Raw genomic sequence first — 72,089 nt, 5'->3', positions numbered from 1 at the left:
AGTTGGGGCCCCGAAGGGGACCCATCCCGGTTGGGGTGGGTGGATTCCTTTTGTAGGGGGTCCGGTTCCAATGATTTGGGACCCAAACATGTCCAGGGTGGATCTTGAGTTTTGTACCAAGCGCACCATAAACTCGACCAGAAACCGATCCCGTTTATTTTCTTAAATATTGTTTTTATTATTTATATATTTATATGTAATACATTGTTAATAGAAAACTATTTTATTAAATGTAAATTTTTAAAGAATTATATATATATATATATATCCAACTCTATATTAAAAATACAAAAATTAAAAATTAAAAGAATATATTACGGGGTTGGGCATGTTTGCGCGATGGGACAAGGCTAGGATCAGAGTCGGGGCTAGGTGTTAATAATTAGAAACATACCCACTCTATTGTCATCACTACCAAAAATATATTTGATACATAGGGATCAGTTGATTTATTTGGAAGAGGATCGTTTTATTAATTTTATTTAAAATGAATATATATTATAAATAAGTGAGGGAGAGGACCATGACTCCCACCCTGCTTCCTCTCCTGAATCTGCATATATATACATATATATACCTCATTATTATTTTTTTTGAAATCATTATACTTCATTTTTTATGTTTCTTTCAGATCACATGCATGAAGTTCAACAATTACTATTGTCTTGTTAAACTTCATATTATAAAGAAGTATGGCTAATATTTGACTATAGTAGGAATTATTTGCATATGGAGAATAATAAAGTAGAGAGTAGCAAGAGACATATATATATATATATGTATATGGAAAATTGTATTTTTGATTTCGTATAATGAGCTTATTTTAATTTGATTCCATATATTATATACTTTTCTCACATTGCATCTATATATTAAGAAAAATTTTCAACGCTAGTCCTATGTGATTTTTTCGTTAAAAATTGAATGAAAAAAATCACATGACCGTTGTAAGTGTACATAAAGCTGGGTTTTGGAGGGAAAAATTGGCTTTATTAGGGGTATGTGGAAGCTCCGGCTCGAACTAGTATGTTTGCACCCAAAAAATTAATTATAATTAAAAATTACAAATGAGCCCATGTCAACCTAAAGTACAAGAAATTTGGTGAATGAGGAACCACATGTTATTGTGGGAGAAGGGCGTGGTTGAGGACTGTGTCGACAACAATAATCCAGATAGAAAATTTTACAATTGTGGGGACGTTGTAAGTGGATGTGATATTTTTATTTGGCAAGATCCACCAATATATTGAAAATCTAGTGCTGTTATACTTGGCAATTTATTTGGCAAGATCCACCAATGAATTGTCAAGACAAGTGAAGAGCATGGAAGTAGAAATGAAAAGCTTCAAGGAGTTATTACATATTGCAATGGAGAGTAAAAATGTTTAATCTAAGATTACACGCAGGGGAGGGGGAGGATAAATTGCAATTAACCCTTTTATATATTTTTGATGTGTTGGATAATTCTCTTTTTTTGTCGTTTGGGTTAAGTGTAATGGAATGGGGGTAGCATATTAGAGTACGGTACACCACGATCATCTCATCAATCTCTTCGATTTGAGGTTTCATTTTGGGTGGGGGGGATTTTTGCAGAGTAGGGCAAGGAAAATGCAATCTCGTTTCTTGAAGTCAACCATGGAACACATGTGATACACACGTTCAATTTTTTTCTCAAAAATCAGCTTTCCAGAGGGTCAAGCTTTATTCACGTGATTTTCCGTTAAAATTTAGATGGAAAAGTCACTTCGGACTAATATTAAGAATTTTTTATAATATATAGGATGCAATGTAAAAAATGTTTAATGTACGGAATTAAATTAAAAATGGACCTATTATATGGGACCAAAAATGGATGTTTCCTATACTTTGTAGTGCCTTGATCTCGTACTTAGTTATTATTGCAAAACTGAATAAGTAAATGTAGAAGTATATATTTGACATAAAATTAAAAATTCCAGCAAATGTTTGAGTGGGTTAATATAAAATAATCAACTTATCTTTAAAATTTAATGAATAATATGAACATATAACCACGTTCTTTCAACATAAAAAAAGACTTTAAAAAACAATATGAACACAACGACCTTGTTTCAAGATCCATAAAACCAACATAGGGTGAATAGCAATTTACTCCCCTGTGATATTGAAAATGAGCATATTATTCCTCTATGAAAAGAATATAACAATTTACCCCCTATACTTTTTAAAATGAAGCAATTTACCTCCTTATACAGGGAGGTAAATTGCTTCATTTTAAAAATCATAAAGGGATAAATTATTGCATTATAAAAAATATAAAGAGGTAAATCACTATTTGTTTTTCTATAAGGGGATAATTTGCTCATTTGCGATATCACAATGGAGTTGCTTGCGTTTTTCCCAAACAACATATAATTAGTTATTTACTTTTTCAAATTAAACAATTTAATATTTAGAGGTCATCTGGAGTGATTATTATAGCAAATTTTTATGAAAAATTGCAAGATTGGTCCTAAGATTGTATCATTTCAACTTTAACATGATATTTTAAGAAAATTTCATTTGAAGCCTTAGGTTCTACTAAATTATGCATTATTAGTCCAAAAATACAGTAAAAAAGCCAACCCAACTGTTGCAGTAGTAAAATGAAATATCTGCTTATCCTCAAGGACTTCTCTCCAAATCTTCGTCTTTCAAGTGTTTTAGGCATAAAAAATTAGGTGGGTTTGGAGAGATTTTCAAAATGATTCAAGGGTTAGGAATTCCATTTTACTCATGCGACTATTCATTTCACTTTCAAATTTTTTTATCTAAATTAGATTTAGTCGAACTAAATCAATTCCAAAACAAATATGATATACTTGTTATGTGATTGATCACTCTTTCTGAACTATACACCAATCATATGGTAAAAGTATTGTAACTTGCAATATAATGACGCAGATCTGGCCAAATCTGATCTGGATTAAGATTTCCTTCAACTTTTTTACTACATACACACGAGGGTCATGTGGTGATTTTAATTTTTCTCCTAAAAAAATCACCAACTAATATTCATATGAAGATCACATGGATTATGCCATTTAAATAAAAAAGGACTAAGTTTATTATATTTCTGAACTAATTAGCGCAAATTTTAACAGGACCTGGAGTTAAAAAGTAAAATTCCGTAAGGCGTAAGATCAAAATTGAAATAGCCCATTCTTATGGGATGAAAATTGCAATTTTGCCAATTTTTTATGTATTAAATGTACTATTGATTATTAATGGTTGCCCTTTTAATTTCAATGAATGAAACCTAATTAAGGGGATGTATATGAATGGTAGGTAGGACATAAAGTGTGAGTAGATAGACAAATAAATGTTTATGATATTTTGGAGCATCCAAGAAATATTTATTAATGGTTGAAATATCAAGTAAATAATTAATGTTTTATTAAATACCAACCAAATTATTCAAAAAGCTAATATTATAGGTTGAAAATAAATGTACTTAAATTCAATTTGATTAAATACATTTTTGTGTTTATATCTTTTTTTAAAAAAATAAAAAAAAAGGAGTGTATATATGAAGGTGCCTATTATGAAATTCAATCATATTAGTTTTTTCAACTTAAATAATTATAAAAAAACGAAAAAAGTAAAATTTATTAAGTGTCCCAACATTATAACGAAAAAATGGTATTAATTACTCGATCGACCTATCATTTTGTCGAGAGCTCATATATATACCTCCCTTTTACCTTAATAAAACTTAATTTATATTTTTAGTTCAAAATAATAATAATTTTTTTTTAAATTTTAAGAGCTTATTGATATATAGTATTCTTAGTTCGTTACGTACCTCTTTTTTATTAAGTTCATTTCTTAAAATTAGCCTAATAAAAAACACCTAATTATAGAACAAAGGTTCCCACCAAACAAGGCCTAAGAGGGTCATGGGTACGACCCCACTATATGTCTGAAATATTGTTCTACTGCACAGTAAATGTTGTCTACTGTAATAGTAGGTGTTGTTCAGATTTTATTTATATGATATTGTTGATTGAAGTATAATTATTGTAATTATCTTTCTTATGTATTGATCATATTTGACATGAATGATTGTAATCGAGTTATTTCAATTAATAATAGTTCAATGCTTCAAAGAGAGAGAGAGAGTAAGGAGTTCTCAATTATTTTAAAATCTTAACAAGTTAATTCTAATGTTTTTTAAATAAATTATATTATTAACATCTTATAAGCTCTATAATTTTATTTTATTCAAAATTTCAATAATTTATATATAAAACAAGCTATGCTAACATTTTATATAAGGTTAACAAATACCTTATAAGATGTATGAGAGCTTATTAAATCATTTAATAAGTTTGAAAACACATCCTCTAAGTCGTTCTAATTATATAAACAAATATTGTTTACATATTGTGAATTAATAAAGCCTAGTAAAATACATTTTAATCGGAAAAAGTATTATTTTAGTCTGCTAAGTATGTTTCATTTTAATTTTAGTCCGATAACTATGTCTATTTTTGTTTAGGTCTAGTAACTTACGAAATTGCTTACTTTTAGTCCTCTGGCAGATTTTCGGACAATTTTACCCCTATGAGTGCATATAGACTAAAACTGCCTTTCAAAAGTTGCATAGGGGTAAAATTGTCCGAAAATCTGCTAGAAGACTAAAAGTAAGCAATTTCGTAAGTTACTGGACCTAAATAAAAATGGACATAGTTATCGGACTAAAATTAAAATTAGGCATACTTAGCGGACTAAAATAATACTTTTCCCATTTTAACGTGTTAGAAATATGAACAATACGATCAAGACGAACTTCTTCTAAAAAAAAAAATACCACTTTACCTACAAAATTATTTAATAGTACACAACAGAAGATAATACAGAGTCGTATTCATTTATACAAATATAAAAGAAACATTTTTTTCATTTACAAACGACAGTTTTGTGACATCATGATACTAATTTATTGTATTGATAATATCACTAAATTAAATTTTTTATATTTTTTTTTGTTAAATATGATTTGTTGGTTTGGATATTATTATTATTAATAATATATTTTAAAACATAAAATATTATTTATGATATATACACAAATCATTGTGGTTACTTCCTACTAGTCATGCAGTGCGATTGATGATTTGTAAAGGACGCTTATAATGCAACCATTAAAAGAAGGGTTAATTACACTTTGGCCTCTCTCGAAATGTAAAATTATATTTATACCACTAAAAATTCATTATTTATACCTAACCCCTTTTATTAGGATTTGCACGAAAAATACTAATATTAGCAAGAAAAATTTGCATAAATTTTAAATTTCACCCCTCATTTAATATTTTCATATAATAATTTTGTACTTATAAAAGAAAAATATAATGATTTAAACCTCACTCTATATATATATATATATTATATTATATTTACCCCTTAAAGTGCAAAAAAATATATGGGAATATTAAAGGAGGAGTAACCTTTTACGTACACGTTTCATCGTATTTATACATTAATATTTTTTAACTATTATGATTAAAAGTAAAATAGTATGGAATTATTAATTAACAATGACTACTAACCTTTAGTCTGTAAGCGATGCCAAAATATTTGCTACAACTAAAAATTCTAACAACTATTTAGATCATAAGTAAAATAATAGTGAATAATAGTCCAAAAAAATTTCAAATGCATAATTTTCGAAATGAAGTAATAGATAAATCTAAATTTAAGAATAATATTATTTATTTATTTGAAAAAAAGGTGGTTCTTGTTATTTCTTTTTATATATAAGCTATATAATATGTATGTCATGATATAATTTTCAACTAATAATTCAAATTTGATATTATATTCTATAAAAAGAATATAATGTTAAAAGACTATGGATTCAAATGAAATTTGTAAGAACGGATAAAATAATTATTTTATAAATATTGCTTAGATTTTAATTTTTTTCCTTTCGATTTTACCAAAAACCAAAATTTCCGGAGAGGTAGGTACAAATTAATAACTCTGTATTTTTGGTAGCTGGTGCGAAAATTCAATTTCATCCTCCAATTAATTATCTTCGTATGGTTGTCGTGGCAAAAATAATAATAATAATAATAATTCCACACAAAAATCAGATTGTGTGGTTGTGAAATGTCTTTTCTACCCCTGGCTAATTTTTATTTCCCCATCAATATAAAAATTGATTGTGAAACATATACTATTATAAGTAAGTTTTGAGTTCTTGAGTTCATTGCAAAACTATATTGTGTGCCTTAGTTGTTTTTTCACAATTTGAATGTATTTGCAATCTTTAGGAAGGCTCTCACTTGGTGTTATGTTACTTATTTTAACTAGTAATTCAACACACTCAACTTTGTGTACATATAATAAGAAAATAATATTTATATATTTGATTATCATATATAAAATAAGAAAAAAATATTAATTAAAGTTTATGTATTATTAAGTGTTTTGTAGTAAATTAAATGTAAATACACTTACATCCCCTCATACTTTATTTAATAGTATAGACGTATGTAGAAATTCTTATACGATATTAATTTGGATGGAAGCAATACAATTTTAGTCCTCTAATTTATGGGTTGGTATTTTTAGTCTGACACGAACAGATTTTTGTAATTTTAATATTTTAACAATATTTGTCATTTTCTGCCAATTTGGTTGGAAAATTACATGTGACTTGAACATGATCTGATTAAGTTGTAATTTTAGTCTTGTAACTGAGGAGCGTTGGCATTTTTAATCCTGCAATTAATTTAGGGGAGTTGGTATTTTTAGTACTGCACAGATTAAATTACATGACTAAAATTGCAATTTAATGGGGTCATGTACAAGTGAAACACAATTTTTCAGCCAAAAGGACTAAAAATGACAAAATTATAAAATTACTGGACTAAATTGAAAAAATTAATTCGTAAAGGAGAAATTAAAATCCTTCAATTTAATAGTTGACAAAATATAATTCAAAATATAAGTCGAAGGATTCGAAATCCTTGCAACATAGAAACATCAGAACAAATTCTTTACTCCCTCCTACATCATTCAACGTGTCAAAAATTTTCTGTTACACGTTGATGTCATATTTACGCATGTGCTGTATATATGCAACCCAAGTTTAAATTCTAATCTGATTTAAAAAAGAACGTGCGAATCACTTAGTATAATAACAATATGTGACACAAAAGTGTGATAAAAGATCCACACCGACAACAGTCTAGTATATTATTGGATTTTGCATTTCATATCTTATTGCATCTTCTATTTCGTTTAATATATACATGTCATGTGTATAAATACGATATCGTGTGTAATATTTAAAACAATATTTTATAATGATGGTACTTATATGTTAAATAAAATAAAAAATGCAACAGTATTTAAAATAAAAAAATTCAATCCAGCCTTCTAAATTGCCCCAAAATTGAACCATATATGATATTTAAATTGTATTATAATACATATTTATTTTGCAATCGGTAAATAATACTTGTTCAGGATGCACTAGAAGATTATTTAGCATTTAGTCATGATAAATATTTTAACTACACTCGTAAAAACCATGGCCAAAAAACGTCGCGTGACCGTGATCAATGACTATTTACTATGACTATTTATTTTTAGCCATAACAATTTTAATCATGATTAAATGTTAAATTTCATTTAGCGATGACATTAGTTCCCACAATTCTATTTCAACAAATTGAAAATACATTAATAGAGGCTCTCATCTGGTTGGTATTTAATAAAACATTAATTATTTATGATGTTTCAACCGTTAGATGTTGTGGGATGGTCCATAATCAATGGCCGATATATATTTTCGTCCTCCTAAATATTTATTTGTCTATCTATTTCGTCCTGCCTGCTTTCTGCTGAAATTAAAAGGGCAATAAATAAAATAAATAATACATTAACTATATTAAAGCTCTAATTATTGCACCACATGACCGGTAAATATTAAATTGTTGGGTAAATAAAAACCACCGCCATAAAGTTACATATAATTACGAATATCTGTTCGTTGTTCAAAAAATTACAGATATCCCTTAATTTTAATACATATTCTAACAATGAATCCATTTCATCAGTATCCGTTAGATTTCTATCAAATTTTTGTAGTGAACTCCCAAAAAGTTTCTTTTGGATTATGAATTTTTTCACATACTTCTTGAAATTTTCTAAAATATTTCTGTGAACTAAAATAACAAAATAATATTTATAATTTTCGAACCGTGAAAAAATATTTATAAATTATGTTAAAATTCGGACAAGACAGCTGTAATTAATTTTTCCAAAATTATTTGAGGTAAATAATTGTTGGTTGTGTTTCGTGATTTCTTCTTGAAAAGGAGGTGGTTATAGGGTGGTATTATTCATTAAAATCCAAAAATAAATAATTATTATTTTATTTTAAACCATACAAATATTTTAACAAAACCGTTTATTAGGTGAACTTTTGAGAGATGACAGGGACAAAAAAAGATAAATAAATAATTCAAGAACATAATTGTCGACCTCTACTTTTATATTAATACTCAAAAGTTATAAATGAATACGAGGTAGGTCATCAAATCGGTCTATGTCATTAAATTAATTTTGGTATGACTTGTAGCCTCACCAATTTTCTTGTCCAATCTTTTTTAAAATGATCATTTTTTGTTCCCGTCGTTAGGGACCGTTGAAAATTAATGATTGGATCATTTTTTTAAAAAGAAATATAGATAGTAAAGCAATTATTTTGTACCAGAATTGACATCAATCTACTTAAAAGGGCGAGAAGAAGAGAGAGACCAGTTTGGAGTGGAAAATCGCAATAATAGAGAAAAATTAGGAGGAATCGTAATCCATTTTTCTCAAATTCGAGTATGAGGTCGTCCAACAAGAATGTTCTATGAAAATAACTGTATTGTGAGAGTGGAATCTTCCTCCATCGTATGTTTTCGTGAAAAAAAAAAAAAAAAAAGTGTATTGTAGGTCTAGAATTGATTTAACATCAACTAACGGTGGGGACAAAACAATGATCGTTTTTAAAAGGTTGGGGTGCCAAAATTCATGAGTTTGGAATACAGGGTACCAAAACTGATTTAGTGGAAAAAATTGGGGACTAAAAGTGAAATTATCTCGAAAAAAGAAGTGGAATAAAGTTACTTCTTAATTTTAAGCAATCGTAATCTTAAATTTTAGGTTAATCACACCAGCACTCTCTGAGTTCAGGTTTAATCACACGAATACTCCTTGTCATTTGCAAGATTATAAGTATAGTACAACACTATAAATTAATATCGAATAATTTAATAAATTTTCTAAAATAATAATTTTTGTCGGTCCCGACTTGGGCCTAAGGTCTAAATTAATAATTTCGATAAACTAATAAGATAATAATTTTTCGAAAGACTTTAGTATAAATTTATGGTCCCTTCAATATTTTAAATTAATAATTCTATAAAATTATAAATATTGTATAATTAGGACAACTTAGTAAAATATGATTCTATTGTTATTTGCTTCTTAAAATTTAAATTTAGTTGTATTTTATCTCTAACTTTTCTTACTGCATCCAAAAGTTCCAGTGTTGTATTCTCATACTGCAACAAAAAATTGGAAAGAGTTGTTGCTGCTTATGAGTGCTTTCTTCAGCATAATTGATTGCAAAGACATTATATCAACAACATAGTTACAATTTCTTCAAAACTTTGGACCTCTAATCATGTATCATTTTCACTCGGTCCGATAGGTAAGGACTTAAACTAAAGGTAGTTACTATATAAACATCATAAAAAGGCAAAACTTATATCAGGTTCGATGAATCGGAGAAAATCTTTTTAATCTATATAGGTTTTACTGTAGATCTCCTGAAAGGATGCTAACATAATTTACTCGAAAAAATTACAATTTACGTCGCTCAACTTACATCATTTGTGATTTTGGTCCTATTGTTTCACCGTCACCATATTTAGTCCCATAAGTGTAAAAACAATTGCAATTTATGTCCCACTCACATTTTCCGTTAGATTCTTGACTCCAATAGCATAGAAAGTTGCAATTTACGACCCACAACTTATACCGTTTGTGATTTTGATCCCAAAAGGTATAAGTTGTGGGACGTAAATTGTAATTGTCCACACTATTACAGTCAAGCATTGGTTAAGTTAAAAGCACGTGCTCCTTCCATCAATAATGTAATGAAAAATATGAATGGGACATACATTATAAGTATTTAGACACTTTGATTAAAGAGGTAATGGTGGAAATTGGGGTTGCTGATGTAGTGCAAATATTCATGGTGGGATTGGATTGATAATATTCTTATGAGATGGCTAGAGAAACTGACACGGACAAGCCTTGTTTGCATTTGGTGTATGATATGATATTTAAAGTGAAGAAAGAAATACATAAGCATAAGAAGAATAAACAAAATCTTTTTTACTATTAAATTTTGAATATTTTATCTTATTTTATTCTAAAACTTGTGCTTAAAGTATTATTTTAATTTTTTATAGATGTTCATCAAAAGAATGGTAAAATTAACATCTGAACCTCACTCCACCACAAAGTGATGTAGAAATTTTTAGGATGAGGAAAATATGTTTGAGACGTCTTTTTTCCTAATGATGATACGGGAAGAGAAGTAAATGTGGAGCTTGCGAGATTTTTCGGATGCCATGATGACTTTGCTGATGAAGATTCTCTTCGAGATAGATAGGAAATGGATCCTACAAAGTGGTGGTTAGTACATGGCTTTGCAGCCCCTCACCTTCAAAGTATTTCTCTAGAGTTACTTGGCCATGTTTCTTCCTTTTCTTGCTATGAGAAAAATTGGAGTACTTATACATTCATCCACTCGAATGGTGAATTTAAAATTTAATATATTAAAAAAGAAGCTTCACCAAACTTAAAATTAGAATAAGATCCAATCAAGAGTGGTGAATGGAGCATACTACATCACATAAATAGCTAGATAGGAGACAAAATATTAAGTCTAAATTATCTTTTTGGTCCCGTAAAGAAGGGACTTTATCCTTTTAGTCCCACACTTTATGTGATTTTCGCATTGGGGCCCATTTTTAAAAGAAATGTTTTCAACTTAATTCCAAACTCCATTTACCGTCAAGTTTAAATGAAAAAATGGATAATCCATTTACTCCAGTTGTTGCATGTGAAATAAACTTTTTTGGGCTTTTTGGAGGCAAAGATTGACGCTGATAAGAAATGGCAAGTCTCTGTAAGAGGATGTGTTTCCATTGTGCTACAACATTAAAAAAAATCTTTCATTGTTTTCCTTCATTCTATTATTTGCTTGCTTGCTTGGTTGAAAAAAAAAATATATCTAAAACCAGCACAATAAATTGCTTTTGTGAAGAAGTTGTGAAGCTACGTACTTTATGGACAAATACAAATTCAGAGATGTTTCCACTCGAGAACAAGTACTATAAAAATCAACCCCACATTCATACCAAATCTAACCATTAATATACAGAACAAAACCAGCCATTATTTTTACAAATAAAAAACAAAAAAGAAAAGATAAAACCTTCAAACACAGAAAATCAACACGTACCATAGTTAGAGTTTTCCAGCATGGTGAGATAGCTGGGCCACAAGAACATGGTCGCGTATCTTTGAATGTTCACTATCTTTATTTGATTTCTTGTGTTTTTCTTCAAAACAAACCGACATACTCGAGCGATTTAGGACAAATTGACTTAAGAAATTTTTAGGATTTATAGGGAGATTCGCTTGATCTGAGGTTGAATTTCACTCACAACTCATGTGAGGTGTACAGGTGTAACTTTTTCCTTTAACAGTAATAACCACTTAACGGATTGTCCTTCCTTCCATTAAACTGGATAACGAATGGGATTTGGGACAAAGTTGAAAACCTTTTTTCTTAAAAAATGGGACCAAAGTGGGAATCACGCAAAGCGTGGGCCTAAAAGAAAAAGCCCCTTCTTTATAGGACAAGTTATGGATTTTGTATCCCCCCCCCCCAAACTTATATTTTTTATTAATTATTATTCATATGTAATACAATATTTATATATCCTTAAATAATTTTGCATATATCCAACTTCATATGAAAAAAATAAAAACTTAATTAATAAAAAATTAATAATATAGATGAACGTATGTTAAGATATTTAAATCTAAACTAATATTGTTTAATAAAAATATAATATTAGTAGAATGTATTCATTTATATAATTCATCGTAGATCGCAAAATGATATTACTTGGTGAGAAAATTAATAATTTATTTGAACGTATACCTTGTCTTATAATTCATTTTAACTTGAAAATTGTATTAATGTATTTAAATCTAAACTGATATTTATTGATATTATTTAATAAAAAAATATTAGTTGAGTGTATTCTTTGTATTATATAATTCAATGTAAATAGTAAAATGATATTATTTGATGAGAAAATTAATAATTTAGATGAACATATACTTTGTCTTATACAATTAATTTTAGATTGAAAACTATGTTAAGGTATTTAAATCTAAATTGACATTATTTAATAAAAAAATAAAATATTAGTTGAATGTATTCATTGTATTATATAATTCATTGTAAATCATAAAATGATATTACTTGATGAGAAAATTAATAAATGAACGTATATTTTGTCTTATTCTTATATAATTCATTTTAGTTTAAAAACTATATTAATATATTTAGACCTAAACTGATATTTGTCTAATAAAAAAAATAAAATATTAGTTGAATTATTAATGTATTTAAATATAATTAAATTAACAATTCAAATGATTTAAGTTTAATTAATTAATATTAATTAAGATGTCAATACATTAAGTTAAAAACAAGAACAAAAAAAGAAAACTCAATTGTGAAGCGGGGCGGGGCGGAGATGGGATTTTAAACAACTCGGGCGGCAAAGCGGGGTGGGTCTCGAATCCGATCAAACTCGCCCCATTGTCATCCATTGAGGTGAAATTAAGTGGGGTGGGTCTCGAATCCGATCAAACTCGCCCCATTGTTATCCATTGAGGTGAAATTAGGTGGGGTGGGTCTCGAATCCGATCAAACTCGCCCCATTGTTATCCATTGAGGTGAAATTAGGTGGGACGGGTCTCGGGTCCGATCAGACCCGCCCCGTTGCCATGGATTGGGCATGCAGAATTAAGAATGTTGGAAATGGTTGGCTCCCTAATTAATTTACAAGCTGCTAACTAAAAAGAGATTATTGAGAGAATGATTACAATAAACAATAAGCAGTGAAGATTGTGGAAAGATTTTGGAGTCCAACCTATTAATTATTTGCCATGTGAATATCAACTCAATATCCCAACTGTTTAAGTTGGCATTCTTGCACAGCTATATATGTCTACTTCAAAGTTCTTAACTAAATATAATTTTAATTGTATCTTTAATTTTTTAATTATAGTTTTTTTATACTTTTAGTCTTATAGTTTGTTAAAATTGTAAAGTCATCTTTCACCTTTTTCTAATTTCGAGATTTCAGGATAAATTAGCCGAAATTTTCAAAATTTATCAAAAAGTAGTATATGTTTTTTAAAAATTGAGAAAACGTCTATTGGCTCTCTTTTTTTTTTTTATGTTGTGACAAGTGGTGATTGATGTAAAAAAATGGAAATGGAGTTGAAAATGGAAGTTTTCAAGGTTGGTTGGACAACGGGCACGTGTTTAGAGCGTGCTTTTTTCATCAAAATACTAACAAATCTGACGAAAAGATTAAAAACGAGAATTTTTGTAGCTTATGAATATTAATGAGAATTAGATAACTAATGAGACGAAAATTGAAATTTCTCCTGAAAAGGTGAGAGTAGTTTGATATTGTAGCATTTCTTTAAATGCTAAATATGTTGCTGCTAAAAATGCTTTAATTATAATAGCTTTTGCATTTGGTTAAATAGTAAGTAATGTGATAATATAAAATAACAACGTTGTTATGTTGTTAATGTTTTAATAATGTAAATAAAGAAAAAATATTTCATTTGAGCAATCACTATTGTTAATTCCAACTAATTTAGCACTAAGATTGTGTTACCTACATGCTAAGTATTGATGGTTTATCCACTTTTATAGATATCCATAGTGATTGAGTTTATTTTATCGTCAACTTATAAAATGATATAATTAAAAGAAAAATTGAAGTGAATTACAAGTCTCTGTTACGGTATTATAAATATGGAACCATAAATTCAAATAAAAAACAAATAGTTGATAGGAAGACTCTTAGTCAAGTAGGTAGAAAACATAGGAAATCATACACCTCAAAAGATTTCGAAGGTTTATACGGACGTCGAGAAAGTTTTCTTGACAGACGAAGCATCTCTTGTTGAATGTAAAAGAAAGCTAGATTCGTCTGTAATTTTGAGGTATGCTAATAGATCTGTTCATTAGACGAAACATAACATGTGAAGTCCATTTGTAATTCAAATGGTATAAGGTCCACCAATTTAATACTGTTGCCTGCGTTAATCTGTTTGATGTGCTATTTTTGTAGTTTCCCTATAATAACAAAGTAAAAACAACTATTACTGTTCAGTGATAATTCGTATAGAACGTAAATACAACTATTAAATGAAGCATAAAGATAAATCAGAAAAGTTTCAATTTTACGAGCATTTGAAAAAAAAAGGCTGAGGTTAGAATATTCGGAGCAAAAATTTTAGTATGTGCAATTTTACCAATAAACTGCAAAATTAATGAGGAAAAGTTTATAGCTTTTAGTTTGAATTAATTTAATTTAAATAGTTTAAAAATATCAGTTTTAGATCAAAAATATTATGTATAAAGTTTTGTGTAATTATACGTAAATCCATCTGACTATGAAAAATTACATCTACTATCCCTTTACGTATATTTTTGTCCAAACAAATATATCAAATAACTTAATATTAACAAAATATTATAAATAAAAACTCATATTTACCCGATTGACATGTTACGAACATGTTGCAGATTAAACAAAATATTTTTTTTTTCAAACTACCTTTATAAAAGTAAGGATATACCTCTTCATATACATTAACGTGAGAAAATATATAAAAATAATTTGGTCAATTTAAAAAAAATTGTTTAACGTACCATCAGTCATTAATAATCAATCAAAGATAAATGTTATCCTTTAGCTTATTTTGCTAATATTTGACAAATTTTAACCAGCAAATGAATCTATCTGTTAAATGAAAACAAACATCAGAAATGCTAGAATAATTTTTCAAACTATATTAAATTTACGTATAATTACATTAAACCTCAAGAGAGAGCGGTATAATTATCCCAAAACATTATTTTCAATTTATTCTTAATAAAAACTAATAATAATTCAAATTAAGTCATTACAGAAAACCTTAATCCCATTGCCACATGATACTACTATAATGAGCCTTGCTCCTGTAGTAGACCATTTATGCGCTGCTCAATTCATTTGTATACTCATATATATGCTACCTTCTCTGGTGACATATATTAGTTGTTACCCATTGTAAAATAAATTCAATCAATAAAAAGCGATAATGCATTAGCTAACCCATCCCAAGAAGTTGGCTATACTATTAATTAATACACCAATGGCCTGTAAAACTTTAAATGTTGTTAGTGTTGACAACATCTAATTCAACTCATCAATAACATTATAACAATAAGGTTCTGTTCATGAATGCAAGGAGGACAACAAAAGAGAAAAGAACAGTTTCATCCATGCCAAACAATTCTTGGAACAGAAAAGAAACTTTGCATTTATATCAGTTCGCAATTTCTTCCTTTAACACATTTCTTCAATCTAATAAACAAGTCTTTCCCATACCAAGCAACCAAATAATTCCCCCAAATATACGAGCAGAGACGAGTTGGGGAGCAAAGACTGGCATGGTCGCTCCTTCCATTTGTCTATAATCTCAATTTTTTCGGAGCTAGAAATCACTGGAACTTCTTTAACTTGCTTTACCGGGTGCAGCAAAAACATCTACACCATCCCTCTATTGCTTCTTTAACTTTGCTCAATATACAGGATCCTGCAGAACAGAAACTTACTAACTATCCAAAAGAAAAGAGATGAACAAAGACGTTATCACCAGTAGATCTCAATGATACAAGATATGTGTATGATAAGGAAAAAGAAAATATCAGCTAACCATCAAGACAGGAAGAGAACATCCAAGAACTGATAAAAGCCACAGTTTTTTAACAACATGCCTGGCAATTGTTCAACTCTCCTACCAAATAAACAGGATCAAATATTAGAAAGTATGAAATTGTACCTTGAAGAGCCCACCTCTGAGCTACATCCATCATCAGAGTCTTGTACATACACCATCTCCGGATACTACTTACGTTTCAAACAGGAAAATCTAATCCTTGACAAATGCACATTACAGAAGTTTTATGCTGCAATTAAGAACAGTCAGTAAGTAGCAAGTGTTGGTCGAGGTCTATATGTATCAGAATATGCCTCATTTTTAAGAGGGACTGGTTGGAGTCCAAGTAGCAGTGGGAAATATGGTACTTATTTACAAGCAAAGACCAAAATTTTAACTCTATCAAAGCCGCCTCAAAACAACTGAGGCAAGTGTTTCCTGCAGTAGACATTAAGAATAATATGCATCATGTCAACAGTATCAAACAGAAATTTCGTTAGTTTCTGATCCTTACACCCAATCATCAACCTAATAATTTGACCAGAAAGAAAGATTCAGCAAAGGGCATCAGATCTTAAATACACTAAGGTGACAAAAATGAAAATTACCTAAGATCATCACTATCAAGATTTTGCCTTGATTATGTATGGGTGCAACATTTTGCAGGCCTTCGCATTGCAAAAAGTTCAATAAATAAACAATCTATGAAGCTGTTGGGTATTGTAAATACAATAAGGTCTTGCATCGGACAACCTGGAAACTCTAGATGGAAAATTTTCAGTTAGAGATCCAATTTGAAACATTGTTGATGGAATATATTAGACATTAAATTATAAACTGAGATTCTGCATAGACGCTATATATTACTCAACAAAATATCTCCATAAAAGGAAAGTTATATGGAGAAAGTATAACCGAGAACAGAGAAAACCTAGCTCAATAGGAATGCACAATGAATATGTTTTGCAACTCCCTCATAACGTCTGCTAATTTACATTGATATATCACCCGTTTGAAATTTGTCATTATGCTTTACTTGGGCGTTGTTGGAGATGTAATTTATTGACAAATGCACTTCGATCTGCTAGTCAATCTGAAGCCATCAAATTTCCTTTAGATGACGCTTCCAAAGAGCATATTCATTTTCAACATCTGAATCTTGAAGTCAGAAAATCTAAGTTGAGTCCTTGACAGCAGATCCATCACTCAAGTCAGATTTACACCTTGACGTACTTGTCAACATAACCCTGTAAAGAGTGAGAGGAAAAGAAGAGTCATTATATAAGCCACAATAAACAATATGCCAAGGAGTGTGGATCCTTTAATGCAGGCGTGTTCAAGACAAAATAACTGTAAATGCAGATGTTATCATTACAACTCGTGCACTACATTTTAGGAAAAAAATGTATAAATATTAAATATCCTTAACAATTTAACTTCAAACAGGTAAACGACAGGCCAAACATCAAATCTTGATTAAAAGAAGCCTTACCATAACAAGCTTAGTTAATTTTCCTCGGGAAGAATCAATATAGTGATTTATTTTTGACTGGGATCTGGGTATATGGTGACTCTTCATAGCTCCAGATACTTTATCAACAGTTTTCTTGACTATGGTCTTAAATGCCTCCTTGCTCATATTGCCCTGGCGCCATGATGGCTTTAGGACCTCCTTCACAAAAGTAGCAATTGAAATCTTAAAGAGTTTCATGGATCTCGAGTCCTTGCCCTTCTTCTTCTTCCCAGAAGCCTTAACCTGATCAATCTCTATTTCTCCTGCATTTAAGTCAGTTGTATCATTAGGATTACTAGAGCTTCCATTCAAGACAGCACCTATCTCCGCATCAGCTGTTTCTCCACATTCTTCAATTTCAAGAGAATCATTGGTTGATGCTGCTGTTCCTCCTTCATGCTGCCCGGTACCTTCCATATTTAACACCCTTCCTGATCCACTGAATCTCGGCATATTATCAGAATCACCAACAGCTTCATGTTTTAGAAAATCAGCTCTACTGAATGAATTTGAAGCTGGCTCAATACTATCAAAGAGTGGATCATACTGATTGCCACCCAGCCTTGGCAAAATACTCGCAGCTGGCAATCCAGAACTCGATGAGGAAAACATATTTTTAGAGCCAACACTTCCAGTCTTGTGCCCGTCGACGGAGACTGAACCCAAACCAAATGGGGCACCATATTTAGTGCCGATGGTTGCATCATTGTCTTGGGTCAAAGCATTTGAACTGAATTTGGAGCTCAGCGGCAGATCAAATGTAGATGCGTAAGGATTGAAATGATTTACAATTCTAGATCCCACAGAGTCGCGCATGTAAGATGGCTGATTCCCCTCAGGAAAATCTGGAGTGGTTCTAGCCGTGGAAGAACTCAACTTTGCAGGCTCAACAAGTTCTGCAGAGATACTACCAGCTACAAAATACTGTCGACCGTAGGCTGCCTGTTGGAAGTAAGAACGACTGTGAGAAGAGTTACTATCTGAAGGAAGATTGCCACCGAGAGAACTATGCATTCCCTTTGATGGTGACTGCATCAGTAAGGAATTAGTTTGACCATGACCAACTGACTGTAAAGGATTCATGCCCTGTACTGGATGTCCAGTTAAGCAATCTTCTCCAATTATATGAGGACCACCCTGTCGACTCGTTAGATTGCTCAAATGCAAACTACTTGATCCAAAATTGTCATTGACATGTGGCACTTGATCAGGCTCATGAGTCCTATCATATGTCTGATACCGAGCAGTCTGAGAATGATTAAGCAATTCAGTTGGCTGTCCTCTCACAGATGTATAAGAAGATAAACCATCCCGTGGAGGCAATAAAGACTCTTGCATGTTTTCTGAAGGAATGTTGTGTTCTCTAGTTGTTACATTAAAAGACAAATAAGAACGTGGTGGGAGTGGAGGTGGAAGAACCGAGCTTGATAAATAGTTTGATGACCCAGAAGAATGAGAATGCTGGTAAGCAACTGGCGCTTGATAAGCTGAGTAAGTAGGTGGCTCTAAGTTGTAACCTTGTATTATTGGTTGAGCAGCAGGAGTATTCATCACTTGAGAGACTGAAGGCAAAGGAGGGGCTAAGTGGGAAGGATGATTAGCAATTGATTGTGGCAACTCACTCAAAGACTGAGATGGGACTCCTTCAGCACAATCAGGTTTTGTTACAGGATTTCCAACAAAGTGCAGTTGACCAGTAGGACCTTGTTTTCCATCAGGTTTATCTGCAGGAACATGGGTTAATGTGGCTGCTGTTGCGTGCACAACTGAAGGTGATCCAGAGATTAAAGAATCATCCATCCGTTTACCTTGCTTATCAACAATTTCCGGGACCTTATCACAATACTGCGCTGGAGATTGTGCAATGAAAGAATTCTCTTTGCCTGAGGGCGTGTCATGAGCAGAATGACCTGAAAGATTACTTGCTACAACATCAGCAACTAGAAGAGAAGCAGATTCCAGAGAATTTAATTTATCAGAGTGGGTGGTAGAAACAACTGGCAGTTCTTTGGCAACTTTTACTTCCTTCAGGCCAGGCAAATCTTTAGAAATCTTGCGCACGTTATCCTTGGGTTCTTTGTCAGGGAGAACCTTACTCTCTTCACGAAAATCAGGACTCCGTACAGCAGGCAGCATATCCCGATACTGCTGTTTTCCCCTATGGTATCTCAATCTCTCACTCTTGTCATCATGGTGTGAATACCGACAAGTAGCACCACGATAACACTTGCCTCGGAGAAAGTCAAAGCATTCTGGAAGTTGACCCTTATCCCATCTCAGTTTATCACCAGTGACATCACGGTCACGCCTTAAAACAGGTGACCTACTCCTACTTCTTCGTCTATTTGGAGACAAGCTGAAAGAGAATGACTGAAGATGTTAAATTCTCATCATCCAAACTTAAAACATTAAAAGGAAGAGGAAAAAATTACAGTATTTATCACCAATGTCTAACTCAGACCTGCGAGATCGGTCACGCCTCTCTTTTCTCTTCCATGGGCTTCTCCTCCTCCTCCTACCAGGAGGAGATCGACTTCTGCTTTGGCTTCTACTCCTTTTTCTGGCTCTTTTAGCATGCCTCCGTCTATAACGGGGTGAATCACTTGTGTCACTGTCACTAACACCTTCTCTAACCAATCTTCCAAACTCATCTACATTCACCTTAGCAGAATCATTCTTCATATCTGCCTTGTGAAAACTAGCACCCTCAGGACCCATATTAGCATCGTATTTGCTCAAAGAATCTTTTTGTTGAAGTGCTGTATCAATATCAAAGCTTACAGATTCTTGACCTCTATGGCTTTTATCCGAAAATTCCTCAAATTTCCGCGTCAAAGGAGATGTTTTATCACCTTGCATGACATCTTTTGGTGAATCAATCATGGACTTGGAGAGCATATGCTTGTTGGACTTCGATAATGTCTCCAGTCCGAATTCTGAACCAAAATTACACCGCTTCTCAGCATCAAAATTTCGAGATCCATCTTTGATACATGGAGGACTAACATCTCTAAGAAGATTATCACCCTCATTTTCTGAAGTACTGTCAGAAGTATAGCCCTGTAGGAGTTTGAACGCATTGGCACCGTCCACAAGCTGACTGGAAAGCTTCCCGTAACCATTTTGTGCCTGAACTACTGCTACACTCTGTCCGCTTAAGTTTTCATGCTGGGAAGAAAAATCTTTTACACTGACGTCAAAAGACTGCTTAGTTTGTCCATTTCCATCATCAGAAGGGACTTCAACGCCTGCAGACATAATATTAAGGGTGAAATGTGTCAAAACAGAATAATTCATTATATCAGCCTTAAAGGCAATATAAGATATAAAATTACCGATCAACTAACAGGTAGGCTAGGCATGAATTCAGATAAATTCACAGCAAATAGCCCACCAGCATTACAGAAATGAGATGCAGCAGTATATGCGCCAATCAGAGAAAGAGCATGAAAAACTGCCACATGATTTATTTTAATGTACACTAGAACTCTAATATATAAAATCCAATAAGTCAATTTCTGACAGATAATAAAAGTTTCAGAGGACCTACTGATCTGGTTTTCTTTTTAGAGGCAAAATGTTTAACTTAATGGACCATTAAGTGGGTGCATTCCAAACTAAATCACACAGTCAGGTGCAGATGTTCTGGAGAGAGCACAATGTAATATATTTCAGAGTGGGGGCACCTTAGAGAAGATACTTGATGTTTATATGTACTGCATAATTTGTTTACCAAATCCTGATTGATTATAGATGGTAGCTCAATGGTCGATATTGATGTTATAACCAAGAAAACCAATTACCGAGCCCCCTCCTTCACATTTTTATCCATGAGAGACTAAAAAGAAGGTTAATGTGAAAGCAAGAAACCATAAAGTAATACCCCTGCCTCTTGCCACTGCTATTCACATCACCTGGTCCAAGATTCCTTATTTCTTATAATCTTTCTTCCTGTAACCAAGAAAACCAATACCGCGCTTTCGTGTTGATTGCTTCTACTTTAGGCTAGAGGTGCACGATCGAGACAACTTCACCAAAGCTCAGTTTGAGCTTGCGGACAAGCCGGGTCAAGCTAGTCTCTTAACTTCGAAGAATCACCATTGCAATGTCGGACACGTAAAACACACGTGTCGAACATTGGCATTTGCATGTCCACAAAATTAAAAAAGAAAGAAAGGAAAAAAAATAAGTGTTGGACACCTTAAACGACGTGTACGATACATATAAGAACATGGCTGCAGCTTATTTTTACAATTTTAAGAAATATGGCGGCTAAAGAAACTCAATCTGACTTCTCACACCTAAAGATTGTAGAAACACACTTTTTCTTTCTATCAGTTTTCTTCCCCTCTATTTCTTTCAATCTTCTTTCTCCATTATCAATCTTATCGGAGAACTCACCAAAAGAGAAGCACTATATTAAGCTCTATTTACTTGTATATTTTTAACCCACGTACTTGTAACTCTGCAAATACAAAAATAAGCTGGCACTGAACTAGTCCTTTATGGAAATCAAGTTAAACATACCCATATGTTGATGTTACTAGCTTTGTTAATATTGTGTAGAGGGTACAATTGGATCGGAAGTACTTGTATCATAGCACTTATTGTTAATGTCTCTCTCTTTATTCTGCTTATATCAATTCCACATTCTGATATGATGCCTATGAGATTCACATATTCTTCTTGTATAGTAAGAACACCATGGTATATCTTTTATTCCAAAAAGAGTGTCCATCGAATTAGAGACAAGCTTAACATCCAGTGTCTTTTTTTACATTAAGCATCAGCAATCATCAAACTGCAGAAGCATCAAAAACTTCCATGTACCACATCAATAATCTGAAGACTATGATGATTGTAACGAAGTCATCATGAACCTCAATACAGTGAAAATAAAAATTAAAATTCAAACAAAGAAAAGATAAGATAATGGTTGCAGGAAAAAGAACAACGAAATAGAAGGCCGAGCATTAGAAAATTTAGCAGCTTATGCATATATAAACATACATTTTCCACGGATCAAGGCACAATTGGGGAAGCAACAAAGTAAAGAGCAGGTCTGTGTTCATGAATCATGATAGTGCCTAAAGCAAGTACTATAGGCAAAGAGGTTGGACTCTATGATGGGATAAACCAGCAGAATTAGTTTCGTACCTCTTATGTGGTCCTTCAATACTGCAGCTTCATCATCTAGAGCAACCTTAGGAAGTCCATCCCCTCCACCATGCTGCAAAGCTTGTAGCTTCTCTTTGGCATAATCTTCTTGAGAAATTGAAACGCGATCATCATTTGAATTGTTAGATGAGCAGTTCTTCTTCTCCTCATCAGGGTGAGTAATGTCATCTAGAACGACCACAGACAAGAAACTCACAATGCATACCATTGGAGTACCGTACTAGCGTTCCTTACTTGAACACAATGTAAAAACACATACAAACATATACATTTTGCTGATTATAGCAAATAACATTTAGCTTCACACATGTGCATCTAGTGGAATAACTCCATACTTTACAGAGGAAACTTATCCATGTCTTATGAATCACAAAAGCAGGATGAATAAGAAATGCAAAGAACAAGTATAACAATTTCCTCAAACACTTGACTCTGTGAATGAGAAAAGGTTGTCAAGACATTTTCAGGTTGTAATCATACTGTAGTTAGAAGAAAAACCACTCAATAACATAATAAAGATGAAAGAACAACTAATACATAGATTCAAAGGCATTACAGTTCGAAATTGATTTCAATTTACTCTTTTCATTTTCAATTTCCGTACAAAAATAAAAAGCTTATCGCACTTCTATCAGATTCTTCTCCATAAACTCTGGTTTAGCATTTTTACCTAGTGGATAGATCTTTAAAAGCAAAACCAGAAAATGAAACATAGAAATATGCCCAAAATCTGCTGCGATAGCTAATAAATTATGGAAAAAAAACTTTTTGATACAAAAACTAAAAAGAACACAACAAGAAATGAGCTCTATCCATGGCAATTCTCTTCACAAGCAACCACACTTAGCAAGCTGAATATTCACAGTAATTTTCCCTCTACATTGCAGCATATCACTTAAATGGGAAAAAACATCATTTTTTTAAGTAAAAGGAGAATAAATGTAAAGCATCCCCATAGGTAGTGACAGGAAAATTTGCAAAAAACAAAGTCTATTCTAGCATTGAACTGTGGCACACAATACCGACGACTTCCAACAAGCGAAAATAGACTTACCAACACAAAGTTTTACTATTATTTATGCAGAGATTATCTAGTAATGTATTATACTACAACAAGGAGGAAACAACTTATGCTCTTATGTATAGCACTACACAGGGCAAATAAATGTAGAAGAATAAATTATGTTTCACTAATGTATTCTGAAGAAATATTTCAATGACACTTTTAGAGGACAATATTATATTAAGCCAATCTTATATTATAAAAATTATGAACTTTCATCTACAAGAATGTAGAATTATCTCTTGATATTCATGAAGAACATATAGAGCAGTTTCTTAGCCAGCTACCAGCATAGCACATAAATGTAGAGAAATCCGAAGCTCAAGAGGGATGTCCTCAGCATCAGGAGCTTGTACGAGGGCATGCATGTATGCAAATCAATTAGATCATGTCAAGGAAGAAGGGAAAAGAAAATGAAAATTCTCAGAGCCCTACTAATAAAACAGGCTGCCCTCCAACAAGAATTTCTTATATCACAATCTCAAATTTTAAACAAGTACTGCTGCTTTTGAAACAAATGAAGTTTTAGAGGACCAAAAATCGAAATAAGCAAGTCAATTCAGATGCTTACACCTCAGAATCACATTAACAAGTGTCTGCAGGAACTATTAGGCTAACCTTCCATATCCATATCGGAATCAGCAGGTGAATGAGTGACATCAGCATCTGCTAATTCCACCTTATTTCCATTCTTCTCAGTATGCTGACAAAGCACTTCAATTTGAGGTACACTTCTATCTTCCACAGGCTTCACTGGAGCTAGACATTCCAACATCGAATTATCCCCATCTAACGGTTCCTCCTTCAAGCTGCAGCTTCCACCATTCTTTGAGAGGACATCTGATGGGGGTGAAGAAGGTGGATGAGGTGGAACTCCAGGAGGAGAAGAGGGTGGAGGTGGAAGTGGAGGTGGAGGTGGAGGTGGCAGTGGTCCTGTCGGTTGTAGATGGCAATGTTGCCGCATTGTAAGCACAGAGGATTCAAATGGATCAGACATCAAAAAACTAGAACTGGATGAGTAAGGTGGCAGCTGGGGAGGGGGAGCATGAGATGCAGGTTGATTTGGTGGACCTCTTTCCAGAGCACGTCCTTGTGAAGATGTCAGTGGATATGCACTTGGACCCCGAATAGGTGCTGTTGGAGGAAGTTGACGTACATTTTGACTCCAGGGCTGGAGAGTTTGCTCAGATGTTGGGTGGGAATGAGAGCTTTGGGTGCTTACATGCGCTTGCGGATGTTGGGAATGAGTTAAGTAAGATTGAGCAGAACTCATTCCGCTTGATACAAGTGGAGCTGATGGAACTTGGTGAGGAACACCGGGCATGGCTTGCTGATACGGAAGGATACTTGGTGTAAAATGAAACGATGGACGTCCTTGTTGAATAACTTGTGGTTGTGGAACAGGTGGGCCATGATGGGAAGTAGGGGGAGGAGGAGGAGGAGCGGCAGGGTGTTGCTGAAAGGCAGGTGGGGGTGCATAAGGACCCCGCCCAACCTGAGTGGTGTAATTCCCTTGACCATGCATCTCCAAACCAGATCAATAACCCAAAAATATCTATGCTCACAGCATCCTCAACATCAGGAAAATTTGCACCTTGAAACTCTCTGAAATGAGAACAGGTGACAAAGGTAAACCGATCTGACTTCAAACAAAATATACTATTACTTCACTGAAAAGAAAGCACCCAAAGTTTGCTGATAAATTATAACTAAGAAAACAAGAATGACAAGAGACAGGACAATGATAAGCCTTTTAATGCAAAATGTTAGATTTTGAAAGGGCTTACTCCCAAGTGGGACTCAATTGAGAAATCTTAAGTTCAAAGTCCCGTCAATCTTCACAGTGAACCTACTTTCTCTTGCAGCTTAAATTAATATCCAAGTATTATCTTCTGACAGGGAGAAAAAGGAAACTCAGCTTCACTTCACTCTTGATGGATTAGGGCACAGGATCATCACATGTGTTATTTTCCAACTCCCATGTTCAGTCCTATCGACTTAGAGTTCCACCATCGCCCGATCAAAGTCAGTCTAATTGGCAGAAAGACATATTAGTCATCCATCAGTCCAAGCCAAACTAATCAAAAATCATACATTTCTCCTTTTTAAAGGACATCTCTGAGAAATGCGAAAATAACCAACAGAATTCATTCCCACAAATACTACGACGGAAACCAACAAAATGAAATTCCCAACACTCAACATCTTCAACAAACCCGCAAAGTAAAATCTAAGGGACAATTGATATTCTGTTCAAGATATTCGCTACAACATTCACTCCCAATCATCCAACTAACGAAATATTCACTTCTTTTCCCTCCTGAAATAAATAAAACCAACCAATACGAAAGATGCAGTAGGTGTAACTCACAGAGATTCGGGAATAGACAATTCGACACCGCTGCAACAATTCGATAGAGCGAGGAGAAAAGGGATAGACAAAAACCCTAGAACAAGTAGCTTATGTGTGTCTCTGTGTGTTTCAAAGTTATTCTGATTCAAAGGGAGGCTTTCGTCATTTTTTTCTTTGTTGGTTTTTCTTTCCTCTTCGGTGTTTTGGTGTTTTCCAATCAAAACGCTATTAAAGCTGACCGTTCGATCGAGGAAGCACATATGAACCGTGCGATCAAGGGCGTGTCTATAATTAGAGGTAAATTGAAGTCCCCAGTTAGAGATGGCGTCGTTCGAAGGGAGCTAGGGCACAATTAAATTGGGGAAAAAATTGGGGTGTTGCTCTTTCCCCGATTTTTGCAATAATAGCTTGAGCCACAGAAGGATTAACTGCAATTTATATGTTTCGGATCTATTTATTTACTTTTGAAGGGCATTTAAACGTTCATTTTCAAAATTACAGTGGCAACCAAAATGCCTCTTTATATTCAACATCTCTATGGGGTAAGGGGTGTTCAAAAAGAATTAATAAAAAATTTCTTTTATTAAAAATGAATAATAATGAAAGTTCGTCTTTTTTTTCGAAAAATCGTGAGCACATCATCTTTCCAACCATGGTGGGTATGATCAATCAATGCACTAATCAACCCATTATCATCCAACACCTAGGATTATCTAATGGGTTGGGTACCGTTCATCTAGGAAATCACTATCATCTCAAACTCTAATATTACATCCATTGCCCACACGCCAACGATTCCCCACTTTCACCGAACTCACAGGATACACTATCAAGTTAGCGATGCACGACTAGCCAACGAAGCATAAATGAAATCAGTGTTAGGAAAGTATTTAGCCTTAGAAGTACGACTTACCAATATTGAAAGTTGATGTATAATGCTCCATGCCTGCTTGGCAAGTAATGCATTGTTAAAAGCCTCCAAACTTTCGAGAGCTAAGTTCCCTATTTACTATCGCATAGCTAAATCAAGACACCTTGTGTACGCCCTTTTTATGCCAGAAAAATCCACTATCAAGCTCTCGAGCTCTCTAATAAAGGTCTTCGAGAGCTTGAAGCATGACATGGAGTAAAATGGGATGGTTTTCTAAAGAGAAAATGTCGCTAAGAGTAAGTATAAACGATCTATTAGATATCCTCAGGCTAGGAGTACCACTCCCCAGCATTATTCCTAAGTTTCGAAATGGTATTCTAGCGTTTAGCGGACACCTTCATATGAAAAAAACCCATTGTTCCTATCTTCCTCTCGAAGTATCCGATTTCCAACCTTGCTTCCACATAATCTCTTCTTTTACCAATAGTGATTCCAACTCTGATTGATTGTCCTTTAGCTCTGCTCGTGAATATGTTGATAGTGTAGACTTCTGTAAGGCAACAATGTATTTCTCTAGGATCTTTTTTTTTTCTTGCTGTTGTTCCCAAACTTCCGTGTCCTCCGCAGTCTTAAACTAACCTCACATACCTTCAACCTACCAAGCAATCTGACCGACTCGTCACCTTGTTGTCCAGACATCCAAGCTGACTCGATGATCTTTTCTCATTCATTCGAGTGAAATCACATTGCTTTGACTGGTTTCTCCTTTCGTATTGTGCTTTGTTTGCAAGTGAATTGGTATCAACAAACAAAGGGCTTTAGTCTAATGCAAGCGCCGATAAATGATGGACGACAACATTCAGAAACATAATCCTTTCATCCTTAATAGCACTGGTCTAACCTTGCATGAATGGTGAAGGGTCACTCACGCTAAGGACTAACTACAAGAAATGAAGCTTGCGAAGAATAGACTACAAATATTTCCATTCTGCAGCTTTTGCCTCCCTGTAAAAGTCGGTAAAACCCTGATAAGTATCAATACCAATATGATCACTTAAGAAGGATTGAGTATGTACATCAACATATTTGATCCAAAGGAAAGTCGAACCTCCCCGAATGTCCTGAAAAATCATGCTAGACAAAACGAATTCTAATTTGTTCAATTCTGAAGCACCTAGTTTCAATAAGGAAAACTGGACCAAGGTGTTTTTAATAAACAATCTCACCCAGTTTTCAAACCGTTCAAGAGCTACCCAGCTCTTGGAAGCTCCAACTTAAGATCATCATAGCTTCCCGCAGGATTCATCACAACCTCCATCGACTAACTGTCTCCGTCCACAAGTGCATGATGTTTGGGGTTCAACTAATAAAAGTTCCCTTCTATAACCTCCATAGAGTTTCCCAATTATGTTGGATTGGGGTTTTTCGGGTTGGGACATGATAAGTGTATTTTCATTTAGGTTTCTTATTGATAGTAGATTCATCAGAGGATAGTGGAACATGGTGGAGGTTAGATTCAACAAAATAGGGAATAGGGGGACAAGTTTGCTACTGAGGCAAGTTGGTAAGGAGTGAGGAGGTGGAATGAGTGTTATTAGGCATGAGAGGGAGTTTTTGTAAAGTGGCTGGAGAGACTGATGAGGTTAGAGGATGCATCTCTAGTTGAGTTTAAGCTAGATCATACCTAACAAGGGAAGGGGGACAATTGGGTTGTAGCATAATGGAAATGGTAGGGAGATCAAGTTCTATCAAGGGTAGTGGTGATATGGTTGAGTGACTTGGCTACGGGTTTGGTGGTGCTAGTAGCATGGTCATGCATGGGTGTTGGTTGAGACGTGGGTTTATGTATGGTTGTGGGTGCATGCATGGTTAGGTCATATTTGGGAAGAGAGTTTATTTTAGGTCGAAGATTCTGTGATGTTGATGACATGCTCATTAGGTCAAACATCTTGAGATTATTTACAAAAATCCTTACTCCACGAATAGAAGATTCATATCCGATTCAGTCAATTGATCCTTGTCCCCAAATTGTGGCAACTTGTTATTTTGGTTTGTTGAAGGATGCGGAATGAATATATTGATTCCTTTGTTGGTTCATGAATTAATGATGATTGAAATGAGTTACCAAATCTAGATAAACCTTTATTTTCGCTCGTAAACTTGCCATAATCCCTCGTGGACTCTCTGCCATATAGGAATCTCGCTAGTGATGCGCATATCCAAAGTCCGTAATGTGTATTGTCTTCTGGTTCTTGAAAGTCTAGGGCATAGCACTGCTCACTATACTTTGAAAATGACCTAAAATCCCACACAAGTAGCAAAAGCTTGGGACATGCTCGTGTGTGAAGTGTTGGAATGGATGGTCAAAAGCCAAATGGATTAGCTATTTTCCATTCGCCAATCTTTATCAAAATAATATTGAATTGATGAATACGATAAGAATTCATCAAGTTGGCAACGTGTTTTTTTATGCTTACCACTAATATTGAACAGGGTTTCAATGTCATAACGAAATGGCCACAGACCAAAAGGTTAAACCCATGAAGTTGGGTTGTGCATAGGTTTTCCAGCTATGAAACCAACTTTTTGAGAGGCAGTCTGAAATGTTTCAAAAATTGAGGATTTCGAGGTAAAGCATAAAGGGTCCTATAGGGACTTGCACTAAGTATTGCAACCATATTTCGTCGGCAGGAGATCTAGGTCGTTTGTACAGTTTTAGTGGATTAGTTGGCAATTAGTCGACTGACTGAACTGACTTGTCATATGAAAACCTCTTAAAGCTTGGTTAGTATAATTGAGATTTTTTATTCTGATAATACGAGATTAGTCCTCGAACTTGAGAAATCATGGTAGTCACGTGCATACGAAAACTATGTCTTGTATATGGTGAGCGATAATTGTGTTCGTGAGTCATGGTCATCATAAGCCTTATCCAGTGTAGTTGCAGTATGTAACGAAGATGGTGGATTTCAAGAAAGAATTTGTCCCGTGTCAGTATATGACAATGATATCTCCTATGTGCTTTAAGATAGTTTAGACTCTAAAAGTCTTTGGCCAAGCAATTGATAGATCGGGGATAGGTTTCCTAAATCAGATCAGTAGAGTAAACACATCTCGAGTATTAAGCATAGTTTTCTACTCAAGGATGGGAACTGACATCCAATTTCATGCCTTAGACTAAGGCTGGGATATGGGTGACAGCAAGACCGTACTCGTATGAATTTAGAGCCTAAATGTTCATGCTGCTATATACCTAGTCTCTAGTACCATGAAATATTGCTAGATTTTCACCCATGGTAACGGGCTATTTCTGTTTATGGGATAATCAGAAATAATTAATTAAATTAGATTTAATTATTTGTGTTGGTCACACATGCCCAATTCTAGTTGGGGGAACTTGAAGAGTCACACTCTACTACTATAATGGGATGAAATTAATTTAGAATTAATTCCAAAAGAGTCGAATTAATTTAATTGGATTAAATTAATTCTTGGAGAGAATAAATGATTTGATCATTTATTTTTTAGACCAATCCATTGGATAGATGATTTGAAATTTAATTAATTGGACTAATTAGAATTGTAAGTTAGCCTCTAAAATTAATTAGATTAATTTTATTGGGCTTGGTCCAATTTATAAATTAGGAGAGAGCGATAATAAAAGGCTTGGATCCTTTAATTAGATTAAAGGATATTTTTATGTTGGCCTTGTAATTAAAATAGGTCTAATTTAAGTCCATTAGATGTAGGTATACTTTAATTTTAATTAATCAAGTTTGGTCCATTAAAATATAAGTCGAAGACCTTGGAACTTGGGTAGGTCAAGTACGCCTCCATTTTGAGAGGCATGGTCGAATTTTTCAAGGAGAAAATCAGCCAACTAGGGGTTGTTATGGTTAGGGTTTGATGTTGGGAGTTTTACTAGGTTAAAACTCTTTGTATGTATGAGTAGGTCATATATATACCTACATTAAACCCTAGCCACACACACAACCCACACTAGCCTCTCTCATTCTCCTCTCTCTCTCTCCCCTCTCCAACTTTTGTCTTTTGGTCTTAGAGATCAAAGTAAAACAAAGCGGAGATCAAAACACATTAATCAATAGTTGTTGTTTTGATCTCTACCCTTCTATGATTGTTCTTGCTAGCATGAGAAGACAACGTCCTTATTTAGAGGGTCTCATCATCAACACCTCACCGTGAACGGATCCGAACAGAGGGAGTCAATGCTTGTAGCCATACAAGAAAAACGATGAGGGTAAATCCACTTTTTACATTCTTGTTTCTCCTGTTTTTCTTGTCATTCTATGGCTTTTGTTTTTATTGTACACCAAATGCCTGAAAAATAGATCAAATGTACACCCTTTGATTGGGATTGATTGTGTGCTTTAGTTGTTGATTTTCGATTTTCATGCTTTCACAGTGCTTTAGGGCCGATCCACTTCCTTCATGAAGGAAACTATGAACTTGCCATAATCCCTCGTGGACTCTTTGCCGTACTGGAATCTCTCTAGCGATGTGCGTAGCTAAGGTCCATAAGTTGTATCATCTCCTGAATCCTAAAAGTCTGGAGAATAGCACTACTCACAATACTTAGTAAGATAACCTAGAAAGTAGCAGAAGTTCGGGAGACGTTGGGTGTGAAGGAAACTGTGAAAGCATCACCTAATTGAGAATGAATTTTCATGGCTTGGAGCAAAGTTTGTGGGACGTTGAGGAGGACTCGGATGCGAAGTGTTGCACTCCAGTGTCTTTGAGAATCCATATGTTCCACTTCAATAAACTTTCCGAGATTATTTCCAATTATTTCTACAAACTCTTTAGTCATTTTTCAGATATGAAGGTCATGAATATGCACATAGAAGGTGTACTAATAAGATCAACCAAGACTGGATTCTCATCCTCACCCACTTCGTTTAGAATGAGGATATCATTTTTGAAATCCCATGAGCATCCATTTAGAGCTCGCCTTTTCTCCAAAATATGGTTTAATCAAAAAAGAAACCTGATGTCTTGGATGATTCTTAATTCCAATCATTTAATAGTTAAGAACTTTCCTACTGAGAAGCATTCCCACTAAATAGTGTCCCGAATTTGTAGTGATCCAAAGTCAAATAACACAACTCCATTGTCCTCTGCTTCCGTTAACTTCATTTTCCTCCCCAAACCAGCCAATTCCTAAGGGGTGGCCTCGCCCCACGTCGCGCCAGCTCAAGCCATTGGCGAGGTAGCTCCTCGCCAGCCCGAGCAACTCTTGCAGGCCCCCTACCGGGATCCTCCCACCCGTTGCCCCCACATTTTTGCAGCATATCAAAATAAGAAAAATGAAGACAAAAAGAATAAAAGAATCAAAACAAACAAACAAACACCTTCAGAAGCTGTGGAGGTGACAGAGTTTGAATGTATGATGGGGTTTGAAAGTTGGTTAGGTGGAGCCAACACCCAAGTGAAGTCAATACTTAATTGGCATCCACTTACCAGCTTCTAACACTTGCTCTCGGACAACTCACCCGTCCCAGTTCTAATAACTCATCCGAGAGTAGGAAATATACGATGGATGTATTATTTATCAAATTATCTAAAAGGGTATAAAATTAATTTTTACCAATAAAATACACAATAAAACTCCAAACTCCACTATAAATACTCCGAATGTTACTTTTAATCGATTATTATTCAATGACAAGACATTTCTGACACTCTTATCCACAAAAAATTCTCTATCTAAAAACTAGGTTTGGGAAGTATAATTAGTGTTGAGGGTAATTTTTTCGTTTTACTCTCCTACTCAAATGCAACTACATAAATATTTGATAAATTCATTTAGAAAGAGAGTTTGTAAAATAAAAAAATAAGATGTTAAAAGCTTATAAATAATCGTTTTTTTAAAGAAAAACAAGAAATTCCTAACTTTTACAATCTTAAGTTCTTAACAAGTTCATTCATTTTAATTATATTAATTATAAAATTATCGTTACTAATATTTTATAAATTTTCATGTTCATATTTAATCCAAATACTTCAAAATTTTATTTTTAAAATAAAACTTAATATCTTATAAATTATAAAATCTCTTATGAAAGATTTAAATTTATATAATATTGTAAATAAATTCAACCAAAGATAAGTTAATCAAATTAGGGAGGTTAATTGCAAGGACGGAAGAGATTGGAAGCGCCCCTCTCAATTTGATCACTGTATTCATGCCTAAGAATTGGAATGATAACAAATATGGCAATCCGGAATATCATAACCAGACGCTCATTCCGCAGCATGCCCAAATCATCATCAATCGCCATCTACCTTCCACAATTTCCAAACCCAAATTCCCGTGCTTTCTCGGAAATTCCAGCATGCCACCACAGGGGTTTGGTTTCTCTCTCCGCTCTATTCCGAAGGTATGGGTTCCCGCCTACTGAGTTCCCTGATTTTCTGAAAAAGAATGAGTTTTTAGGGAACTCAAGCCCCTCGGAGATCGAAAAGTCATTTAAGATTTTACTGTCCTTAAAACCGTCCCAGGATTTTCTTGTTTCTATAGTGAGTGGTTGTCCGAGAGTTCTGCAACTTGATTTCTTGGAGAAGTGGAGACTGGGTGTTAAACAGTTGGGAGTGTATAATATTACATCAGCTGCAATTAGGAATGTTCTTGACATTTCGATGAGATTTGAGGTCAGCCCGAATGATGTTTATAGACGCGTTGAGTGTTTGAAGGGTTTGGGGATTAGTGAGGAAATTATCAGTAAAGTTTTAGAAGCTGTGCCTATGGTAGTTATGTGGAAGGAAGATGAAATTCGAGCTACAGTTGACTTTTTTATGGGGGTCGGAATCCAGAGAAGAGAAATTGATAGGGTATTTGGTTTGTTTCCTGAGGTTCTGGCATTTGGAGTGGACAATAGGTTGAAACCTTTGGTTGATGAGTTTGAGGATCTGGGTTTTAGCTTAAGTGAAATTAGGAGAGAGGTTCTTCGAGACCCAAAAGTTCTTGGGTTGGAGAATGGGGAGCTTTCACAGTGTTTGGAAATGCTGAGGAGTTTAAAATGCAGGGTGGTGATAAAACAGAATATTTTTCTGGATGGAGAATTTAGGGCTGCGTATAAAGTGAAACTCAGGGTTGACTGCTTAAGGAAACATGGGTTGACATATAGAGATGCATTCACTGTGGTGTGGAAGGAGCCAAGGGTGATTCTGTATGAGATAGAGGATATCCAGAAGAAGATTGAGTTTTTGGTTCATCAGATGAAGTTTGATGTACAATGCCTGGTTGAAGTGCCTGAATATTTAGGGGTGAATTTTGATAAACAGATTATTCCTCGGTTCAATGTGATTCAATATTTGCAGTCAAATGATGGACTTGGAGATGAGGTGGGTTTGAGAAATTTAGTCAAGCTCAGTAGATTGAGATTCTATAATATGTATGTGAAGCCATATCCAGAATGTGAAAAGATATATGGAAGGTTTGCTGGAGATGTTGCCATTCGGACCCGCCATCCGGTTGGAATGTGGAAGCTTTTCAAGCCACAACAACATCCGCAGTCAGGCGAAGATATTAAGAATATCAAGTCATACATGGAATCATTGCCTTGACCAAAAGACATTGACCCTTGGTGGACTTGGTGTTCTTCTGCGAATTCTTGCACATTCGGTTCATGATGAAAAGCTCTGGTGGTAGGCTTTTGCTTGCTTGTGATATTTTTCCAGATGCTTGTCTGCAGCTCGATCAAAGGCAGTTGATGTTTTGGTACTCTTGCCTGCTGCTGCAACTGTTTACTTTAATTCATGGCCTTTTGTCATCTAATGTAGCAGAAGGCAATTTCTGGCTATGAAACATTCAGCACAGATTCCCAGTCATATCTGTTGTATCAGGAAGATGACACCAATTACAACATGATCAAGCAGTCATCCGTTTCTGATCGCTCCACAAGAAAATGTAGCACCACTGCCCCTTCTTTATCTTCAGCTTGCATCTTCTCGACTAAATAGTTTAAATTATTTTATCCACAGTTGGGATAATTCTATCTGGATTACCTGGATGGGAAGTTTAAGGCATACTTGAGTGTTTATGAAGTGTCAATGTTGAGAACTGGAAAAAAGCTTCCTTGGGAGTTCATGTTCCAAACTGTAACCATCAGCCACCAACTCCTCTCCTCACTTTCAGGCTCGCTGATTATACTTCGCCTCCAGATGTCATCTTTTTCTACCTTCGACCGGACAGATTATCTTCTTAACTCGTAAGCTGAAGAATTGAAGAGGTGGTGAACAATTGGAATTTTGATGAAGTATGAACAGTTTCTATTGCCCCACCTCAAAGTGCAATTCATGGTAGTCTACAGAATAGCCCTTCCACCATTGAGGAGGGATGGATCTTGGTTCTGGGAGGAATTGTTGTTTATGGTTTCCTTATCGTGTTCTATAATGGCTATGAGATTTGATTGTCTTGAAATATTTCAAGTGCTTGATTGATCATTCGATGATTTGAATATCAATGATATCATAAAAGAAAATGCTGATGTTATGGTTTAATCTGTTATATTCATTGATTAATGTTTCTATGTTGTATGTTGTATGTTGTATGGACAGCGACACTAAGATACACATAAAAACATATAAAACTAAGCGCACATGATTGATTATATAAAAGAAGAAATACTTCAAACATAGCTGGCAGTTCATTCAGTCCTACAATCTGCTTCTGCCAACTTGTGGTTCATACAGGTTAGGGGGACAAAGCTGCAGTTGTATTAATATTTTTACTTGGAAGCATACTTAGAAATACACTAAAAGTTCAAAATTGGTATTTTTATGTTTCAACCTTGATTCAACATTATACATTTACTTTATGAAGAAAATAAAGTTAACCTTGCTTTTTAGGGTAAATTACAACAATCTTTCCTGTAGTTTTGCATAATTACGACCCCCTCATTATTTGAAAAATTACTAATACCTCCTGATTTTGACGACTGTCTAATAATTAGCTCATTTCGTTAGGTTTTCATTTATTTTTTATGATGAACCAACTAAAATCCCCATATGGATTAAAATTTATAATTTTTGTTTATTTTTTTTTTGTTTTTTCTTGAATTAAGTGGATAATTTTTTTATAATTTTTTCATCCACCCTATTCGATTTTTTTTTATAACTTTTTAATTTTCTTTAAAAAATAAAAAAAATGACAATAATGGCAAAATTGAAAATTTCATACTCACATCCAAAGATTACATAATTTCTTCAAACATCAAAGAGTTATTTATAATTTTTCAAACAACGAAAGGGTATTTATAATTATGACAAATCATAGGGGAGTTGTTGTAATTCACCCTTAAATTTAAAAAGAAATAATTAATCTAGTTGGCCCATTCCATTTCATTGAAACAATCTGTACTGATTTTAGGCAAATTATAGTATGGTAAACTGGATTTAATACTATTAGACTCATAATGATGGCAGTAGACTAAGTTCAGACAATTAACTTCCTAATATCACACACACATATTTAACAGAAGAAAAGAAGTTTCAGATGCTTCAGAATAAAGCCTAAAGTACAAGGAGCACAGCTTTAATCTGAAAACAGGGATCATTGACAGCAAAGGAAATGTGAAGGCAGAAAGCCAGACAAGGCCATTTGTTTCCTGTTGAAGAATATTACAACAGATCAGAAAATGGATGTTGATGCACAAGAATAATTTGTTCTGTCTGAATGTTTGTCTATTACTTATACCGAGCAATCTACCACTAGCATTTACCTCCTTCCATGTTTTCCTTGAGGCATTTCTGTTCTCCACAACAACAAAACCACATCTGTTTCAGAACCCAGACCTTAGATCCGAACATCAACTACCAAACGATCAGTTGTAACGAAATTATAGAAGATTATGCCCATATCAAGAACTGAGATAATCAGTGCGTAATTTCTGTATCCATTCTACTATTAGCCAATATGGCTTGAAACTAGCGACTAGATTTCCGTCTTTGGTCCTTGTAATTGTCTCCTAACCAAGGCGGTGTAGATACCGTTCTTGCTGAGGAGATCGTCATGAGTTCCGCTTTCTACTATCTGACCATCAGAAACCACTGCTACTGTGTCTGCAGTTTTGACGGTTGACAACCTGTGAGCTATAACCAGCACTGTCCTGCCCTTCATTAGAGAGTCCATGGCGTCCTGCAAAGTTCAAATATCATATATATAACTTGGAAAACATCATTGGGAAAAGCACGTTATTTGAATGGTGAGATGAAAAACAGATTTCGTTTTAGAAAACTGCACCTGAACTAGATATTCACTTTCAGCATCCAGGGCGCTAGTTGCCTCATCCAAAAGTAGGATTCTTGGATTCATCAGCAGAGCTCTGGCAATGGCTATTCTTTGTTTCTGACCACCTGAAAGCCTTACACCACGCTCACCAACAAAAGTTTGGTACTTCTCAGCAAACTTGGAAATGAATTCATGGGCATTCGCCATTTTCTGCTTGTTATGCCGAGGAAACACACAACAATAAATTTTCTGGACCGAGGGATACTGGCCATAGTAAAGAATTTAAAGCTTACAGCGGCGTTTTCTATCTCCATACTGCTTGCTTTCCCATCTAATCCATAGGCGATATTCTCCTCAATTGAGCAATTGAAAAGAATAGGTTCCTGGCTCACGATACTGATCTGCATTTATTATAAAGCTATATGAAATCTCGACAATCTATATTTTAGATAGAAAATTAAGCTAGACATCCATGATGCACTTCAGAACAATACTTGTAGTAACAAAATTACCTTCCTGTGCAGATGCTCATGAGATATTTCAACCAGAGGAACTCCATTTAGCATAATCTTTCCTTTGATAGGATCATAAAATCTCTCTATCAAATTCGCTATTGTCGTCTGAAGCACAGAAAAAGGTTGTAATAGGTTCTCCAGGTAGAGCTAGTATTGCTCTATAAAATTTCACTACATTTTTGTATGTTGAAATGAACTATATCATAGCAACTACAAGCAGAAAAGTAATACCTTTCCACCCCCGCTTGGACCTACAAGTGCAACCTTTGAACCGCTTTGTAATTTTAACGTTATCCCCTAAAATCAGAAAATTTAAAAGCACTTAGCATAAGCTGTCAAGGCTCCACAAAAACCTAGTCACACTAAAGTCTGATAAAAGGTTTAATAGTAAAACTAAGCACCCTGCATCAGATGTTCATCGTTCCCAGATCAAACAAAAAAGGCAATGGTTAAGTTTTGAAAGATCTTGCAATAAGAGTAACTCCTAACACCGTCAGAGGTGGATATTTGATCAATACCTTGAGGACCATAATATTAGGGCGGGATGGATAGGCAAACCAAACATCATCCAACTCCACTTCGGCATCTTGATCTCTGTGATATATGTTATTGTGTCATAATGAGAAAAAAACTTGCAAAAATTGCCATTCTGCTTGCAACCTAATTGCCTCCTCTGTTACTCAATTGTACTTCAAAACAATAAAGTATAGAAATAGTGATCAACAATGAGCATGAAACTCAAGGGGAATGCATGAGGAGGGAATAGGAAGTCTTGAAGTGTCATCACAATAATGCAATTTCTAATCACACTGGAAGTTAAGATGAATCCAATAGACTACAAAAAAAAACCATGCATAGGTTGAATAAAAATGTATACTTTGATCATCTAGCTAGTAAGTTTTCTTTGACTAGCACTCGAGTTAACAAAAGTTTCGACCATATGTTTCCTGAAGCACGAATATTAGGTAGCTCTCATATTTATAGGATAAATAAGGTAAATTGGTAATTTGAAATCATGTTTCTCAATCAGAACTTCATAAGTTCATGGTTAGGCACCGGGTGATGATTCATTTTCTAGTAGCATTTGCTGATTGAAGAAAACAAAGAAGACCGAGCATCTTAAGTAACAATGTGAGAAACTAACCCCAGCGGACACTTATTTCCTGATTTTGGCATGGATGAATTACGATCTAAAAGTTGGAAAACCCGCCTACTAGCTCCAGCAGCTTTCATGGCTACTGTATATAAACTAGATAGTCCCGATACCGAAGATCCAACTGTGAATAATAAAAAGCAAATAAATAACATGATTCAGTTCTCAAGACTCATTGATAATACAGAATCTATTTCGGTAAGTAAATTACCAGTTAAGCTATACAGAATGAAAGATGTAAGAGATCCTGGAGTCATTGATCCTTTGATTGTAAGTGTAGCACCATAGATTACTACCACAATGACTGATAGCGTTGAAGCAGCACTAAGACCTCCGAAGAAAAAACCAACAATTTTCTGCAGAGAAGAAAACTAAGTTAATAGAAGATGAAACTTTATCGCCAAAAAGACCACATGAGCATCAGAAAACCAACAGCTTGTCTGAGTCCAAGCTTCAGCGTTTCATCAACTTTCTCAGAATAGCGTGAGATCTCGTATTCCTCCTGTGCAAAAGACCTCACTGTGCGTACGGCACCAAATGTTTCCTACGCACAGCAATAATATGTATTATGTGAAACAAGTTAGAAAGTATTTCTATGTTAACTTGCCTTACATGTCAATGGGAATCTAAAGACCAGCCGAGGGTTTCATAAATGAATCCACATCAGTCAAGCATGCGATTAATAATGGAAAGTTCTATATGGAGCATTGAGATAATCTAGTACATTAAATAAAATGGAGAATTAATTTAAGTGGGATAAGGATACCTCTGCAATAGAAGAAGCCACTGCAGCTGCAGCTTGAGTCTTGTGAGAAAGTTCCCGAAGATAGCGACCAAATTGACGAACTGCAATAGATATAACTGGAACTACCACCAAAGCCAGCACTGGGGAAAGACAGGATAGCCAAAATTATAATTAGGATAGTAGATGGACAAACCGGAGCTTATGGTCTGTTTAAAGGAGACGAAGTGTTACAAGTTAACTTCCATGATGTTGCAAGCATGAATCCAAGACCAATAAATGCAGTCGAAAGATTCCTCAAGGCCTCTGAAAGATTAGTAGTTGCAGCATTTTTAATAATCTGCGTATCTTCAGAAAGTCTACTTAGTAGCTCTCCGGTCCGAGTAACATCAAAGAAGGCTATCTCCTACAAGATTTTCAATCAATTCAAAAACAAAAGTTTCGAAAAGTTAAGTGCAAGAAATGAAACTTCTCAGTGAGAAATAACATAACATTATCTTCAACAGGCTAAGGTAATGGGCCTTTACTTGATGAATAAGATGACAGAACAAGTCCTTTCTTAATCGAGCAACAACCCTCTCACTGGCAGAGGAAAATAACCATGCTCGCAGTGCAGTGAAAATTGAACTGAGAGGAACATAAAGTTCATATCAATTTAATGAGATACATAGAATGATGAGCTTGAAAAGCAGTTTAAAATGTAACGAAGAACCTGAAGAAAAAGACATACAAAGAAACATCACTTTGAAGATTAATTCCAGAAGCTTAAATCTTTGATTTAGAGTATAACATTAAAAGTGGCAATAAAATGATCATGAAATTCTAATTAAGGCTGGGATGGAAGGACCAAGCAGCACATTAGACAATGTAGGGATGAAGTTTCTTCTGCAACGGAATTATGCATACCCAATTATGACAATCAGAAAGATTTCAACTATGGTACTATAGACAGCCTTCAAAGCTTTAGATTTCTGTTCGGGTGTTTGAATGTCCCCTGAAACAATATCAATTATCTTCCCTCCAAATTTTGGCTGCAGGATTCACATTGCAAAATAACAAAACATTAGTAGATTTACTCAAATGAGAGAACAGGGTACAGGTGGAGGCAAGATTTTTGCACAGACTTGAAACAGCTTTAGCACATTACCACCAATATACTAGACGTGGACGCAATCAACAAAGCTACCGTGGCAACAACCAAACTGGCCGCTTCAGGCTTTGCCTGTCACAAATTTCACATTACGGACTTACATGTGAAGCATATATACTAATTAACCAATCAGCCATAAGTCAGGTCATCAACTTACAAGAGACAGTACTCTGCCAAAGCCCACATTTGCTGCCTGCATCTCGCAAGAATATGATTAGCTCCTTATAGATACTACAATACTTAGTAAGGCCTAGTATGCAATAGTTTTACCGAAAACTCAAATTACCGGTATCGCATCGCCATGTTCAAGGTCTGTTAGCTGACCATCTTCTGCGGCAGCATTTCCTTTTCGACCCCCCTAATGAAGGCTCAAGAACTATCAAAGAACAACATAGCATATGCAAAAACATATACGCATAGGCTTCAAATTATTACTAAATTAAACATAAGAATGAAATTTTTGAAGCGTTGTATAACACAGAAGCTGGACCAACACCCTCCTACTCAAATCACAAAATATCCATCTACCAATTCCCAAGACTACATTTTTATATCAACAAGCAACTAATTGACTGGCAGAAGGACCAAAAACAAAACTTTTGCAATTCACCTATGATGTAATCTTATCTAACTCAAGAATTTAAGAAGCCACAAGCTCACACTAAACCTTTAGCAAATACACAGATACCCATCCTTCAAACTGAAATCAAAAGTGTCCGTATTTCTGATTCATACAAAAATCTGAACTCTTTATAAGCATTCGAATCTTGCAAAAGGTGTGACCGCAGTTATGAATTTTCCACGTTGTTAAATTCAAGAATCGAACAGCCCACAAAGTGACAAAACGAGAAAATCACTGATAGAGAGAAAACCAATCCATGTGGTGTTCATCGCTCAATTAATCTTACTTGTGTGTTAAGAAGAGGAATCCTCTCACTTCCATGGCCATGCATCCCTAAAGACATGTTAATTTCTTGGGATTACTCTCACAGAAATGGAGGCAGAAAATTTCACAGTTTGATAGGAAGAATTCTACACACATATATAGAGAGCGTAGGGGAAAATGGGTGGTTGAAAAATAAGTGAAGTTTCCCATACTAGAATTTAAATTTATGTGTTCTTGACTTAGACTTTTGAGTCTCTTCTCATGGGAATATTTTGTTATTCGTCTGTATTTCCCTTTTTCTTATGAGAAATTCAAAGAATATAATAATATATTAAATAAAAAGATTTGAATTTGATATTATGAATTCAAATTACTGTATGTTATATAAATTTGAAATTTTTTAAAGTATGATTAAAATGAAAGATCAAGAATTTCAAATTTTTTGTAATATGAAATTATCCCAATAAGTTTGGACAATTTGTTATTATAAATTTGAAATTCCCATCACCAAATCCATAAATGCAAACACCACAAATGTTAATCATACTTTATTTCACATGGTCTGATCTTGGTTATTGATGATAATTCACTGTAAAGATTATGATCGACATATATGACGCAAGTGCAATCCTTCTAGATGGATCTATGGGATGTCATATCCGCATTCCTACTTTCATGACAAAAACATGTCTTACTTGTATAATATATTTTTCATACAATTAAACGTGATATATAAAAAATTAATTATGTGAAAAGCACTTCAATTCATAGTTAAAAATTTCATTTCCATTAAACTCATAAAAAAATAATTAAAATATTAAATAAATATTGAAATGATATACCGGAGAATAAGCCCATATTGATTTTGTGCCTCAATTACTTTGTGATATGAGTTATTCGAACGGCGGGATAAAACTTGGACTGTTTGAGTTGAATAACTCAACTAATCTATGTGTGGGTTGAGTTATTCAAGAGAAATAATGATGCATATTGGGTTTGGTCATAAAAATTGAATCCTTATAATGCAAAGTAATCGCCTGTGTATTGAACAACTTATCCCATAATAAAAAATAATTAACAAAAGAGAAAATAATAAATATATATATACACTAGCAATTGTGGCACGCTGCTCTTGTATGCATATAATAAATAATTTTTCACTCTTTAAATATATTATAAATAAGAGCAAAATATACAAATCAATACATTATATTAAAAAGTAATAAAAACTAATTTATTAGTTAATGTATAATCTAGAAAATTGAATAAGTTAGTTATCTTATTAGTTAAAGGGCATAAAAAATTGATAAAACGGTGTCCTTAACGGCCATTTGTGAGTACGTAGCCTCTTTCTTTTTTATATTAGTATATATATACTAGACGTTATGGCATGTAATTCCTGCGTGCATATAATAAATAATTGTTTACGCTTTAAAATCTATCATAAACAAGAATACGATATATAAACCAACACATCACATTTAAAAAATAAATAAATAAATAAAATAAAATAAAATTAATATAGGAATATTATTGATACAACAAGAATTTGGTGTGAGTAAAAATTTCATATTAGTATATAAATAGATCTTATAGATGAGAAGAAGAATTTGAAAAGGGGTGGTTGAAAATACATGTAAATATTTTTTATTATTCAATAAATTAGTGTCGCAATGTACGTAACTGCTATTTACGAGTAAAAATATTTTTTTTATAATATATATATATATATATATATATAGAGAGAGAGAGAGAGAGAGAGAGAGATGGAATATATTGAGAAAATCCGGACATCCCACCTTTGAGGATTTTGAGGGTTCCACATAGGCCAGTTTTTGTGTTGAATGTAGTTTTGTCTCATCCCAGAAATTTCAACAGGAAGAGATGCAGCAGTTCAAATTTTTTATTTCCGCCCAATTTTAAATTATTCCAAATTGGATTAAATTTTATCAATTAAATATAAATTATTTTTTTTAATTTCAACATTTGATTTTAAATAAAAATGGAATCCCAATATTAATGGATTCATCAGCACCATATAATAAATTAAATCCCAGTCCAAAATAAGTGATGCAGCCCGTTACGTCATTTGGCGCAATATTTTGGCAAAATTCTCCCCCAGTTAAGTATAATTTCTATTGTTAATTTATATTAACTTTTTATTATTAATTATATTATTTAATGAGAATTAATAATGAGAATGTTTTTTACTAATTAACTTGACATTGATTTAACTTCAATTTTTTGTAGATTGAGTCATTTTATTATAATGAAAATTCTAAAAATATTGTTAAAATTTCACATTTTTCTAGCCTTGGAATAATTTGGTTAAAATATTTGCGTGCATTGAATGCATGAGACTTAATTAATTAATTTGGTTTATTTGTGTGCATTGAATACATGAGGTTTAATTAATTAATTTGATTTATTTGCGCGCATTGGATGCATGAGGCTTGATACAATTTGAGTTGCAAATTTTAAGCTTATTGTTTTCTGCATATAATTGTTTGTCGTGATGTTGAAAATCGCGATATTTTTGTAGTGTTTATTTACTGTCTAGCATGATTAATTATTATTATGTGCTAAAATGAATGTGTATAGATGATCACGAGCCTTAGACCGCATGTATGCCTTTTATTTTTTTGTTGGGTGGGCTCGTGTGCCCTTGTGATTTTATCTTCTACCTCCTCCTCGCTTTTAGCCTTGGAATAATAAGACTTGTTATCTCCCTCTTAATGTACTCCCCCGACTTCTGATCGGAGTTTCTTTTAAATTGTAATGAGAGTAGTATAGGACATTTTCGGAATATTTATTTTAAGCAAGCCCAAGGAGAAGAAGGTCCATAGAGAAGAAGACCCACAGAGAAGAGACCCATGAAGAAGGCGGCCTATGGAGATATTACAAGGTCCATCAATATGTTGATGGGTAAATTACTTTTGTAATAACATAGGGCCACCCTAGACTGACCATAGATTCACTGTGGACTCAATAGGTCGCATATATTGGCCTCGTGATCATCCAACAGGGGCATGCTAGATTTCATTGCATGCAATGCATTTATTTAATGCTTTAATATTTGATATTCATGGTTGCAATGTTTATATATAATGAGGTCTCGGTCAAACAACTCATAATTAACTCTCACTTAATTGGACCAAGTTGAAGTGTAAGGGGCCTAAAATGGACTTGGATCAAAATGGTTTGATCTGTTCAAGATTTTCATCCACATTAATGTGGTAAGAAAGCTGCCACTATCTAAGTGGGTTTCACGAGTCATGACACATTTAGACTAGGGGCAAGTTGCATGAGTCGTGGGGGGCGACAATTGAGGTGTGATTTAATTGATGGGTTGAGCCCAACAATAAACAAATATTAAGCCCATAAATGGACTGGATCGAAATGGCATTTCGATCTGTCCAGGCCTTCCATCCATAGCAATATCATGAGAAAGCTACCGCTATCCAAATGTGGTCCCACGAGTCGTGGAACATTTGGAATAGTAGGCAAGTTGCATTATAGTTATGAACAAAGGAATACGCTCGTTGTTTCCCTGTCTCACGAGTCAGGGGGGGACATTTGAAAAATATTTTATATTAGATATATAATACCAAAAAAATTAAATTATAAAAAATAATATACTAAATTTTATTTTTAAAATTTAGATGTGTACATGAATATAAATTTTAAATAATTACAATAATTGTAATTCATAATAACTCATAAATTAATTTATATTATTATTTAGGTTAAATATTCTATTAAATATATTATTTTTTATAAATTATATTTGTATTTAAATTAGTATAATATATTTTAAAAGAAAAAAAGTCCAATATGCATAAGACAAAATATTTAATTAAGTATCTAATAATTATTATAATTATCTAAAATTATTTTAATTAATTAAAATATATATTTAGTGATCGTAATTAAGTTATTTAAAAATAATAAGAGAAAATTGGGGGCGACGACGCACGGGAGGGCGACGGCGACGTCGCCAGACCATTGTCGCCCTCTCTTTTGTCTGTGGTCGCCCTCTATCTTTGTTTGTTTTCCTTTTGGGCGATGACCTTTTTTTTTACTGGGCTACGGCGACGTCACTAGATGGGGGATGGCGGGGGGTGGGGTGGGGGATGGGTAGGCGGCGGGGTTTGGGATGGGGGCGGGGGGGCAACTGAGGTGGGGTGTGCCAGTAGGGTTTTTTTTTAAAAAATTATATATATATATATATAATCTTATTTTTTTTATAATTTTTAGTTATTTATATATAATATAAGCCAGTTAATATACGAGTATAACGATCAGGCGAAAAAATTCAACATTGTTACAACTTAGCCAAGAAAAGGGAGGTTGAGCTGAATTTATTAAAACACAAGGGATTGTTTTGCATATTTTCAAATCAGATGAGGGTTTTTTGTTTAATTTTTAAAAATACAGGGGGTTTTATGCAATTTTGCCTTAATAATAAAGTGTGATTAGATGTTACATTATTTAAAGTGATATTTGTTCATAGCCATACTCAACCTTCCAAACCATATAAGGTATTTTGCAACTTGCATATGACCTTGGTTTTGTAGTTTACCACATATCTACAAGGAATACCCATTTGAATTTCTTCTTCATGGTCAGGGTGGACAAAAGTATTTATCCATGAAATTAAAATATGTATCTAACTTTTCTGATTGAGAACCAAAACAAAAAAGTTGTGGTGCATTTTTTTTGCAATTAATTATGTACAAATTTAGAGATGCATGTTACATGTGCAATCATATATTCAAAAGAAATGCAGTCAAGATATTCAAAATAATAATTTGAAGACATGTTAGGTGTTTAGATTGAGACATTCAATAAGTATAATTAACTAGAACAAATTTTAGTTACATAAATAGGTCTAAAGTTGGTGAGTTTCTCAATAAATAGGCCATATTTCTTCATTTTTCCAATCTCTAGATATAAGATTTTTTGCCACATATTTCAGTGGATTATCCGTACAAATTCCTCCCACATAGAAATATTCCCTAATTAGATCTATCAACTTCTTGTTTGCTTATTCTTAAAATATAAATTTAGTTGTATTGCATCTCTGACTTTTCTTACTGTATTCAAAAGCTCGCTCCCGGTATTGCATTCTCATACTGCAACAGAAAATTACGAAAAGCTATTGCCACTATAAGTATTTTCTTCCGCTTAATGGTTTGCAAAGACATTTTATTTATAAAGAATAATATAGGTTCGTTGAATTAGAAAAAATCTCTTTAAATTTATAAAATTAAGTGGTCCCAACATTATTAATTTATCAAAAAAGGACCAAAAAATAAATATATAAGAAGAAGAGGATACAGACCAAAAACTGATAAAGCCTCAAGCTTCAAGAAATGAATCTATATTTGCATCCCTCTTTGTACAAAAGCAGACTGAGTGAACATAAACCCTTAAATGGCAGGGCAGATTCTATACAAGAATTGCATATTTATTGACTTGTGTTAAAAATGTGAACCAGTTGCTTCCAAACTTCTTCAGCTTTGTTGGAGTGCACCTCCTCCTACAAATTTCAACAAAGTATCCTAAAAACAGCGGTGCTGCATTTTCTCTACGATGCTCGTAGTGATGACTACTGTTTCTACGTCTATCGTACTAACTGCATTGATTTCTTAGACAAATACTAGAAACAATAAGAAGATTCAAATGGTAGTTAGTGTTTCATCTTCGGCTAACGGTTGCAAACACTCCCAGGGGTTTGCATAGAAATAGTCCTCTTCTTTAGGTCTATATGGGATCACTAACCTTTTGGTTGGGTGTCCCATGCGCTCGGCATGAGCATTCCTAACCGCAGCAGAGAACTCATCCCAAGTGAGTGACCCTGAGTTGTACCGATCTATGAAATCAATTAGTAGCTTTCTGTCTAACAAAATTGTTTTCTTGTATCCAAGGAATCTGGAAACAGAAATAAGTGAACTACATTTTAGTAAAAGCGTGGAAGCATAGATTCAAAAGCCAACTGAAACAAGAAGAAAAGAGCCAGATATGTCATTTGCTGTAGTTTCCCATCATTTCACAGACGAAGAAGTATCTAATCACTCTTATGAATTAGGGGAAGCAATCAAAATATTTACCACATTCAGTACCTGCGATGTCCTTCAACAACTTTAGCCATGTTTCCATCATATGTAGGAACAAAGATATCACTCTCAAGCGAGACAAGATAATCCAGTGCAGCCATTTGAGATGAGTGATTCTGGAAAAACCGAAGGTCTGAAGAATCCAACAATGTCTCCTTCCTGACCTGTTACGACACAGCAGGAAAATTGATAGTTACAGAACAATTAAATCCTCAAACGACTAAAGCTATAGCTTCTGAGTAATTTACCAACCAATTTTGGATAAGATACTGCAAGAGTAGACAGTCTTCTTTTTCCACCATATATTTCCCCAGCTGCTATGTAAATCTGGATATTACGATCAATATCCAATGCTTTTAGTGTAAGTGCAGTTTCCTCAGGTGTCAAAGGACACAGACCATCTTTCCTTTTCAAATCAGAATCTATGATCTTCTCTTTCCACCAAGGATAGGCATATCTAACAATAATGGAAACATAGTAAAGGAATAAACGGTATCTTTACTACTACTTTACAAGCTATAGGAATATGGAGAGAAGAGCTCACCTCATTCTTGTTAACTGTTGCGCCTCCTCACTATTGCAACCCTGGGTACAACCAGAAAAGGCTAACATGTCCATCTCATATCTGAGATGAAGTACCAAGAACTGACCATTTTGCCTAAGAATTCTGACAACTTTTCTACCCAATTCTTCTATCTGAGGGGTAAATCTTAAAGCATTAAAGTTTACTCGGCAACGGAGCCTCTGAATCTCCAAGAGCTGGCCATTGTTGGCCAGCCGAGCATCTGTTCTATTCAAATGGACAACTTTATATTTATGAATCAGAGGAAGAATCTGCATGCAATGGGTAAGAATTATGACTAAACTTACAATCAGTAATAAGCATTTCACAACTAATAGAACAACTTAATAAATCTGCTAACCTGATTCTGATAGTAAGAGATGTCAGACCAACTAACAGGGGGCATGGTATGTATTGCTCCCCGCTCTACTCTCCTCTTGACCCTTGGTGGTAGCTCCTTCAGTATCCGTACTTCATCTCTCAAGGACGTAATAAAATGATCAACGTCAAATATGTCTTGAAACTCACTGTAAACACAAAAAATTCACTGAATCACCATTTTATGTTCACTATTTCAAGATTTATATGCATCAGTAATGGGAACAGACCTAGGATCATTCCAGAAAGATGTCTTGTCAAGCTCAGGAACAATCAACGTAACATTCAAATATCTAGCAATCGCAACCATGTCACATATCTGTAGACACAATGGACAAGAATAGTTAATCATTTAATTCAGCTGACAAACTAAGTAGATTCATTATCTAATGTATTATTGTCTTTTTAATGGGAAAACAACTTACCGCTGCCCGCATTTGATTAAGACCTCCATTGCACGAGACCATCAGGTAACCATTGTTCTTGTAAACCCCTGAATTGAATACATATATATGATCCAAAAGAAGGTCAGCGCAACCAAAAGTAACCTGGATGAAATATTGTCAGAGATCAATTCTTCAACAGCATGCTTCAGTACAACAGACAAGTGCCTGAGTAAGAATGCAAATAATCACACAAAACAAGCGCCATAACTTTGAAGTGATAATAGAGCATTTAAACAGAGATGATTAAAAACAACAGCACGCAGCCCCTGAATAATGTTGCAGAATTCCAGAGCACTGCCTTGATTACTCAAAGAACAAGAACCACATCACAATCCACAAGATGACCATCAAAACTTTAATTTAAACAATGATAATATACACAGGCATCCCACCAAAAGAATCAGCAATAACATCTCGCATTACAAATTTGTAACTGGGTCCATCTTCTCTACTCAAAGCATAAAACTCACAAAGCATCAAAGTAGACTATAGAAAATACTCACTCTTGGGTGGACGAACTGTAACAGAGAATTGTGGCGATGACTGAACATTTAAAGCAACAGCAACTGCGGATTCTTGGGAGAAGCAAGAGGGCCAAACCTTTAACACACGAGGCCCCCAAGTTTCACTGACGGCCGTTAACTGAACTAAGCAAGTCCAGAGCAAAACCGTGGTAGCTGCCCTTATCATCCAAAGCTTCATCCTAGACCGCGACACCAACCCACTATTCCTCAGCTTCTCCAATCTCCCCCCTCCAAATGATGCCGCCGTTTTAAGCCCCATTATTCCCCACCTTCTCCTCCTCCTCCTATTACTCTCCTCACAACCCTCTATTCTGCACATGTCAAGAACCCCATACAATCTCTCAACTGCAATTTCTGCTGGTACACTACGTTGATTTCGACCAATCCTATGATCACGTAATGCAACCTTTCCCAATAAAAAAAAGAATATGAAAAGCCCGCAGCAGTACTCAATGGAAACTAAAACAGAAGTAAAATTGCCAAAAATCTATCCCAGAATGAGCCAGAATTGTTCGGGGATTAGCCGCAGATTCCCTCCCAAAAATGCACACTCGAAGAAAATTCTCGAGGGACCCGCACATTGAAAGTCAAGCGCAATCCAGTAAAAGAAGCTCCGATCTTCAGCGACCACAGGCCAACAAAACCGAAGTATCAGGGATTTTAGGCACGATAAAGGAAAAGGGTCTCAAGATAACAAGTGTGGAAGATCCGCCGACTATCAGGGCGATATCATAGGTCTCACCGGCGGCAGAGACGGGCCAGCTAGCAGCAAGAATCCAGCAGATATACATAGATAGACAGAGAGAGAGGTAAGAGATATAAGCAGGCGAAGGTGGGGGGATCGGGTGGAGCAGAACACGCACAAATCAAATGTACGAAGAATGTAATTGATGCTTGACCCCCCATCAAAATTATGTTTACTATGTTACTCCAGGCTTTTTACCTGCTCTAGTGAGGTCCACCGTAAGCTATATCAAGAACATCTTTCATCGTTTCATATATAGTTATGGGCGTAAATATTGCAGTAATGCATGAATTCTTGCTCTGAATTTCAATTGAATTTTTAAGAAAATTCAGCAAGGATTTTGGTTAAACTTATAAACCCTTTAAAATATTTTATAAGATGTTCGGAATTTTATGAGATATTATAAAGTGGTTAGAATTTATTTTATAAAAAAACTTGTACGTACGAACTTTTAAAGATAAAATATTATGGGCTTATAATTTTTTTATGAAAAGAATGTAAGAGTTGCTAATTATTTTTAAGATATTAATAAATTTTTTAAAATTAATTATAAATTTATTATTATTAATATCTTATCAGCTCTGTAATCTTATTTTATTTAAATATTAAGTTCTAAAAATGTTTTATAAGATATATGGGTTTATAAAATGTTTAAATAAGCTTAACCAAACACCTCTAAGTTTGAATTAATATGAAATATTTATTTTAAGAATGTTCAATTATTTATAGAAAATGAAATTGATTCAAATTATGAAATTGCAGTATTTTTATTTTTTTTAAATAGATAAATACAACGATAATTTTTATCAAAATACCAATGAAAGTTTAGGGGCGATTTGGGTGGGAATAAAATAAAATTATAGAAAGAAATAAAAATAGGAATTGAACAAATTTAGTACGTCCTTTTATGTTCGGTATGCCAAGAAATAAGAACATGAATTCAATCAAAACATATTCCAAATTACTCATTTATATTTTTGGTAATAAATATATTTTGGATGTTTTCATATATTTATATTTTTTAATAAATACTTGTTATTTATTTTAGCATATATATTAAAAATACAAAATACAATAATATATGTTATACATATTGATACCTCCTCAAACATTTTTTTTCTCAAGCTCCTAAGGCAAGGAGTGGCCGCCCACCAAACAGTTTAACAAGTCTTACCTTATTGGCTCATAAATAATGTATTTGGGGGATAGGTTATCTATTTACTCTAACCTGGCAAGCCCAAAAGTTAAAACTATCTAGCAGGATAACTCAACAGTCAACACGTATTTCTAACATCATGAGACACATCATACCAAAAAATCTTCAATAAACTCCTCCTATATTGATAGCGATAGACTTGGCGGCAACAAGTAAAATGGAACCCATAGAACATGGCTTGACTGGCATGATTTTTCAAACAGTTATAACTTTCTTCAAGATAAGTCCATATTGCAATCTATTTTTTTCATTAGTTAGCTAAGTCGTGTATCATTCCAATTGTGTATCACAAGCTGCAACACTAACAGATTTTGCTCTCCACCAGCTGATAAGTAAAGGCCATCGTGCAGTCACAAGGCATCAAGTGTTATTCACTCACTCTCACTCTTTTCTCTCAATTTTCAAGAGTTGCTTGCACTGATTTGCATTCCATACACTTATTCAAACTTTGACAATTTATTTCAATTCTTTCGTCATCATTGTTACGTTATTTCAAGTACTAACCTCTATTTTGTAGATTAGTCATCCTTCAATCTTAGGAATTTCGTGAACATCCTTCGACAGTTGTGGTGCTACTGAATTTCAGTACACATTATAGGCGTCGTCTGTGAGAACACTTGAGCTAAAGATATGAGAAATTGTCAGCTCAAACAACTGAGGTGATAATGGATCTTTTGAGGGAAACACTTTCCTCCCCGCTATACTAGGATCTACACTTCCAACCCTAGAACAGACACTGGAAGATCTCAATAACCCCTTTCTTGCTCTTGATCCTGCAGCCCTATCTGTTGCCGCCAACCCATTCTTTTGTGAGCAGCTCCGCTAGTTTATTGTGGAGACCATCAATTCCCAGGGAAAGACGGTTACTAAAAATTAAGCTGAAAACTATGATTTGAGAACGGGTCATGAATATGTTCTTGAAACTGTAGGCAGTTACAAACGACGAGAGCTGGAGCCAGAGCCAGAGCCAAGCTAGGAGGAGGCAGGCGGGCAGAGTGTGATGTGCATGTGGGGCACCCCATTTTCTCTTTAGTATCCATAACAATTCAAACTCAAATTTGAATTTGAACTTAATATAAAGAGTTCATTATACCAATAAACTTCCTATATGGGACGGAGAAATATGAGTGCATTACACTCACCCCCACAATCCCTTATATACTAATCAAATTCCACTTTCCCTATCATTTTTCAATGCGGGACAAGCATTTTCTCTTCTTCTTCACATTTCCTCAACCTGATTTATGGATTTCTTCATGTAATTTATTAAAATTACAATAGTAGTCTCTAGATGAAATTCCATGACTTCTGAATGTTTGATGGAGTAACTTCTGATTTTAAGTGACAAGCTATAGTGTAAGTACTACTAACCGTAAATTCTCCTATTTTTTGAAGTGCCAAATTACTTCATCCTATCCTCGCTCACTTGGTAAAGCAATGAAGAGAATGCAATTAGAATAGATTGGAGCAAACTCCTCTCATACCAACCGTTTATTTCAGCCAGAATCGTCCAAGAGGGTTGCCACCTTAGTAAAACCGTGAAGAGACCTCCCTGGCCTATTAACTGGAACGACGCAGGAAACCAAGGTACACCCAGAATTGGAACTGATTCTCCATTGCCAATATGCCATCTTACTCCAGCTACCAATAAATCCCTTGTTCGCAAAAGAGAGTGCCAGGTAAAGGAAGGGGAGTAATGAGCTCCCGCTTCTAAAAAATTCAAATTTGAGAAATATTTTTGCTGCAGTATCAAATGAAGTAAACAATTTGAATTCATAACCACTCTCCAAGCTTGTTTTGCCAGCATTGCTAAATTAAATTCCTTCAATCGACGGAAACCCAAACCTCCTTACCTCTTGTTGTGGCAAAGTTTATTCCAAGCAACCAAATGAACCTTAGCCTCTCCTCCACCTTGCCAGAAAAAGTTTGCCATCATCCCCTCCAGTTCCTTGACGTTCCTCTCTGAAATTTCAAAACAGTTCATTATGTAAGAAGGTACCGCTTGAAGAATCATTTTAATTAACACCACACAACCTACTTGAGACACTGCTGTATCCATTAAGTTTTTTCCAAACTCAATCCTTAATATTCTCAAACACCTCATGCTTCGACCTTCCTATCATCGAGGGAAGTCCTAGGTATTTATCATGGTTGTCCTTCACCTGCACTCCTACGATTGTAACTACTTCTTCCTTGATCACAGCTAGAATATTCTTACTAAAAACCAAAGTTGACTTGGACAGATTTTCCTTCGATCCTGAGGCTACTCCAAATGTGCTAAGTATCCCTTTGATAAGCAACATTGCCTCGTGCGAAGCTCAGCAAAATATCATAGTATCGTCTGCAAAAAGGAGATGTGAAATACTTGGTGCTCCTAAGGAAACTAAGATACCTTGAAGTGCACCTTGAGACTCTGCGTGACGGATGATGTGGCTTAACTCCTCTGCACAAAATAGAAAGAGATACGGGGACAGGGTAAATGATAGAATCACATTTTGTAGTTATTTCATATAATATTTTAGCCTATTTTGTGATCAAATACTCCTAATTAAATATTATTTTGCAGCATTAGGACAAAAGAATTGGAAAATGAAGAAAAGCACCAAAATGGAAATTCAAACAAGACTCAAACTCAAATTCTGGCAAGAGTTTGGAACTGCTTGGACTACCTCTGATGAAGGAAGAGTTTAACTAGGATTATAATTTTATCTCTATAAGTCTTTTAGTTCAACTAGGAATCTACTTCTAATCCTAGTAGAACTAGGTGTCTAGCTATTATAAATAGGTGATGTAATTCACTTTAAGAGACAACTTTTGAACTCTTCTATTTCTCTACGTTTTTATATTATTTTGCTTTTCATGCGTTCTTCCATGAGCATGTCTAGCTAAACCTCTCATTCCGGTTGAAGACTTGGTGAACGCTTAAATCCAACGGGTTGTGAGATCTAATTTATGCTTTCTACTTTTATTCATATTGGTATTTGTGTTGTTCTCTGTGCTTTTATTACAAATAATCTGATTTATTGTCAAGAATATTTGCCTAGCCAATTGAACTTTCAAATCCGTAATTGTTTGTTTAGTTCGATAACTAGTGGTAACACAACATAATTGATTATGTAGAAGTTTTCGATTATGTTGTGGGGAATGCACAATCTAACTTAAATAAATCCTCGTAGGAATTTATTGGTTAGAATTGGGCCTTTCTAGTTCTTAATGCTGTCGGTAAATTAAATCTTGAGGACGTTCCCAAGGTTGTTTACTGATTAGGGATTTAGTCAACGGACGTTCCTTGACTATCCACAAGGTAAGGAAAGGTGAGGTCGTTAGGTCGTACCAATTGCCATAACCAATTTATCTATCATGAATAATTGTTATCTTTGCATCTATGATCAACCGTGGAATTAAGTGTGATCCTATCTTTAACTGGAATACTCTTCTCTTATATTTATCTCTTCTAATTTTATTAGCTTTTTAGTTTTATTCTTCTTCCAATCACAACTCCCCCTAATTATTTTCGTTTTTGAAGGAATTAATTTAAAATCAATCTCTGTGGATTCGACCCTACTCACACATCTACAAAAGTGTTCGTAGGAATTATTTTTGGTGGATTCGACACCCATCAAATTTTGGCGCCGTTGCCGGGGATTGGCGTCTTTAAATTAATTTCTTTTCTTGTTACTTGGTTTTATATCACGTTCTTCTCGTACAGGTGAACTTGAATTTGACCCAGAGATCGAGAAGACCGCTCGTAGGCTCCGAAAAGAAACCAAGCAACACAAGGAAGAGGCTTCTACTTCTTCCAAACCAGCAGCAGACTCTAAGTTAGAATTGTCCACGTCTAACGACTCTAAAGACGAAGTCATGGCTCAAAATCTAGAACGAACAATCAAAGAGATGACTTCCTTTGACTTAAATCAACAACCACTCTGCATTGAATATCCTAATTTAGATGTTGATTTTGAACTTAAATCCGGTCTCATCCACTTACTTCCCATTTTTCGTGGCCTTGCAGGTGAAGACCCACATAAACACCTCAAGGAATTTCATGTGGTGTGTTCCGGCATGAGACCTCAAGGAGTCACCGAAGAACAAGTCAAGCTAAGAGCCTTTCCATTCTCATTGGGCGATAAAGCAAAAGATTGGCTCTACTCCTTACCTTCGGGATCTATTGTTAATTGGAACGAGCTCAAGAAACTATTTCTTGAGAACTACTTCCCCGCTTCAAGGACTACAAACATTCGGAAGGAAATAAGTGGAATACGTCAATTCTCCGGTGAAAGTTTCTATGAGTATTGGGGGAGATTCAAACAATTGGTGGAGAGTTGCCCTCATCACCAAATTCCCGACCATCTTCTAATTCAATATTTTTATGAAGGATTGTCTGAGGCAAATAGAAGCTTGGTGGATGCAGCTAGTGGAGGTGCTTTGTATGACAAAACTCCTAGCGAAGCACGCAAACTAATCACAACCATGGCGGCTAATAATCAACAATTCGGTAGTAGAAACGACAACCCCCCACGAAGGGTGAACGAGGTAAGTACTTCTATTGATGAACGTTTAGATAAACTCACTTCTCTTGTTGAAAAGTTTATAGGGGGAGGCATTCAACAAGTCAAGACTTGTGGGATATGTACATCTTCGGGACATTGCACCGACGCTTGTCCTACACTTCACGAAGATTCAACCGAACATGCTGGCGCCATCGGTGGATTTTTTGAGCAACAACAAAGGAGATATGATCCATTTTCCAATACATATAACCCCGAATGGAGTAAACACCCAAATTTGAGGTATGGCAATCAACCTCAAAACTTTCAAAGGGGTCCACACCAACAACCACCACCACCTCAAACCAATCCCAATAATAGTACGCCCTTGGAGGATATCGTGAAGACACTCGCCTTGAGCACCCAACAATTCCAACAAGAAACTCGCTTGAGCATACAAAATTTGGAATCCCAAATGAGCCAACTGGCCTCCTCCGTTAGCCGTTTGGAGTCTCAAGGTAAGTTTCCCTCCCAAACTATTATTAATCCTAAACAAAATGTTAGTGCTATTACCTTGTGCAGTGAAAAAGAGCTACAACTCGAAAATAGCACTAGGCGTGGGCACGCACAGCAGGGCAAAACAGAGGATGCATTGGAAATTCCTCCAAAAGAAATTGAAAAATCCAACCAAGTCAGTGAGGAAAGTCCCAAGGTGTTCATACCCAAACCCCCCTTCCCAGAGAGATTATCCAAGTCCAAAGCGGAGGAAGAGGAAAAGGAGATTCTTGAAACTTTACTCAAAGTTGAGGTAAATATTCCCCTACTTAATGCAATTAAACAAGTACCTCGCTATGCAAAATTTCTCAAGGAATTGTGCACCAACAAATCCAAATTGAGAGATAATGAAAGGGTAAGTATGGGAGAAAATGTATCTGCCATTTTTCAACGAAAACTACCTCCTAAATGCAATGATCCAGGTACGTTTTCTATCCCTTGCAAAATTGGAAAGATTGGAATAGAAAAAGCAATGTGTGATTTGGGTGCTTCTATCAATATTATGCCTCTTACCATTTATGAATCTTTAAATGTTGGCCCATTGAAAAAAACGGGGGTTATTCTTCAACTTGCTGATCATTCCGTAGTTTACCCCAAAGGAGTTCTTGAGGATGTACTTGTGCAAGTTAATGAATTGGTTTTTCCTGCTGATTTTTATGTGCTTGATATAAGGGGGGATATTTCTCCTAATTCTACATCCATCTTGCTAGGAAGACCATTTCTTAAAACCTCAAAAATCAAAATTGATGTTGATGCCGGAATTCTCTCTATGGAATTTGATAATGAGGTTATGAGTTTTAAAATTGGTGGCGCCATGAAATATTCTAATGATGTGCATTCTATTTTTCTCATTGATTTTATTGACCCTTTGGTGCAAAAAAATGCTATGTTCGATGGTGGAGGAGCATTTAAGACAGCAATTACTGAAAGTCTCACCTCGAATCCAAAAACTTACAAGAATAAAGTCTTTCACGACAAAATAAGTTCGAGGAAGAAGTCATACATGGACCGCCAAGTTCTCCTAAATCCACACCATCACCGGGTGCATTACATAGAAGAAGTGGATTTAGAGTGTCTAACTCATTTGAGTTGAGCCACAACAACGTCTAGCCAAAGACGCTAAAGAAAGGCGCTTCTTGGGAGGCAACCCATGTCCTTTTATTTTTCTCAATTGTTTATTTCTCTCTTCTTGTGATTGTTGTTATACCACTAAAATCGATTTTTTTGCAGGTAGAACATCCACAAGGAACTCTTCCTCTCATCCAAGGTCTCACAATTCTCGAGCTCCTACAGTTACCCCCGAATCACTAAGGGACGCTCTCTTTCTCCCTTTCTCTTATTTTATCGTCCTAAATATGCATGCTTACCACATTGGGGACAATGTCGAATTAAGTGGGGGGAGGGTGTTTTGATTGCTTTGATAGAAAATGAGTCTTGGTGAATTAATTATTTTGATTGATGCTTGCCACCCCTTCCATAATTGTTGAAGCAAATATCACTTTATCTTGTCCTCACACTAGCTTTATGATCAAAGACTTAGGCTAATCAAGTAATAATTTGGTAATGTGTGATAAGAATATGCATCTAATGACTCCTGACAACTTACAGTTAAGAACTTATTTTTGCAAATGGTGATTTGATTTGAAAATTGAATGTGGAAAATTGGTGGACATAACCTACCTAGAAAGGAATTTTGAGCCTATACACTCATAAAAATCTACAATTTTTCTTTTCTCGAGAGATAATGCTTCATGATTTTGTCTTCCTAGAACTTGCTTTGAACCATATCGAGGCCACATCTTTATGCATACACTTGAAAATGATAAAGGCGCTAGGATAAAAACCCCTTTAGCTTAAAAAGACCACCTACATACAAATCCCCTTAGTAAGCCCATTTGAGCCTTATAAGCCTTAATTCCTTGTTATGCAACCCCAAGTATAAACAAACTCTACCGTCTTTTTATTATCCTTGTTTGGCCCTTCCAAGGACTAGTAGAGCGTCAAAGAACAAAGATGTATTCTAAGTATATGTTTTGACATTAAGTGGGGGGATATCTCAATTATTGTAAAGGACGTTTATGAGCTAACATGTCACATGACAATCTTGTTCTATGCCTTAATAGACAAAGAAAGAGAGAAAAGAAAAAAATACTTTCAAAAAAAAAAAAGACAAAAAAAAAAAGAGAAAAAAAAAGGAGAGAAAAAAGAAAATTCTCTTCGAAAGAAAGGCATAGTTCAAGTCGAGGAAAGTAGGACATGAAAGAGCATGAGATAAATCAATTTTTGAAAAGCTTGGAGTCCTACATCTATTACTTGGTGCTCTAATTTAGTTCCTTGGATTTTCACCTCATTTTTCCTTATTCTTCCTACCCCCAAACCAAAGCCCCATTACAACCAAAATATAAGACCTCTTGATTCAAGTGTGTGCATATTTATAAGTGGTGGAGATTTTGGTGTATAATCAAGCCTATGGTGAAGCATTTTCATAGCAAGCATTTGAGAGAAACACTCAACCAAAAACACTTGAGAGATTGGGAGATATGAGAGCATAGTCCACTTGTTTTCCATGCTTAGTTTTCATGAAGATCATCTTGTGAAAACTTGTTTGAAGCTTGTTGAATTGTCTTTATCATATGATGTACTATTCTTTGAACACTTAACTAGATTCTTGCTTGTTACTTTCGTCTGCGATCCATAAAGTTTGGAGTGAATTTCTTCAACTATTTTATCTCTATCTCTTTGCATCGAGGACGAGCAAAGGGTTAAGTGGGGGGATATTTGATAGAATCATATTTTGTAGTTATTTCATATAATATTTTAGCCTATTTTGTGATCAAATACTCCTAATTAAATATTATTTTGCAGCATTAGGACAAAAGAATTGGAAAATGAAGAAAAGCACCAAAATGGAAATTCAAACAAGACTCAAACTCAAATTCTGGCAAGAGTTTGGAACTGCTTGGACTACCTCTGATGAAGGAAGAGTTTAACTAGGATTATAATTTTATCTCTATAAGTCTTTTAGTTCAACTAGGAATCTACTTCTAATCCTAGTAGAACTAGGTGTCTAGCTATTATAAATAGGTGATGTAATTCACTTTAAGAGACAACTTTTGAACTCTTCTATTTCTCTACGTTTTTATATTATTTTGCTTTTCATGCGTTCTTCCATGAGCATGTCTAGCTAAACCTCTCATTCCGGTTGAAGACTTGGTGAACGCTTAAATCCAACGGGTTGTGAGATCTAATTTATGCTTTCTACTTTTATTCATATTGGTATTTGTGTTGTTCTCTGTGCTTTTATTACAAATAATCTGATTTATTGTCAAGAATATTTGCCTAGCCAATTGAACTTTCAAATCCGTAATTGTTTGTTTAGTTCGATAACTAGTGGTAACACAACATAATTGATTATGTAGAAGTTTTCGATTATGTTGTGGGGAATGCACAATCTAACTTAAATAAATCCTCGTAGGAATTTATTGGTTAGAATTGGGCCTTTCTAGTTCTTAATGCTGTCGGTAAATTAAATCTTGAGGACGTTCCCAAGGTTGTTTACTGATTAGGGATTTAGTCAACGGACGTTCCTTGACTATCCACAAGGTAAGGAAAGGTGAGGTCGTTAGGTCGTACCAATTGCCATAACCAATTTATCTATCATGAATAATTGTTATCTTTGCATCTATGATCAACCGTGGAATTAAGTGTGATCCTATCTTTAACTGGAATACTCTTCTCTTATATTTATCTCTTCTAATTTTATTAGCTTTTTAGTTTTATTCTTCTTCCAATCACAACTCCCCCTAATTATTTTCGTTTTTGAAGGAATTAATTTAAAATCAATCTCTGTGGATTCGACCCTACTCACACATCTACAAAAGTGTTCGTAGGAATTATTTTTGGTGGATTCGACACCCATCAGTAAACCTGGCAAATACCTCGCTCTGGACGGAAGAAGCCAAATTGGTCATCTTTTAGGAGAAAAGAAAAAGAAACCGACATGACACACATCATGATTAGAGAAACAAATTTCGGGTGAAAACATATTATAAGTAGAACACTCTCAAGAAAATTCCACTCCAACCGGTCATAAACCTTACCGATGTCAAGATTTAAAAAAGTATAGCCAGTCTTTCCATGATTTTTATGAGACAGAAAGTGATTAATTTCATAGGTTACTAGAAGATTATCTGTAATTAATCAAGAAATGGTTTTCGTAATAGAAATTCAGAAGCCTTTCGCAAGTGAAAGTAACCAGATGTTCCTCTGCCATAGCAATCTTGATTTTGAGTGCACGCGGTAATGGAAGTGTGACATCGATTGCCACCATGACTATCAACGTAGCACCTCACGCCATACCCGCTGCATCCATCTCCATGTCTCGCAATTTTATTACCAATAAATGTTGCAAACCCGAGATTCATTTTACTCAAAGCCAAGTCATGTATATGAACATAGTAATCACACCAGCTGAGATCTACCTGCATGGTATTCTCGTGTACACCGAAACCACTCAAGATGAGAACATTCTTCTAGAAACTCCATGTGCAACCTTACAGGGCTCGATTTCTATCTACCACATGATTGAACAGGAAGAGGATATGCTCTGAGAGAAGTTGTTCGATTTCCGTTCCCTTGACGGGCTAAATCGTGCTTCAAAGTGAGGTACACATACCTTCAAAATTGAACTTTCTCCTAGATAGAAGGCGTCCTACCAAGCAAAGATGATAGTCTGCTAATCCCGATTTCCATAGGTTGTCTGGTATCACCAATTCATCCACAGTCCCTTCACCCAATCTTAGCACCTATCGCAGCCTGTTTGCATCCAGTTCCGTACCACCTAGAATCAGTAATACGTAAAGGCACAGCAGACTCTGGTATACGAAAGACTGAAGCCCGACTTGAAACGAATCCCTCCGATCGTAGTAGAGAAGATGCCTGAAGCCTGAAAATACGAACAAAAAACACCACAACGGCGAAGATATGGAGCAAGAAAACAAGTAAACCCAACAAAACTAAAGACAAGAACCAAAAACAAACCCCTAAACAGAAACAGATGAAATCAAAATATATGAACATAGCCTTGTCGTGTAGGGTATTATCCTATCCATATCCAAAAAATAATCTTCATACCCATACCCATACCCTACTAGTGGGTAAGAGATCCTACTCTACCCTAGACCCATGAATTAAATCACTGGATATCAATGGGGTCTAATATCCTAAAATGGTCTAATATCCTAAAATGTCCATAGGTATGGGTAATGGCTTAATATCCTAAAATATCCATGGGTATTGATATAACCTAATGCCCAAAGATGTTCATGTATAAATTAATTTAAAATTGAATTTGTAAACTTTTAATAAATCAATCAATTAAATTTATTTTATATTTAAAAAAATAAATAGTATATAATTATTTCAGTATAGATTTTTATTTATAGTAATTACTTATTAAAATTTTGACGAAATATACTAGAACTTTTCATATTAATTTTGTAATCACTCAAAATTAATTTATGATCAATTTAAGCAAAATTTAACTTGACATGTAATAAATAAAAAAAATACTGATGAAATATAATTTAGTTAAATTTGAGTAATATACAAAATAAATAACTTTTATTTTAAGTCAAAGTATTAAAAATTCATCAAATCAAGGCTGAATGCAAATGCAAATTCAAATGATACTTGAGAGATTTAAATGAAAGTTAGATAAACTTAATTTCATTTTGTTTTTATCAACTCTTATGTTTTCATTTTTATTTTGAACTTGTCTTAATTTCATAATTAATTAATATTATCAGTTCATTATTTGAACAAGTTTAAAATTCTTATTTAAATAAATATTGGTCTATCATTTGGACAAAATCAAGTTCATTATTTAAATTTCAACGATGATTAATTTGCACCTATTGAAATTTAAGTAATTAATTTTATTTTATCGACCGATGGGTCATGAAAATTACTAATATTTAGTAACATAATTGTTTGGCTTGAATGTAAACTTAAATATATTGTGAAAAGAGATAAAATTAAGTGGATCTCCAATGGGCAAGACAGAAACTCTACCCAATTCTTTTGGGTATAATTCGGGTATATATTATATAGTAGGGTATGTGTAGGATATGAAAAGATTGCTATAGATATTGATTAGGTCCGGATAGGGAGATATCCGCCCATTAACAGGCTTATATAAATAGGAACTCTAACCCTGACCAAAAACCAAACAAATAAACCAATCATCAATTTCAAATAGTTACATCTAACAACTATATACTAATCATATTACCAACACCTACTATTAAAATAAAATAACATCTCACATTTTGATGAGGTTCGAACCTATAACCTTAGAGTTACGAGGCCTCAGCTCGATCAAATTGAGTTAGCTCTCATCGACAATCATGTTTAAATAGTGCATTCAGTGACGAACGAATTTTAAAGTCTATTCTCTTGCCTCTAAATTCTTGGAGTGTTTAGTTTCCTCACTCATACATAGAAAACACATATTAGAGGTCTGTTGCATTTAAGTCTTCTTAGGTATGGATCGGACAAAATTATCCTCATGCATACGGTGTATTAATTTACCAACTCTCTCCCCTGTCACTTTCTCACTATCCATGTTTCTTCAACCTCTCAACTGAATTTTCTCATCTCAGAAACTTTCAGTGATGATATTCTTGCGAGGTGGGCGTTGCTGCTGTTTGGATGCCTCATCAGTGTTGCTATTGGCCTTTGTGTCGCACCGCGGGGTTAGTACAGAAGTTGGAAGATTTTGTGTTTTCCGTTTATATATGTTTGTTCTATTTGTTGTGCCTAAACCAATGTGCGATTTCAACTACAGCTACAGGACTGCACTTTTAAATTGAATTTCTTTTCTGATTGAAACTTTTCTTTGTATGTTTGTTTTCGTAGAGCATCTGAGTGGCGGGTAAAGATTTCAATTTGGAGAACAAATTCGAAAAGAGAAACGTCCTTAATCCAAAGAAAAAAAAAAGAAAAACCACACCAATGAATGCTTACTCTATACAGACAGCGTTGAAAAACAAATGTCTTCACTCAATTACTTGAGTCTAGCTGAATTATTCGATCCCAAATTTGTCGATTTTTATTTCACATAGAGATTGTTACATTTGACCCTTTCTAAGTATGAATTGGAACATTTTAAACTTACATAAAGTGTGTTAGAATTGGAGGCAATCTTCTTTTTTTTTTTTTAAATAAAAATAATGAACTCTTATTTATTGAATAAATCGATTACAATCGCTAAAGTAGAATAACATCTCAAATATTGGTAGAATTCGAATCTATGACCTTAAAATTATGAGGCCTCAACTTTACTAATTGAGTTAAATTTCATCAACAATTGAAGCCAATGTTAATGAATGTCAATCAGTTCTATCAAGACGCCTAACAAAAGGGGAGTTTCACACAACTACCTGCCTAAATTTGGTTCCAATTTTTCAGAAGGATAGTTAGTGAATCGGAGCACCCAATTTATTTTCTACCACAATTTACTAACATCAATTTGGTGTGTCAAATATTGAACTTCTAAAATATCCCATTTTTTATTGTATTTGTTAATTATTTCTACCCATAATTTATAAATTTCCATCCCTAGTTCGCAGACACATCGAGTGTTCTCATTCCGCTAGTTTATTAAGAATATTACCCCTAAACTAATTACCATTTGTATAAATATGGATTTCCAAAAATGCTCCTACTTATATTTATTTCTTTTGCAAGTGACTATTTTCTTCAATTAATTAATTTTATTAACAATTTGATATTTATAGACATTTAAACTATTTCATTTTATAATATTTGATCGATTGTTTAGTTAAAAAATGCTTCTGCCACCAGTATAAGTAATAAGTGTATATTAAAAATTTAAAATACTCAATAAAAAAATTAAATATATACATAGTTTTATAGGAGGTAAAAACTTTGTATTTGGAGAAAAAATGTCTACTTTGATGGCCTTATTATGCCTTGACAAGAACTAGGAATAAGAGGCTTCAATTTTGAACTTTTTATTACTAACACAGTTACACCAAAGCTTAAACATGTTGCAACTTACATAAAAATCAGATCATTTCCCATGAAGCAATTTCTATACTTTTTTAAAGAATATCATTCATATACATGCATCAAGAAATATATTTAATAAAATAAATTAAAATATTTATAAATGAATCTATATAGTTCAATGAAACCAAAATTTTATTACAAAACACAGTCTAAGTTAAATGTATGAAATTAATATAATTTATCAAAGAGAATTATTATTTAAATAAAACTTAAAATAATAATATTAAATTTGCATCTTTATCCTTAAACAATTTTACAGGGATAATTTTGTGTTACCAAAATTCAAAAAGACATTGATGCTTTTAAAAACTGATGAATAGAAATAGAGCTTAGACATTATTTTCTAAAATCAATGCCTTATACCAAATAAAATATAAAAAGAATAGGTTGTACATCACAGAGTGTTTGGTAAATTTTTGAAAATGAAGCTTATTTTAGTTAAAAAAATGAGATACTTAGAACTCACATACTTTTTTTGAAAAAGTAAGAAGCTTCTCGCTTATTTTAAAACTCTTAACAAGTCAGCTCATTTTTTTTTTTCAAATTAATTCTAAAGTATCGTTAATGACATAATTAGTTCGTAATTTTATTATATCAGAGAGTTATTTAAAATAAAATCTACCAAGTTATAAACTCAAAAAATATGTTACGAAATTTACGAGCTTATAACATCTTACAAGCCAAGTTTAGCCAAACACGCCCTCCAGAAAATAGGCACAGGTCAGTCCCATACTATCTTTCTGTACTGAATAAAAGGAATCAATGACAAAAGAAGCATATAAATGTCACATTTCATCATCATTTCTTACACTATATTTTCTTGAATGCCAAAAACAAGAAAGTATTTCTTTCAAATATTTCCTCTCTAAAATCCAAAATCTAGTTAGAAAATGTAGAATGAAAACCAGAAACCAACTTACACAAGAAACATTAGACAATTATTTGAGAAATTAATCACTTCTCGGCATTGCTTAAATTTAACTGGAACACATACAAACATAAGATTTCGAATTGCATAAATGCTCGTCGAAAATATAGGTATATAAGGGAGAAGAAAGAATATTAAAAGCAGAATGCTTTTACATCGGAACACAAGCTTCCCTTAAGAGAACAAATCTTTTGGAGTACGGCACAAAAAAGTAATACAGAAGTGTAAGGAACAGCAGAAGAGAACAGATAACTACTACACTTACCAAGCTATATCTTGTCAAAATCATCATCAAGGCCGTCATTGCCATCATCATCTGAAACGAGAAAGACAATCAACACAAGAGAACGGATTTTATGTGCCTAAATCAATATAAAAGAAAGGGATTTTCCTTTTTGGCTCATAATTGAGAATTATAGATGAACGGATGGTAAACTCAACGGGTGGATAGTACAATAAACTTTACAAAATTCAAAAAATTTAAGAGGTATGATCAACAAGTTTGATCTTTGCTTCTTGCTAGAAAACAGTACATGCTAATTGATGAAACTCTGAGTATTACATGCCAAGGATGTTTAATTACTTGAAAATTGAACAGGATATATTAATCTCCAATTTTGAGAGTTGCACTGGCTTTCATTTATTCTAATACTAGAAATGTGCTTGGTTTCTTGCTTGATGTTTGTGGATAATTCATCAGAATTGAAATAAACATGAGAAGCCAATTTGTTTTGGGGTAGCAATTAAAGTCTTGCATCCCAACTAGCAAGCCGATACTTTAGTTTTCTAAAATGTAAAAGAAAAAATGATCACAGCAGCTAAGGCAGCCAAAAGCTAGAGAATTTATAGTTTGTATTCACAACTCCAAATCAACAACAGAGATGAAAACAGTTCTTAGGTAGTTTTCGTGCAAATATTTTAATGCATACAAGGATGCATGTCGACCAAGGGTAGAACACAATGAGCTTGACAAACAATAATATCAATCCAGGAGAGAACACACAAAAGATAGAACAAGAAAGACGAAAGAGGGTGAACATCCGAGGCTGTCTGAAGAAATAGCAAAAAAAGCATGTGCACTGATTTATTAGCAATTTACAGCCAGTGATTTATGGGCCTATAGTGTACCTGGACCATCATCACCATCCTCGAGGTCACCAAGAAGAAACACATCCAAATCCTGCTCAGAAGCTGCTGACCTCACATTATTGCTTTTCTGTTTTGAAGTCTCATCTGCTGTCTTAGAAGATTTTTCATCTGATGAATCTTCCTTTACTGCAATATCTTCTACCTTTTCTTCAGCTTTGAGCTTTACATCTTCGGCGTAGCGTTTTTCATATCTGAAGAAGAGTGATAATTTAGATGCATTCAAACAATAACCCCATTATCCAAGACGTGCAACATGGGCATATGGATACAGACACTCTTAGATAGCAGAAACATAGAGAGGGAGAGAGGGGCCTAAAGAAGTTTGGAGTGTTCCCAACATCATCTAAGCTAAAACATCAAAATGGTATTAGTACCATAACCATACCCATCAACCTGAAAATATTTCCAGCTACATAGAAAATACAGTTAAAATTAAAAGCATACATAATAAGCTTCAGCCTCTAGACTAGGTAATTTGCTATACCATTACATAAAGAAAAAATGGAGAAATACACGCAAACACAGTTGAAAAATACAAAAGAGAGAAGATTTGTCTGGATGGATACAAAAGAGAAAGAGAAAGAAAGAGAGAGAGAGATTCATGGTATTTGGTTTTGTATTTTGGTATATGAGTATAGGTTCCTTTTGGTTTCCCCAACTGGTTATACTGCATTATTTCCTTTTTCTTATCATATATATAGGTACATTCTGTACCAAAATTGCCTGCATCCATCAAGTATCTATTTGTAACATGATAGATACCAAAAGATGGATCTTGGCAAGCTCAGGAATGCAGCATAGTTCTAGGGTGCTGAGATACTAAGCCAAAGAAATAGTATTAGTTCAATCTCCTATCAAATTTTTCTTTGCTTTTTGGGCAGAAAATGGAGGGAATGATTGTGAATAAGAAGTATTCATAAGTTGCTGGAATAATATTGTAGTATCATTATGGTGTATCATTGTACTATATAGACGCCATATGTAGGTCGGCAACTTACAGAATCATGCATTGAAACAGTACTACGTGTCCAACAAAATGCACTAAGAAGCTAAATAGTTCTTTTGTATAATAGTAATCCTTTGCTCATGGAGCAGTTCCTTTGTAAGATTCTAATCCTATGTTCATGGAAATCTGAATAGATGCATGGATCAGAATGTTCAGGTTCTTACTGAAAATTAGCCAACAAAAAAATTGAAACAAAATTAATCAGAAGGATTCAGTAAAAATACCAAAGCAAATTCTTTGGTATAGATGAGTCAAGATGCATCCAAACATAAAACAAAATGGAATTAGCAAATGGTGGGAACATATCCAACTTAATGATATATTCAAGGCTGTCTAACTGTTCTCGTTTGCATAACAACTAAAAAGAACATTTCAACACAGTTCCTTTTCGATAACATGATTGGCAAACCTAATTTACAAAGAGAACATTTGTTTACGTCCAGGTAATAGAAAACGCTAGAATTCCATTAGAGTGAAGGAGGTTTCATGTGCAATGATTCAACTCACCAGATTGACCTAATAAGTCTTAGGGCCCATGCTAAATAATTTCTGAGATAAGACTAGGCTAGTATTAAATGAAGAGAATTTAACACCACACATAATTCTAATGAAGCAATAGAAATGACTAATTGCAAATTCATTTATCAATTTGGTTACAACATTTATATTTATTAATAGATTGGATTTTTAGGCATGTAGCCAAATTAACACTGCTCCATTTTCCCAATTTGTAGCATTTGTTTCTTTATGCATTATTATTTCCATTTGATTAGTTCAACAACTAGCACACAGGATAATTCTCCTAAATATATATCACTTAATTACTGAAATATTGACTTCTTTGTATATCTGTCATTGAAATTTTCCAGCAATAAACTTAATTTGAACAATTTTCATTGTTATTTAAACATCAAAAAGGACCATGTTCTAGAAGGAAAGGAATTTTTATGTATATTCAGTTGAGTAGAGAATCTTTATGTGGCCTTTATCAACAACATAAAGTGTACACATCAGACCGACTTGAAATGTGATTTGGAATTGTATAACTGATTCTCTTTTAGAGTGCAATGTAAAAGAAGTAAATCCAAATATTATGTAATATCTAAAACTAGGAGACTCTGAAGGAAAAAGGTTGAACTTTCTGGCGAACAGTTTCACCAAAACATGTTCAAGGAACAAAAACAGTTTAGTATAATTTGAGAAGATAACAGATAATTCACAAGCTTTCACATCAGTTCCCAATGTGCATGAATTTCTGACTGACCCCCCAAACTACACTCTTGAAATTGTTTTATAATTTCAGTTTTGGACTGTCATAAGACTGAATAAAATTTATCATTAACCTAACATAGGTTGATAAATCCAGCAAACCATCATTTAGAACCATATTGAGTTCCGGCTTAAAGAAGCTTAGTTAAGCAAGAAACAAGGCATCATTCATCATCAAATACAAAAGTGGCAAGGACACCAAAGGCACCTAATTCAGCTGCAAAATTATCAGTAACACGTTCAGAATCACAATTCTAATCTTAGACCAAGATATAGAGATGAGAAAGAATACAAGACATAAAACTAATTAAGTATACGAACAGCTATTTCATTAAATTATCTGAAAAATCAAATTAGAATTAGACATTAGGATTTTAATATAAATGACACCAAAAAATTTGGAACTAAAAACTCTACTGCCGGAGTGAATTACTTACGGTGCAACATGACTGTTAACCAGGATGAAGTAGATCCTCCAAAACTTCCTCTCTTTCATCACACGTGGGCATAACTGATACCTTAGCTTTGAGATTTCCTGAAGAGATGAAAAATATTAATACAGTTACCTAATTCTAGGACATAAGCCTTTGCAAGCTCATAATGTTCATTCTTATTGAAAGGCCAAAATGATAAGATTAGTCTCTGTTGTGTGTGTTAGTGTGTTCCAAGGTTGTCTTGATGATTATGCAAGATCTTTCTAAACTTATTAATCACCGCAGATCAATATATATGTTTAATGAAATGGCAGTACGTCTTATATTCAAAGAGACGTGGGTGATATCAGAAATGGAATATTATAAAATTGCCCCCACAATATTCTCAATATATCCCGTATTTGGTACCACAATAACGAACATAACTGGAACCAGTGCCACTATCACAGCTTCGAAGAAATATGAAATAACGCCTTAGAGTAGTTCAATAACTAAATGACAAAGTGATGCTGATAAACAAAGCTCAACAAAAAGCAAATATGACGAGGGGATGGGTTTGGCAATAGAAGCTCTCACCATGCTCTTATAGTCACCACCCCAGATTTTAACAAGTTTATTATAGTTGGCTAGCTATAAACCAAATTATTCAAGTATCTTTAGTTCAAAGCAGCTATACTTTGTCGGAAATCATGCAATTTCTAGATTTCCTTGAGAGACCACGATTTTCCATGTCAAGCAATTATCCTCTGTGAGAAAATTATTTTTTCTCCAGAAGAATCTACAATCCCTCAAGGATTATGAGTATAAAATACTGTACTTCATCTATCAATATGTTGGAGATAGATTATAAAGGGACAAGCTTAGAGCTCCTTTCATCACAATGCATTCAAATCCCAAGTAAGATGCCTTGTGATCTATCCTTGTTGCCTTTGTCTTCAGCAATTTGGACCTTTGTTCAATATATGGAACGAGCTAGCATTAGTCCTATCAACATAAATCATCAAATCCCAATCAATCCTTCAGGCAGAAGCATCAACTAAAACTTATAAGTCCCGCGGATTCAGGGAACCACGCTTGATCCAGTCCACCAGAATATGGAAATGGTCAAATATATTCTCTTAATTGCGTTAACTCTTGAGTATTTTCCCATCAAAATAGCAACAACTGAAGACTAGTCCCAAGGTTGTCCAACATAACCAAGCCATATTTCAACTCTGACAAGGAATATTTTATAACATACCAATACTAGCACGTCCACTGCATCATTACTGTTATAGCCATTATCACAGTCATCACCATTTCCACCCATATATGGTGAATTGAAAAAAGCCAACCAGCTGAAACCACAAACAGTCCACTCATCGATGACCGACTTCAATCTCAGGCAAGAAATAGAATTGAGCCATTGCTAGCGGAAGATAGCTACTTTTCACCAATATGTGACATAGCAATAACCACATGTATATAACCATCACTGCTACTTCCAAAAATCACAAACGCCATGCTACACTTCATTTACAGCCAAACCAGGCCCAAGTTCAAGAAAAGGAGCATGGTAGCTTGTCACTTACAAAGTATATTTGAAATAACGAAACCCGACTCTTCATTGCTCTTTTTACACCTGCATTATCCCCTTCATCAGGTTGTCTTTTCTGTGATACTTTCTGAGTATTGAGCATGGAGGTTCCCATAGCCAGCCAGCATTGGATGAGGAATCCATAATGGTTGAAGTCTATTACTATCATATATGAAGAACTCCATGATTTTCGATGGTGGTATGGATAGATATGGAAAGCGGTTGGTGGTGGAAGGGTAGGTCATGTTGGCCATACTTTTTTATGTGTAGAATTCATGATGGCATCTGGAAGGTTCTAGTGATTTCAACTACTGGTACAGGTGCAAAGGTGCATAATATGTTGCAAGGTGCGAGAAAGAAGACAGGCATTAAAAGTGATAGTTTTAGTATCTTCACTATCTTTCAAATGAATCAATTTTTATGGTTCCAGGAGTCTTTGGTGAAGAGAGACTGAAATGCCTATTCTCATTGCTCATATTTTATTTTTTAGTTTTGTTAATAAAAATATATTATTAATATATATAATATTAAATATTAATTATAAAAGGTGTTACAGAAACATATGCTACAATATTTTAATCTAATATTATGAATATATGATTTTATAATATCTTTATTATACATATAGTAACATAATTAGTAAAAGTATAGAAAATATACATTAAATTAACTAAATACTTTCACATAATTTTGTATAGTTATATATATGTACCAAATAAAGAAATATTAATAAATTATTAAAAGAATTTAATAATACTTATAATATGTATTTTAAAAATATATTTGTCAAAAATAGT

At 34.2% G+C, this 72,089-nt stretch overlaps 6 protein-coding genes and 1 pseudogene across 12 annotated transcripts in view; 3 read left to right on the top strand and 4 right to left on the bottom strand.

Moving 5' to 3' along the window:
- The first annotated feature begins 10,318 nt into the window (after window positions 1-10,318).
- On the top strand, window positions 10,319-10,870 carry LOC148788765 (uncharacterized; annotated as a pseudogene).
- Window positions 10,871-16,924: 6,054 nt separating this feature from the next.
- LOC105157993 (uncharacterized) lies at window positions 16,925-26,424 on the bottom strand. Of its 5 annotated transcripts, none has more exons than XM_020692880.2 (8): window positions 26,257-26,424; window positions 25,673-25,916; window positions 24,504-25,490; window positions 22,802-22,990; window positions 20,106-20,892; window positions 19,453-20,000; window positions 17,624-19,368; window positions 16,925-17,378 (listed from the first exon to the last, which is right to left on the bottom strand). In XM_020692880.2, exons 3-8 carry the CDS (start codon window positions 25,408-25,410, stop codon window positions 17,349-17,351), a joined length of 4,206 nt encoding a protein of 1,401 aa, XP_020548539.1. In that variant the 5' UTR covers window positions 25,411-25,490; window positions 25,673-25,916; window positions 26,257-26,424; the 3' UTR covers window positions 16,925-17,348. The 5 variants fall into 5 exon arrangements, with proteins under 5 accessions (XP_020548539.1, XP_088734690.1, XP_020548537.1 ...); XM_088878564.1 differs by having other exon boundaries at window positions 17,624-20,000; window positions 24,504-24,818; window positions 24,957-25,490; XM_020692878.2 differs by having other exon boundaries at window positions 17,624-20,000.
- Window positions 26,425-33,248: 6,824 nt separating this feature from the next.
- LOC105157992 (Mitochondrial transcription termination factor family protein) lies at window positions 33,249-35,629 on the top strand. Its single transcript, XM_088878316.1, has one exon. The coding sequence runs from the start codon at window positions 33,329-33,331 to the stop codon at window positions 34,691-34,693; it is 1,365 nt and encodes a 454-aa protein (XP_088734442.1). The 5' UTR covers window positions 33,249-33,328; the 3' UTR covers window positions 34,694-35,629.
- Window positions 35,630-36,661: 1,032 nt separating this feature from the next.
- On the bottom strand, window positions 36,662-42,000 carry ABCB27 (transporter associated with antigen processing protein 2). The gene is made up of 17 exons (XM_011074574.3): window positions 41,827-42,000; window positions 41,205-41,276; window positions 41,076-41,111; window positions 40,916-40,990; window positions 40,675-40,799; window positions 40,296-40,395; window positions 40,003-40,174; window positions 39,793-39,911; window positions 39,460-39,570; window positions 39,238-39,382; window positions 39,018-39,150; window positions 38,392-38,467; window positions 38,105-38,170; window positions 37,871-37,978; window positions 37,652-37,759; window positions 37,371-37,568; window positions 36,662-37,265 (listed from the first exon to the last, which is right to left on the bottom strand). Exons 1-17 carry the CDS (start codon window positions 41,881-41,883, stop codon window positions 37,062-37,064), a joined length of 1,905 nt encoding a protein of 634 aa, XP_011072876.1. The 5' UTR covers window positions 41,884-42,000; the 3' UTR covers window positions 36,662-37,061.
- Window positions 42,001-47,155: 5,155 nt separating this feature from the next.
- LOC105157990 (rhamnogalacturonan I rhamnosyltransferase 1) lies at window positions 47,156-50,766 on the bottom strand. Of its 3 annotated transcripts, XM_088879086.1 has the most exons (9): window positions 49,813-50,766; window positions 49,289-49,356; window positions 49,094-49,182; window positions 48,847-49,012; window positions 48,468-48,757; window positions 48,176-48,380; window positions 47,930-48,087; window positions 47,589-47,738; window positions 47,156-47,346 (listed from the first exon to the last, which is right to left on the bottom strand). In XM_088879086.1, the coding sequence occupies exons 1-9, from the start codon at window positions 50,150-50,152 to the stop codon at window positions 47,256-47,258; spliced, it is 1,557 nt and encodes a 518-aa protein (XP_088735212.1). In that variant the 5' UTR covers window positions 50,153-50,766; the 3' UTR covers window positions 47,156-47,255. The 3 variants fall into 3 exon arrangements, 2 of the variants coding, with proteins under 2 accessions (XP_088735212.1, XP_011072874.1); XM_011074572.3 differs by having other exon boundaries at window positions 47,156-47,738; window positions 49,813-50,765; XR_002286865.2 differs by lacking the exon at window positions 47,156-47,346 and having other exon boundaries at window positions 47,598-47,738; window positions 48,172-48,380.
- A 4,889-nt stretch (window positions 50,767-55,655) lies between these two features.
- Window positions 55,656-57,929, top strand: LOC148788764 (uncharacterized). The gene has a single exon (XM_088878135.1). It carries the CDS (start codon window positions 55,656-55,658, stop codon window positions 57,927-57,929), a length of 2,274 nt encoding a protein of 757 aa, XP_088734261.1.
- A 7,996-nt stretch (window positions 57,930-65,925) lies between these two features.
- Window positions 65,926-72,089, bottom strand: part of LOC105157989 (uncharacterized) — a 9,946-nt gene continuing 3,782 nt past the window's right edge. Inside the window, exons 3-5 of the mRNA XM_011074571.3 lie at window positions 69,720-69,817; window positions 66,987-67,198; window positions 65,926-66,174 (exon numbers count right to left, since the gene is read on the bottom strand). Of these exons, the coding sequence (XP_011072873.1) occupies window positions 66,128-66,174; window positions 66,987-67,198; window positions 69,720-69,817 (357 nt within the window). The 3' untranslated portion in view covers window positions 65,926-66,127. The remainder of the gene's footprint in view (window positions 66,175-66,986; window positions 67,199-69,719; window positions 69,818-72,089) is intronic.

The sequence above is a fragment of the Sesamum indicum genome, linkage group LG3 (assembly GCF_026168435.1).
Source record: "Sesamum indicum cultivar Baizhima isolate 11 linkage group LG3, ASM2616843v1, whole genome shotgun sequence".
NCBI classification, from domain to species: Eukaryota; Viridiplantae; Streptophyta; class Magnoliopsida; order Lamiales; family Pedaliaceae; genus Sesamum; species Sesamum indicum.
Note: the sequence above shows the minus strand (reverse complement) of the source record. Positions and strands in the feature narration are given on the sequence as shown.

What these genes read in the sequence shown, in the direction of transcription:
- LOC105157992 (XM_088878316.1), top strand. Translation starts at nt 33,329, where the DNA reads ATGATAACAAATATGGCAATCCGGAATATCATAACCAGACGCTCATTC.
- ABCB27 (XM_011074574.3), bottom strand. Translation starts at nt 41,883, where the DNA reads ATGTCTTTAGGGATGCATGGCCATGGAAGTGAGAGGATTCCTCTTCTT. An exon ending in AGCTTGGACTCAGACAAGCT is followed by an intron (nt 39,383 to 39,459) that starts GTTGGTTTTCTG and finishes TCTTCTCTGCAG; the next exon opens with AAAATTGTTGGTTTTTTCTT. An exon ending in CATTCTGTATAGCTTAACTG is followed by an intron (nt 39,151 to 39,237) that starts GTAATTTACTTA and finishes TATTATTCACAG; the next exon opens with TTGGATCTTCGGTATCGGGA.
- LOC105157990 (XM_011074572.3), bottom strand. Translation starts at nt 50,152, where the DNA reads ATGTGCAGAATAGAGGGTTGTGAGGAGAGTAATAGGAGGAGGAGGAGA. An exon ending in TACAGTTCGTCCACCCAAGA is followed by an intron (nt 49,357 to 49,812) that starts GTGAGTATTTTC and finishes TATTCAATTCAG; the next exon opens with GGGTTTACAAGAACAATGGT. An exon ending in CAGTATCTTATCCAAAATTG is followed by an intron (nt 48,088 to 48,175) that starts GTTGGTAAATTA and finishes GTGTCGTAACAG; the next exon opens with GTCAGGAAGGAGACATTGTT.
- LOC148788764 (XM_088878135.1), top strand. Translation starts at nt 55,656, where the DNA reads ATGGCTCAAAATCTAGAACGAACAATCAAAGAGATGACTTCCTTTGAC.
- LOC105157993 (XM_020692878.2), bottom strand. Translation starts at nt 25,410, where the DNA reads ATGCATGGTCAAGGGAATTACACCACTCAGGTTGGGCGGGGTCCTTAT. An exon ending in TTCCGATATGGATATGGAAG is followed by an intron (nt 22,991 to 24,503) that starts GTTAGCCTAATA and finishes TGGTCGTTCTAG; the next exon opens with ATGACATTACTCACCCTGAT. An exon ending in AGGCGTGACCGATCTCGCAG is followed by an intron (nt 20,001 to 20,105) that starts GTCTGAGTTAGA and finishes ATTCTCTTTCAG; the next exon opens with CTTGTCTCCAAATAGACGAA.